This window comes from Mytilus trossulus, chromosome 13, assembly GCF_036588685.1.
Source record: "Mytilus trossulus isolate FHL-02 chromosome 13, PNRI_Mtr1.1.1.hap1, whole genome shotgun sequence".
NCBI classification, from domain to species: Eukaryota; Metazoa; Mollusca; class Bivalvia; order Mytilida; family Mytilidae; genus Mytilus; species Mytilus trossulus.
Window position 1 is genome coordinate 28,487,072 of NC_086385.1, and position 72,089 is coordinate 28,559,160.

Below are 72,089 nucleotides of genomic sequence, written 5' to 3' on the forward strand. Positions count from 1 at the left end.
GAATATAAGGACTTGAAGAATATTTGATCTTAAATTTTACAAGACTATTGACACTCACGAGGGGAATTTGTTAAGCCAAAATATGTGTCAATACGATTACATAACATCATCTTTGTATACGACCATCTTAAATGTAGTACCGTTATGCAAAAATCAAGATTATGTATGTATGTATTAAAATAAATAGAGGTAACATCAGTTTACCTCTAGGCGAGAGTCATTAATCAAATGAGAGAAAACAAATCCGGGTAACACACTTTAACCGAGTGGAACACATATACTTTACATAAGTTGTCTGAATCAGTGACAACAATAATCGATGGTGATACAAGGCTCAAGACTAATTGTGTGTATACAAATGGGATAAATAACAACTCACAGATGTTAAATATTTTCTTTTTCTTTGGCTTCGATTGAAAATGCTTCTGAGATACTGTGGCACTAAATCTCCTTGCACTTTGCCTTAACAAATTGACAGATCTAACAATTTTTCCAATTTTAAAATGTATGTACACAAAAACATAGTTATTTCCTAAACATATACATTGTTTGTTTAGCTTATCATTTTTATTTGTTATTGACTGCATCATTTAAACAATGATTGCATATGTTAGGGTGTACATATTTCCGCGTTATTTGTTTTAAGCATTTTAGCTATGATTTCATACATTAGGATGTAAATCTTTCCGCGTTATACACTTTTCACATCCCTTAAAATGTTCTAAATGTATAAGCCGTATGGAACAGTATTATCATAACTACAGTATGGGAACGGACGTGTACGGTTTTCTTATAATTGTTCATACGGGAGACTGTCAAGCGGTGCTCCGACATTTGCAAAATAACAAGTTGCTTGATGGAAACTTTGACGAACTCTTATGTTACTATATAACGTTTCTGCTTGAAGTTTTGATAGCTTAAAGATTCTTTATGTAAATGGGAACCAATAAAATAAAAAGAAAGATATATGCATCCAAACGTTTTCCTTATAATGATGGAGCTCCGTGTGAAACGATCAAAATTGTCACACAACAGCGACCAAAAATGTCAAAAAAACATCGGAAAATCAATGTTTGCTACCTGAATGTTCACATGTACCTTTTCTGAAATATAGTCTTATCTGTCTGAAAGTGTCAAAGCCATTGTCCAAGAAAAAACTAAATATATTCATTTTCTCCATGTCGAATATTTTAATTGACTGAACAATTGCCGGCGAGTTTACTGTAATATCACTCGCAGCCTTCGTGTCGATCACTAAAGCTTTCCTGTAGAATTGCTTGGCCGAATTCGTTTTTTAAATACATTGCATATGCATTGTATCGGTTTGCTTTTTGCTGTTCTATTATATGCATATATAGTATTTGAAGTGACAATAAGCATAAAACCAGTTATTTCACAATTAAAAAACCCTTTTAAGGTGACTATATCAGATACACACACAACATGTGTACACATAGATAAAAAAAGTTTTGGTATGATTGCAAATGAGACAACTTTCAACAACAGACCAAAATGAAACAGAAATTACCAAACTTTATGTCACCGTACAGTCGTCCACAATGAACAAACCCCATACCGCAGTCAGCTATAAAATGCCCCGAAATAACCATGTAAAACTAGAAAACTAACGGCTTATCTATGTACAAAAAAACAAACGAAAAACAATTATGTAACATAAACAAACAGCCACTGGATAAGTATACAAGACAAAAAAAAAGGACAGTACAAAATGTGTTAAGAATTTAATCTAAAATAAAATTGAAAATAATCCTCGTACAAAATTAAAAAAAATATATATATTAGCTGCAATAAGTGAAATAAGCCATTACGCTTAAATCCTAGGCAATAAGCTAACGTCTAGGCATTAAGTTATTGCCTCAAATTTTCAGGCATTAAGCTTAAATCCTGAAATATGATGATGATTATTCATCCTTTTGCCAAACATAGTTTTAAGCAATACGTAAACTATGGAATTGATGCAAATTTGGTGACTTATTCTTGATATATAGTGGTTTTTTAATCATATTTCAAATTTTTCATGTGCTAATATACATTCATTTGACAAATCTTCAAAGGTAAATTTATTTAGTAATTTCGATAGTTAAAAACATAATTTATTCATACTTTATCATGGTTTTACAAAATATTATGAAGATTTTATTAACAAAAATGATTGTATCCAATTAAAAAGGGCGGAGATTCTATAGAATAATTATAATACTTCATTGAAAATTATACAATTCACTAGTCGAGCTGGTTTGAACTGGTCAAAGTAGACAAAATTAAGACATGATTCTTTGCTCATAACATTTTCAAACTTTTTTATTGGATAAGTAAATTTTCTGTTAACAGTTCCAATGTTTGTTTAATAGACATGATATATAAGTAAATTTTCTTTGTTGACAGTTCCACAACTTGTGATAACAAAATTATCTTAACACAAATTTCTATCATGTTTTTTATTTCTAAATTATTATTTGATGCGTTATAAAATACATAACATAATTTGTTAGTGATTTTATTTCGTGTCTCTTGTGGACAGTTGTCTCATTAGCAATCATACCTTATCTTTTTTTCTGTTTAGGATGAAAATGGGCCCTTTGGTTTTGTATCGGTAAAATTCGAAATGTGTCTGTTGCTCATATATAACATATTTAAAGTACTCAGTGTTAATAGGAAAGATGCACGATTGAAATATTTATAATCAGATTGTTCAATTATAATATAAAACTCAGTGTTGTTTCAAAGAGTTTAAATGTACAATTATAATATCAATATGATTTACCGTCCTTAAATTTAAAACTAATTATTTTCATATAATAAATCGTTTTTCTACCAACTAAACATTTGCTAAAGGGGTTGTTAAATCTGTTACAATATTTCAATTTTTCCATTTGCTATTTTCTTTTACACCAACACTTTAGACAGCAGTTTGGACATACTAGCATCGATATGCATGCTGAGACGTGTCCTAACTTTATCACAATTTTTGTTCTAAGAATATATCATAGTACATATCTGATGACAGTTTCGATACACCGGCCCCAGTTCTCGTAATGTTAATATGTACAGTAACCAACATATTTGTATTTATATGATTAAAAGTCTTTGATTTACTCGCATTTATATTTAAGGCATTCAGCATTTGTTAAGCGTAATGCCTGCACACAATTTTTTTCTTAGGATTTCAGATTAAATCCTAGGATTTAAGACTAATGCCTAACATAATTTAGGCAATAGTTATACTGCCTAGGCGTTAGCTTATTGGCTAAGATTTAACGTTAATGCCTAATTTCACTCATTGCCTCTAACATATATACCAAAAAGGTGATTAGATTCTCTGGAAGGATGATTAGCATATTTTGAATTTTACTTTATATATTATTTACCAACAATTTAAAAAAAATATATATATTTGAACAATACAACACATAATTTGATGTGTACCATAGTTCGATTGATTTTCCATTGAAAAAGTGTAAGGGTATCGACACATACACCCCAGTTCAATATCGACCCTCTGATTGGTTTACCAGAAGATTGAAAATGGTCATGTGGTGTATGTTAGATACCTCACATTTTTAGCCAATAACTACAATGTAACACATTTTCTTTCCTGTGATATCAGTTGTGAACTTTGACTCGTGTCATTTACCAAATAAGAAAGCGATTGTCTTTGTGTAGATAAGCAATAGGATGAACTAAATTTCACTCGTGAAAATTAGCTCCTCCTTTGGTATATCTGCACATTCCCAACACTTTTTAATTTGGTATCTATAACAAGGAATCCGAATGTAGTAGCTAACCGCTGATCCAAGAAAATACACGTATATGTAAATAAACATGATATCAATATTAGAAGATGTGGCATAATTTCAAATGAGATGTCTGTTTATTACAAGCTATAGCTACTGGTAGCAAAAGCTGGAGCAAAAAATTAAATGTTATCAAGGATGGTAGAAAACTTGTTTCAGCTGTATCTGAAAGACAGAGAAAACAAAAAAACCTTCAAAAAGATTTTTTTTTGTATCAATGTCACAATTCAGGAAGTTTTCAATATCCCTACTATAGCATCCGACAAACGAACGAAACATTTTTGTTTTGGTGAGAACAACATTTTATCAAACCACATTTATATCTTCAATATGAAATTAAGGAGATGTGATATGATTGTCAAAGTTTAAAAAAATGGATTTAAGCAATTATAGTCGGCTATAAAAGGTCCCCACATGAAAAATAAAACTCAATACATTTTAAATGTAACTGACGGCATAAATCATAACAAAACTATTTACGAAAAACATATATGACAGACATGAACGACAAACACTCATAACGAGCTCTTGACTTGAAACAGGTACATAAAGAATTTGGCAGGGTTAAAATGTCTGTGTGCGCTCATTTCTACCCAAAACTAGCACAGCACAAACTATAATAAATCTGATAATCATACTATCATTGACGATATTGGACCAGGTGCGGATCCCGCCTTTCTGCAAAAGGGGCATCCAAAACACGGTACACACTGAAACGTCGGCAGAATAAAAAAAATAATCGGAAAAATTGGGGTTTCAACCACCAAAACTCCATCTTTCCGCATACCACATCCGCTAATGCAGGCTGCGTCGATTCAAACAAAAGCTTCAAACATCATTAACACTTTGAATCTGTCATTTAGGTTTAGAAAAAATGATAACAATACCAAATAAGTAACTGTTATTAAATCGTAACAGAAAAATGAGAGAAAAGTTATGCCAGACATATATTGTATTGGATTGCAGTAGTTCTAATAAATATTTATATGACAAAAGTATCATGGAAAACATAAACTGATCATGAATGTGGCAGAAGAGATAGTAGTAAAAATTAAGCAGTATCTACCTAAGAGTTATAATTAGTCATATGCCACAAGAAACCATTACAGCAAAATGCAATGGGTGTAGGAAAAAGTAATACCTTTGACTAGCTTGCTTGAAGTCATAATAAGGTAACGTAGGTTACCCTCCTTTCGGAGTAGTCTAGTTAGCCCAACGGTGAAAGAAAAGCTCCAAGTGATTGTAGAGGAAGGTATCCAGTGATATTACAGTAAACTTGCAAGCGATTGTACAGTCAATTAAAATATCAGACTTTCTACTGGGACAATGGCTTTGACAATTTCAGACAGGGATATCAGAAAAAGAACATGTGAAAATTCAGGTAGCAAACATTGATTTTTCGAGGTTTATTTGACATTTTTGATTGCTGTTGTGTGACAATTTTAATCGTTTAACACGGAGCTCCACCATTCTAAGGAAAACGTTAGGATGCATATATCTTTTTTTATTATTTTATTGGTTCATATTTACATAAAACGTTTTAGCTACCAATAATTGAAGCAAGCAACTTGTTATTTTGCAAATGTCGAAGCCCCGCTTGACAGTCTCCCGAATGACCAAATTAGTAGAAAACCGTGCATTTCCGTTCCCACACTGTGATTACAATGTAAGCAAAACTTTGAATTTCTGAAATACTAAGACTTTTTAACCTCAGAAATACATTACCTTTATGTTAGCTGTATTTGAGAAAACCTTTAGAACTTTTTGGTCCTCAATACTCTTCAACTTTGCATTCTATTGGATCTTTTAATGTTTTCGATTCAAGAGTAACTGATAAGTCTTTTGTAGATGTAACGCCTAAAATGTTATACCAGTAAATCTTAATAGACATAACTGTCAAAGGCCAAATATGCATGTCATACCAACGAAGCATGAGTATTTTTTTTGTGTATGCTATAAGACTAATAAATGTTTGCGGTCAGTTTGTATATGGGCAAATTAATTTACAAAAAAAGGGAGGAGTTCTAGTTCTTTGTTGATAGTTTTCTTTTTTGAACATTGACATGCCTTTTTTTGCCTAGTTTGTGTGTAAATTTTAAGAACGTTCTTGGTGCTCGTATCCGGGAACATGTCATGGATTCTGCGCATGTGTAGCTGGTAAAAAAACTCTAACAGGTAGTTTGTTTTGAAAAAAATGGTACTTTATTCCTCTATAGCTATATCAAATAAGCTAGATTATTTTCCTTCACAAAGAAAAATATTTATGATGTTCTATCTATAAATAATCTAAACTTTTCTGTTTAGGTTCATTCAAAACATCCTCTACAGATTAAATAAACTGCAGATACAACTTACTCAGCATCAATCTAGACACTTAACTTGAATTGACAAAAGCGGTCATCTTAGTTCCATAAACTATAACAAACGAGACTTTTTTCATTTTCTTATTATAAACTTTCTTCATCTTAAAAGCAATATTCAAACTTCACCCACGAATAGAATATACGTTTTTTTCAACTCATACAATATTCCAGATCTTGCAGCTGCTACTAGTACCGTCGTCGGTGTCAAAGCAAACATCTCGTATGCTTGAGTTTTGTCCAAGAAAGCTGAGTCCTCTTTCTTCAAAGGTTCATTCGAGAGTCCTTAAAACTTATAGAGAAATATTTAGTGTTTCTTCATCATTAACATCAGATTGTCTTCAGTTTAAGATGCTAGTTGCTGAAGTTGTGTATATTATTATTTACTTTACTTTCCCCTTTATTTTTCTTCGTGCTATACTGTTTCTTTTATTCGTATTATGACGATTGACAAGCCTCGTTATTTATGAATCCCGCAATCGTGTTTTTACTTCTTGACTTTATTCATTCCTTTATCAGGTATGCCAGAGATGCAAATCAGTAAGTAGATTGAAATACAAGTAAACAAATAGAAACAACACTGTGTATGTTTGTTTGATTGTTTAAGTCAGTTGATCTTTTCTTCTGTAATGTATGTTTCCACAGTTTTATATGTTGGATCCCAATCATTCTCACATTACCCTATATTCTTATTTCTGTTTGGTTTGCTTGCTTCATTATGTCAAAAAAAACAGAACTAAAGATATCTTTCATAAAAAATGGGAGTTAATTTTATCGTTATATACCAATTTTTTTATTTGTGCATATGTTCTACTGCGAACCGTTAAAACGTAGACGTATGGATATGTCTGATCTTGTGAACTCATGTACTACGACTGAAATGACTCTGATATAGAAATAACATTTATTCATTGTACTTTAACAGTACTCAGAGCAAATGTTTATCTCGAAAATTAAAGCAACTATTAAATTAACTTTATTGGATTAACATATAACAAGAGAAATTTAATGCATGATAACAATTGATGTAAGATAATTATGTATCACGTAAAGTTATTGTCTACAGGGCGTTACAGGAAAACGTTGACAACAGACATTAACATTCCTTTTCGTTAGATGTAGTCTTCTGTCTAAATTTGATTTCAAATATATATTGAACATGTTTATTATTTTTAATTCAAGGCCAAGTGATTACGAAGAAACCATGAGAACAAATGATGAGGTAATATTGTGTATAACATTTGTTATATAGACAGTTGTTTATATATTGTCATTTATCACTCATGAGTTTAAGAAATGCATAAAATCAGTAAAATTTAAATTGTTATTGTATTTGTAATCTTTAAAAATGGATGTGAAGTAAGCGGCCAGTTCATTATTCGATATTCGATATTCGATATGCAACAGCCAACCGGCTGCTAGCAGTCAGTTCGATATTCAAATTTACTAAAATCATAAAAAGTATAACATTTGATATATTTAAAAGCATGGTTTTCATAATTAAAAGTAGTGAAAAGCTACGAAGGACATCGTTTATGACCCCATCAATTTGTCTTAAACTCTCGTCGTCCTCGAATTTAAAGCTTTATCAGTTCTTATGTAAGTTGAATTATGTTATACATATTTTTTTTAATAAATCGACAAAAAAATGTTATTTTTTGTCTTTTATATTTCTAAACAAAAACAAAAACCGATAAGTTCAGAAACATTTACAAAATATCAATACAAATAAATATATATGGAAGCCGTAAAAAAGAAGAAATACAACATACATAATAAAAACCTACCCGATACCGCTTAAATGACGGTGATAACCCCCTTGTTCTTTCAATGTCCCTAAAATTCTATGAATTTAAAGACTGTGTATATATAAAGATTGTATTAAAAGGGTTTCCCAGATTTATGTCATCTTCGAAAAATACGGAGGGCTAAGATTGTCACTTTTCAACCACGAATTGTCAGAATTTCAGGACAAATGACACAGGGCAATGTTTAAAGCCCCAATATCTCTCAATTTGTCTAATATAAAACATACAGTTAGTTAATAGGTAGATTCAAACGTGAATAAAAGTAGTTTTGGTACATTTTCTGTTTGCTATGTGCATGGACGGCCCAAAACGTCAGATAGATATTTAAATTTATATCGAAAACATACCTGAAACCGCTTAAAAGACGGTGATAACCCCTGTTTAAATAAAAGAAAACAAACGACACAACATTTCAATGCAACAAACAGAGAAACGAACAATACTATAACAATGGCCATCTTCCTGAATTGGTACCGGACATGTTTAAAGGGGAATACAAATGGTGGGTTGAACCTAGTTTGGTGGCATGCCAAACCTCGCACTTTAATGGTAAAGTTAAATATAACATTGAAATGACAACATAATATTACAGGACAACAATACAAATAAAAAGGAGAACATATTAGACAAAGAAAAACATGATTAATAGATAACAAAAAGCATCAGGTTTAGAATTTAATACGCCAAAAACGCGCCTCGTCCACACAAGACTCACCAGTAACGCCCATATATATAAGATCGAAAGTGAAAAAAGTACAAAGTTGTACAGCACTGAAGATCAAAAGTTGAAAAGGTTTTGCCAAATACGGCATTGTGTTTATGCCCGGGATAAGAACATCATTATCATGATTATTATATATAACAATTCATGCTATTGCAAACAGTAGTAGTTATCAAATGAATATGAAAGAGATATACATAATGAAACTGAAGTATTAACTAATTACAGAAAACTAAAACCCGAATACATAATGCTAAGTCAAACACAGAATAGACACACCCGAATCATGTGAATTTCACCTGCCTTAAAGCAGAACGAAGCGTCCTTTTTTCTGATCACTATTTCACAGAAATAAATCTAAAAGTGGAGTGGAAGTACATTACATTTACGCGTTATACAAATACACTTGCTTATCAATATTAAAAGAGATAAACATAAGACTTTTTTATTATTACTAGCTATAATTTGTTAATACCAACTAAACAAGCAAATTGTACTTACCAATATAACTTTATGCCACAGATTATCAATGAATATAAATGTAGTACATATAAGAGCACCCCTAACATATAAACAAGTTACCTTGAAGAAGACTATTATACAGCTTTCAAGGTTAATATCATCGGTGGTACACCAGAATAAGGTCTGTATTTTAGGACTGCGTCAAACCTATTGGCAATTTTGTCAAAGAACAGGCCACTTCTCTGGATATGTCTACTTTTGACAACAAGTCGCTATAAAGAATTGTATACATATTACCAATTACAGTATCATTCAAATAATGGATAAACATATTATTTTTATTTATGTAGGTAATATTAAAGAAAATTATCAAAGGAACATGTAATACAAGAGATTTACAACTCTCTGAACAATTGTATAGTATTGCAGCTACTAATGAACCTTCGTGATAAACATATATTATTCGGTCATTAAAGTACGAAAGGCACTAAAAGTATTGATAAATGTTCTAATAGATATAAACAGAAAAGATGTGGTGTGATTGCCAATGAGATAACTTTCTGCAAGAGACCATAATGACACATACATGAATAACTATAGGTCACCGTACGGCCTTCAACAATGAACAAAGCCCTTTCCGCAAAGTCAGCAATAAAAGGTCTCGAAATGACAATGTAAAATAGTTCACACGAGATAACATAGGTCTAATTTTAAAAATAATGATAACAGTATATTAACTATAATCGGAGACAATCTGTGATACATGTTCACGGGCATTTTATTTCGTTTGTATATTTTTCTATTTCACTTCTCGGCGATTTCATTTCATTTCGGAATTTTCGAATTTACGGATTGATGTCAAATACCACAAAAAAAACATCAAAGTTTAACGACTTCGCGCTAGAGAAAACCAGAAAAGCAAATAGGGCACGAAAACTACTTGATTTACAGTAGTCGTAAAATAAGAGTTGAGATAATTTCTTTGGAAAAGATCCGTAATATCGTCATCCGTAACTGAATAAGGAGAGAAGCGGTATGACATCATCCACGACTCCCTCCATACTAAATGTACATCATCCTCCAAGCGAGAAATAAACACACCAACGATACTTTGAATCTCATTTAGTTCAGTAACAAAAATAGTTGTCGTTCGGTTTTTTTTTTTAATAAATATTTCTGTCCCCATATACATGAATGATATTGAAATTTTGGTCATGTAAGAGTTATATAATATTTTGAAGTAAGGGATATAAATAACATCTGTTGAGCTACAATCTTACAACGCCTTGTCTTTAAAAATTGTGAAGTAATAATCTACAAAAAACATGCCCATTCATGTAAATACATCAACAGTTCTAACACCTGTAAGCTCAAAAAGCGTTTTAATCAACAATTCTTAAACAAACTATGAACAATGAGAAGTTATTTTTCAAAAACATGGAATATGTTATATAGAATGTTATATGAATATAGTGAAACAACTAACAAAAAATGATTCCATAGTAAGCTTGCATTGCAGTATTAGATAAACTATCCCTGTACTTAGCGATTATTTTGATATCAATATACTGTGAATTCATTATTATTCGTTGGATAACAATTTTTTCGTGGATTTCATGGTTAAAGGTAAACCACGAAATTAAATGTTCAACGAAGGAAACATTTCCAGTAGGCTTGTACGCAGACCTTGCAAAAACCACGAAATTAAATATCCACGAACATACAAGTTTTCCTGTATCCATGAAAATTGGTACCCAAGAAAATAAATGAATCCATAGTACTAGTACATGTGCAGACAGTGTATACATACATTAAAGGCCGTATATTGACCTATAAGGGTTTACTTTATTAAATTGTTATTTGGATGGAGACTTGTCTCGTTGACACTCATACCACATCTTCCTATATCTGAACACTCTTTTTCCGGAAAGAGACGGTTAGGAAACCCATAGTCTTGATTTGCTTATTGTTAAATGTTCGGTGTTATGATAAATAGTTCGTGAACATTATTTACCTCTCTACTATGAAGTAATTAAACATTGTTTAGAGCTTTAAATCGTCAGATAAGGAATATCATTCTTGTAACTTTTTGTAGGAACTTTTCTGGGCTTCCTTTTATGGATATACAGAACAAGTCATTAGTTTGCTTGAGGCAGGGGCAAATGTTAATTATCATTGTAGTGTAAAGGTAAGTTATTTGATACATCAAATATTCATGATATAGTGTTGCAAACATGTGAAAATTTTACATACATGAGTAAATATCTAAAAAGAAAATCAGTAAATTTTAGCTCAGGACGAATAGCTTTTAGATGGATACATATATCGAATATGTCACGTTGTTTTTTCTTTTGCTAGACTATGAAGTCTAAATAAGTGGCAATTTAATATAAGAAGATGAAACATACCGACGCCTTAAACATCCAAATAACGGATTTAAAAAAAAACGTCGGTTTATGGATCCAGTTTTTTAAACAAATGCGTAACTCAAATATAAAAACACAATGAGTCGACATATACAAGAAAATATTCAAATAATACAGTTACAATGAAAATAATATCTTAGGGTTTGGCATGTAGTAGGAAAAGGATGAAGAACTATAAAAAATCTCAACTAGAAGATCTATAAGTAGTATGATTAATTCCATAGGTAGGTTCTACCCAGGAAAAAGGACAAGAAATGTATGCTGCACCTAGTTAATGAAATGCCATCTTTGTTGGACGCGCGCATAATTCCCTTTTACTACGCGACGATAACGTATATTTATAAACCTAGCTATATAATCACCTTGACAACACGTGCTTATCTGTCGGACTTGGAAAGCCCTATTGATCATGTCGACTTCCTATTTAACGCCGCAGCTTCTGTTTCTGTCTGAATCCAAAAAGCGAGACTTAGGTCTTTTGTGTATGTCGACAGAGACGTTAATATAACAAAAATGTGGTATAAATGCCAATGGATCAACCCTTAAAAAGAGACCAAATAACACACTCATATTGTTTCCAATAAGTCAAGTAAAAGAGAACCAAGCATTATTAAAAAATGAACTGGTATACAGCTCTATAAGCATTTGTACATCTCATTTTAAGCAACCCTGCCATACATGATGTACTATTTTTTTTTAACTTTTGCATAAATTACAAGTTAAAGATTAAGATCATGTCATTTTCAGACTCTAAGCAACCACCTTGTCTTAGTCAAAGACGTTCAGCATGCAGTTGTTTATGGATTTACACACCTAATGTCTATTGAGATTATTTCCAATACCAACACATGCATGGTCTATTGTTTTTTTACATGATTTATTTATATTTTGAATTTATCATTTGCATTTTTTTATCCCAATGCTGTATCCAGGCAAGATATGTATATGTTGACATGTCAACAGCTTGTTGAAAATGTAATCTTCAAAATTCAAAGTTCAAAATCAAATTTTCAAAATCCTGTATTAAGACATACACTGTCTGATTATATTTCAGCGCACTAACGAAAGCCAACAAAGATTGCACGTTGATACTCTATCGAAAGATATTTTAAAAATTTGTTGAAAACAAAAATCCTTTTAAAACAAGACGAGGGTGCATAAAACGGATGATTTCAATTTTAGTATTCGAAATCATTGAATAGCGTTCTTGTGAGCAGCAATCCTTTATCAGGCAATTTAGTCCCGGGAAAATTGTTTCATTTCGAATGTGATTGAACAATAGGTGAAATGTTTAACATTTTGTGATTGAACTTATATTTTCATAAAAGTATATAACTTAAAAAAAAATACAAGTACTATCATTTATAAAAAAGTTGCATGTACAAACTGTTCATAAATAATTGCAAACAATATAAACGAACTCGGAAAGCCAAATCAACTGGTTATTGGCCTCAATTTGAGGATGCAGATCAGTCGCAAATAAGATAGATAGTGAAATGAATCGATATGATGTAATAGAAATATAATCATACATATACAATATGTTAACATGATATCAAACCTGTGCGAATTTTAACAATAATGAAATGTGTTGTATTTACAATAGTTTACCTATATATGTTGATCACATAAAGGCTGTTAATCGTACCCGTTGTTCAGTTTTTAAACAATAATAAAATTGAGAAAGGAAATTGGGAATATTTCAAAAGACAACAACCCGACCAAGAAGAGGCAACAGCCGAGGATCACCGATGAACCACATTAAAATTGCTGCAAATTTAAGTTGATATCGTTGAAATGTGTTGCCTTATTTGAAAAAAAGTGTCAAACGTTAATAATAACAAGAACAGCTCGTGATAAATCTGTTAGACGAATGAATTTGAGAATTATTTGAGAATTTGTGTATGGAAACCAATCATAATTTAAATTAATTTGATTTTAACATAATGCACTTTCCATCTTTAAAGTGCTTTCTCTCTATTCAAGAATTGTTTAAAAAAAACATAGGATAGGCGACGGTCGCTTATGATCTATGCACCTTGTTTTTTTGTTATCCTATATTCATTAGTCATTGTTTATACACTCACATATTAATTACCAAATAAATATCATCATGTTTTCTAAGGATGTGTTTTTTTTTCTGTTCCCGTATAACGTCATGTGTTGATATTTAAATTAAATCAGTTATATTATGTGTTACGTTTTGCCGCATAGCCCCTTCTTCTCCCTTACACTCCCAGACAATTAAAAAAAAATACAGGAAAGATGACAAGAACTTTCTTCTATCATACTACAGAAGTAATATTTTTTTTGTGTTTCAATCTACTAAATATATTTAAAAATGTGCAGCTTTGAAATTTTAGTGATAATGTTGACGCGTCATGAACCTCCTTTTTTGTCTAAAAAAAATCAATGTTGGAAGCGATAGCGAATTATAACGATGCATAATTTTTAACAAGCCCAAATCCGAGAGTTGCATTGGAATATGCTACTATGCACGAGTGCATAGAACGTCGGTTCATACCTATTGGAAGAACAAATGTCTTAAATGTGCATATGTTGCCTTCAAAATCTTTGATCTATGTTTTTTTTCGGAAAAGACAAGCTTTAAAATATTGTTCATTGCTACTCACCGATTGCAATTTCCAGCTCAGGTTATATTGTACTGTTCTTCTACAATTGTGTGTAAAATATAGACCCGCTATTCTGCCGACAAGAATGCAACAAAATAATAGGGTACAGTAACGTTCAATCGTTCACGGGTGAAAAATTGTTTTCCGTCTTTAAATTTTCAGATTTGATTAATATTCCTAGGAAAATTTCCCTAATGAATAGTTATTCAAATTAAACCAATTTTATTATGTTGTATAATATAAGTCTTTAAATTTACGTCAGGTACAACGACGTATCATTTTCACTTCCGCATAATCATAATAATTTATCAAAACTAATTCAACTATAAATTTGAATGAATTTTTAAAGTCATCTTCTGCAATAATATTCAAACGTTATTTCTAAACGAAGGCTTTTGGTACATGTATGTAAAACAATTTACAAAAGTCTCTGAATAGACAGGATAAAAACAGATACCTTTAGGAACGTAAACGCACAAGTAAAAAATGAACGGATAATGCCATGGCAATAAATGGAGAACGACAAGAGGCACACAACGATTGCAACTAAAATAATTAGATAAAAACATCAGCGAAAGATGATTATAATATAAAGTATGGGTAATTTCATAACTGTATCCTAGACATGCTAAATACTAAATACTTTAATAAATTTTTTTTTTTTCCTTTTATACTGTACCAAATCTTGTATAAAGGTTTATGATGAAAAAAAATGGTATGCATACATATAATTTCTAATATTGCGCAAACCCCCTGAACACATTTTTATTGATTCCTGGTATCAAATTTGTACAATACATCTAGTATATATATGTTTTCTTGTCTTCAAAAGTTACACCCTTGATTGATCTACTATTGAGATAAATTTATGTATGTTGATGTCATTGTTGATTACATATTTGAAAAAGGTTTCCATCAAAACACTGATGTTTTTAATATTCTGTACAGGAGCTTTATTATCTTCATGGAAGAAGTGAGAAACATTTTTTAGCATTTGCACGTTTTATCTTTATGGTATTTTCATAGGCACGTTTTTAAATAATATAATCTATTGAACAAAGTCTGTAGTTGAGAGATGGACCAAGTAATTATATTTTATCAAACTAGTTTTGTAAACAACATTGTACTGCTTACAATGTGTATTATAATTTTGTCTGTCTATTTGCCATTTTTGATTTTATAGGATGATAGAACACCCCTGCATGAAGCTGGGAATGGAAAAATCGCCAAAATTCTAGTTAAGAAAGGCGCCAGAGTCAACAGTTTCGATTCCAAGGTAAGTGTATTCAAATTGGGTATGTGATACTGTAACAGTTTACGTGTAAGTGTAACATATTGTATATTCTAACATTTATTTATGTCTTAATTCAACCAATTGACAAAAGTTGCCTACAAATCTTTTATATCACACGTATGAAGCTATTAATGATTGATTAAAACAGGTATAACTATTGTCGAATATACCCCGAACACATGTACAATTACCGCTAGTTTCGAATATCTGATAGATGTTTTCCGTCAGCATTGAGCATCTTGAACACCGTACAGTATGTTGAAAAGATAACAAAAAAATGCGATGTAATACAACAAAAAAATCAAATGACGTTTTAAATTATTTCATGGAAAAAAAAATATGACAGAATAAAAGTTAGTGGGGTTAATTCAATAGATAGAAGAAAATATCGTATGAGTGTGGTATGTTTTTTTCACATTAATCGGATTGTCGGTTTTCTAATTAGAACTAGTCTGTATTTTGTAATGTCGTGGTCTTTTATATATTTGATATGTTTGCAGTATGGGTATTGGTCGTTGCTGAAGGCTGTACTAACACCTGTAGTTATTAACATTTACCAGGACTTAGTCATTTGGTCTTTAGTTAATATCTGTCGCATTTACAATCTCTACGTTTCTAGTATACTGTTCAAACGAGTTCCATTTTAAAAATGTCTCTTAGTACCATAGTTACAATATCGTAAAGAGAAATAACGGCATCTTGGGGTTGACTGACAGTTATAGTTAAATCGACTTATATCTAGATTACATCTAGCTGCTCATGTGTGATATCGTAATTGCGATTGCTTTCGTGATCAATAAAAACAAAGGTTTTCGAAAACAATCATTTAAAAGCAACTACACTTATACCTAATCAAACACATTTTCAGTACTATTGACTTATCTGTAGATCTTTTCCATGATAATAGTTTTATTTTATTTTGTTTTAATTTCAAATTATCCAAGAAACAAAGTGGTTACAAACGCACTTCAAAGACGCTAACTCTTATACGGAAATACCAGACGAATTTTACCATGTTGTCTTCTGTGTATATGTTGTCTTGTAAATTTGTTACTTTTTTAAACAGATATAAAAATAAAGATGCGCAATTATGGCAATTTGTTTAAGAGGTTTTCGGTTTTTTTTAAATGCCAGCATCATTTAGAACTAAACATATGAGTACTTTGGAATGCATGGTTTCTGCGTACAGCAATACACTTGTTCATTTAGTGGATCATATATTACACATATAACTTGAGAGTGTCAGTATTTACGCTCTTTATTCAGAATACTGAACCTTCATTGAAAAGCAATTAATTTTGTAAGGATGATTTTATTTTAAGAAAACTATTTGACATTTATACCATCACTAATTTCTACTTATTGATAAGAGGCGTATCTTGTTAACGTAATCTTTTTCAACATTTTGACCAAACTAATTGGATATACAGATTCCGTGAATCTGGGTTTCACTGACCCTTTTTGTCGATATCAATTATGATTCAAGATATAAGGCATACTTAATTGTATCTGTTGTATCCTGTATTTCAAATTAGATTGGAAATAATATAGTCATTAAATTGTTTTAACATTATTTAATGATAGAACAGGTTCTATACAACGAGAAAACAATGTTAAAGGATATTACTACAATGTTACTTCTTTCATAAGAAGTTCCTGTAAGAAGTAGACCTTTAATGAATAAAGGGACAACACGACCAATAAGATTAGACACGTGTTCCAATGAGAATGCCGATAGTCCGTTGAAAAAAGCGTCTACGAAAATCAAATATGTTGTCAATCAAGAAATCATACATCTTGATAATATTAATTCGGGAATATATCAGATGTGTGTTATCAAATTTTAAAGTAGATGTTAACCTCTCTTAGGACTACATACGTCTATCTACGTTAGCAAGTCTTCTTTATTATCAAATCAATCTGGACCAACTCTTTCAATTTATTTTCGTTTGGAATGGGGAACACTTGCGTCACGTGTAGCGACGTCAGATGTTTTAATACTATGACATGATGAACCAGTGATGAGAGTGTGTCAGATTGTATGTACTCGTAAAGATCTCTTATGTTTTTCAGTTTCCACATCTGGTTCACGCAACCTCTAGATTTGGTAGTTTCGCAGTAACTTTAACACCGTTTTTGATTGGTGACGAAATTGATGTAAATGATTTAGAGATATGTTTCATCAAGAACATGGAATACTCATCAATATACTGTTGTTTGTAAGAACACTTATGTAGTTAAGGTACCCAATACAGTGCCAATAAATCAAGATCTTCACCTTTTGCCGAAATTCAAAAGGAACATAAGTGTCATGGGGGTATGTGCTGAGTTTTGAAGTGATTTGGCTATACCTAATTCATCTATCGAGCAGTTTATGTTAGTGAAATTTGATGACTTCTGAAATAGCTATGGTTAAGAAAAAACAAAGCATTGTTGTAAAACAGTTTATGAATCTGTTTATGTATAAGCTTTTTTTGTAGAAAATGACCCCCCTTCATTTGGCAGCAAGCAGGAGTAATATAGAACTCACAAAAGCGCTAATAAATGCTGGTGCAAATGTTAATATTTTGAGCAGCGAGGTGAGCAAAATTCAGTGTTCAACTGTTTTAATTTATATTTCAGTTACGTTTAATTTTGCAAGTATATTAATTATTTAATATGTAATTATGTAGTCATTAATGACGTATATCAGTCTTTAATCGTTGTAATGAAAAAAGGGGTATGTACATTGTTATCATCTTTTCTCACACCTGGGACAAACACAGAGAAAAGAAAATTTCAAAGACAAACTGGACCGAAAGTAACAGGGTTTGTATGCATTCCTTTAACACGAAATACACTAAGTACACATCTGAGAAATCTTGCAGATACTTGCTTACAGTTACAGCCAGTTACAACGATAACACGTTATTGTTTCAAACACTATATTATCATGTAATAAATATGCAACATCTAATGATTTTATTGTTAATACGGCATTAAGAGTCAGAGAAAAATTTACAATGCCTTGTGTCAACCGATTGTAGAATAATGAATGTGCATCGGTATATGTATATTACAATAATACAAGCTAAATTTCATTTACGGATAACAAAATTAATAATTATATCAATAAAAACAAAATTGAAATATCAAATCACAGTGTTAATTTTGTAACCTTCTTCAAATTATTTTTTTGAATGCTTAATTATCTTACTCAAATTGTATCTAGTTTAGACCACGGAAACAACATCTCCGTTTAAATAGAATGGTCTGTCCCTTTTGAAGTAAATTATGGTGAAAAAGTATCGACTTATTTTTTTTAATACATACATTACGTTTATTGAAGTCTACAACATTACTACAGACACGGGCATAACATAATAGAATAGCCAAATCAACAAGTTATCAACAGCCAATTTGAGAAAGAATTGTTATAGATACAACCTTTATCAATGAATATAAACCACTCTTATCATCTGGGCCTATGTCCATTATGTATATCTAGCATATTGTAGCGAGCCAGGGGTTTACAGACCCAACAGAAAACAAAATTAAATCTCTGAATTCCAACCATTTGCAAAAGTATAAAACTCAAGAACTCATTTGACTATATGACTAGTATTGACAAGACTGAATATTCTATGACTAAAGGTTCCCCTGTTTTGATAAGAATCCGGCCAATCAGATTATAATGCTATATCCTGTTGAGGAACTACTTCCGCATCTGATTTACGACCAATACAAGAGGCGTTAAATTCAGAAATAAGAAACTTGTCCGATACAATTGCCGTTTTACCTCAAACAACTAGGCAAATTCCCGTAGATGAACTACTTTCTACCCCAGAATGGATAAGTAATCTAAATGATGCTAATTTAGAAAAAGAAGCATTCCTTAAAAGAAAGGAAATCTCAAAATTATGGAGAAGAAATTTAAACGACCGAAAACAAAATTTCTGGAATGCTTACAAATGCGAAAAATACGCAGAGGTTTATTCACGTTGGATAACCATGGATTCACCCATTTTTCCAAGAAAATTTCTGATTAAAGAAATTGAAGCCAAACCAATCGAAGACACGAAACTTCGTTGGGATTTGGCAATTCAACAATTTCAAACAGAAATGTCAATCATCTTAAATAAACAAACTCGCTACACAGAGAAATACAACGCAATTGATGCTGAAATGGTGGCAGGAATACAAAAGATATCAACGGAAAGAATCGCTGAAAAACTTGAGGAAATTTGGACACGTGATATTTCCAAAGAAGAGGAAAAATCCCGTAATTTATGGCATAAGAAGCAAGAATTACATAAAAAAATTACGGTAAAGAGCAGTCTTTTGAAGATAATCGTAAACCGAAGAAATACAAGAAACGGCAACAACGATCAAAACTTCAAACTGGTCAAAATACCAGAAGACAACCAAGTGGACAAAAGAAGATAACCAATCGCAGACGCTCAAATTCGACAGCCAGAAAAAATACTTCGACAAACATTTCAAGAAAGCAAAGTCGGTCAGTGTCGACAAAAGGAGAACGAAAATCATATGCGGAAGTAGTTCGCAATGCTCCGTCTCAAAAACGTCGAACAGCGAATCCGCAGTCAGCTGGTAGATGAAACTACCAACAAAATTGCCGTACAAGAAATAAATCATTGAACCGATCCCGTATCAATAAGATTAACGTTCAAAACAACCGGCAAAATTATGTAAATTATGTAAAAACTAATCAGCGCCAGAATCAAGAAAAACGTATTCATTTTTTAGTGTCGGGCCAAATAACTCCCGAGAGGGAGAAAAATACAGAAGAAACCAGTCTAAAACATGCCTAAAAGTCGATCCAAAAATTATAAATTTGTCCAACAGAGTATTTAATGACAATGAACTTAAATTGCTTAAAAGGGGTTTAAAATTTACACCAACTCCCTCTGTGGATCATGAAGAACTTAAAGCAGACATGTTGAAATTTTGTCGAAGATTGAGACTCACTGAATATTTCGCGGATAAAGAAAGTGAGGAGGACGACTCGTTAGTACGAAACAAATCTACCTTTATTCCAAATACCAGAAGAAACAAGTGTTTAGATGACTATATCGAAAATGTGTCCAACTACCCACTTACACCAATTAAAGTCAACCACAACTTAACTAAGGGCGAAAAGTCAGCACTCCAAAATCTAAGAAACGATAAAAGCATAGTAATTAAGCAGGCCGATAAAGGTGGGGCAATAGTAATAATGGATTCAGACTACTATAGAATTAAAGTTGAAGAACAACTCAATGATTCGACATTTTACTCAGAAATTCCTGATAATATAGATAATCTAGTCAAGAGAAGAATGAATAACGTACTGAACAAATACACAACGGCCACTACGGAAAAAGAGTATGATTACTTGAAAAATTTCGAAAGGAAAACGAGTAACTTTTATGGCCTTCCAAAAATCCATAAATCAAAGGAGATCCAATCGGCTATTTATTCTCAGCAAAACGAATACATAAAAGTGCAAAAACCGACGGATCTTAAACTTAGACCCATCATTGCAGGTCCAGCAAGTCCCACTCACAGACTAAGCAACTTTTTAGACATAATTTTGAAACCATTATGTAAATATGTACCGAGCTATATAAGAGACGATATAGATTTTCTCCAACACCTGCCAAAAATAGCACCGGTTCACGCTCGTTCAGTAAGCTTCGATGTCACACGCCTATATACGAACATTCCACACGATTTAGGAATAGAGGCAATACAATATTGGGTGGCAAAACATCGAGATGCAATACCAAATCGATTCTCTGTTGACTTTATACTCGATTCTACTAAACTAATTCTTGAAAACAATTCTTTCTATTTCAATGGCAAGAACTATTTGCAACTTCGGGGGACAGCAATGGAAACAAAATTTGCACCAACCTATGCAACATTAGTCATGGGCTTCCTTGAACAAAGACTGTATCAAAAAGTTGAAAATAATTTTGGAGTTGAATTTGCAAGAGAATTTGAATTATCATGGAAAAGATACCTTGATGATTGCTTCATTATCTGGAACAAATCTGACGAGGAACTCCAACTATTTTCAGACATACTAAATAACCTTCATACCTCCATAAAATTTACGAAGGATGAAAATTTCAACCAATTACCGTTTCTAGACATTCTTGTTATTAAAGATGGCACTGAAATTAAAACAGATATTTTTTACAAAGGTACTGATACTCATCAGTATTTAGATTTTAATTCGTGCCACCCATCTCATGCCAAAAGGAATATCCGCTATTGTTTAGCAAGAAAAATATGTACAGTAGTCGAGGATGCACATTTGAGAGAAGACCGTCTAGAGGAACTACAATCATTTTTGATCAAGCAAAACTATCCAGAGACTTTAATAGAAAGGGGAATTCAAATGGCAAAACAGATTCCAACCAACTACGCTCCACCTGCGAGGAGCAGAGTAATAACAACGATAAAATACCGTTCGTTATTACACATAATCCCCGGAACTTTAAAATTATTCCCGTTGCAAAGGCAAATTTACCTATTCTTGGTCAGGATGAAAAGATGCGCCGTTTAATAAATACAGAAACACTTCTACAAAGTAAACGGCAACCACAAAACCTTGAACGACTATTGACCCGAGCACGATTCGACCAAAAAAGAACATTCAGTGTGTCAAAATGTCGAGATAGTCGTTTTTGAGCATGTCCGTATATCCATGTCGGCAAAGGAATGGACATACCTAATGGTCTATCACTTTTTACCAACGAAGACATTACCTGTAAATCCGAGAATTTAATTTATTGCATTAAATGTAATGGTTGCCAGGAAATTTATATCGTCCAAACAGGGAACAGTGTAACAGAAAGAGTGCGCATTCATAGACAACATATACGGCAGCCACAATACAGAAAGATCCCCCTAAGCAAACATTTAGACGAATGTGGAGGGGGATTTTTTTAAATATTCCCATTTTATAAAATGAATATGGGTTGTGACATTACACGAGAAGTCAAGGAAAAACATTTTATTTTAAAATTTAAATCACGATTGAATGCAAACTATGCATTTTCTATTGTGTAATAATGACGCTATACTAAGTGTAATACGATTTATCTCCCTTTATATACTCAACGACAACTATGACGTTACATACCTAGCGTTACATAGTTACGTTAATCATGTATATATTCACCTGAAGAGTGTTATTTAAACATGAAAGTACTAGTGAATTAAAACTATTCATACCGGAAATGTTGGATTTATTAGTAATCTATATACATTTATTATAGTAATCTTTATATATATATATATATATATATATGTGAACTTTTACATTGTTGAGTCTTGCTATATAAATTACTTATTTAACTAACAATTTCTATAAATATAAAGTTTAATAATTTGTGCAGAAGTTAATCAAAAACCTTTTCTGTTTTAGATAAATAAGTTGAGGAAACTGTTACCTTATCAGTTCAAACTATTTTAAATAACTTTAAAGAAATACTGTCAGGTCCTTACTTAGACAGCATTCTATAAAATCAATGCAACTGCGAGGTCCTTCCTCAAACAGTATTTATTTTAAGTTAACAGTTAGAACCTTTCTAACTGTTTACGAATTTAATATGGTTTCCAAACCTTGTGGAAACCATAATCCCTAATTCCATAATCCGTAAAATTAACTAAAAGTTTAAAAGTATTTGCTACAGTTTTTTAAATTTGACTAAACATAACTGAATCAGAAAACAAGATTGAAATCTTAAGAGCCCGGCTCCTAAAAGTCAGCTAAAATAAGGTTTAACTTTCAAAAACTAAAAAGACATTATTTACCTTTCTATCTTAAATATCTATAATTTTAGTTAAAGTAAAAGTGGATTTTTTTTCTAAAACTAACTTTCAAACAACAATCTGCCTTAAGAAGACAAAGTTTTTAGCAAGACTAACGTTTTTAGCGTTTTTTACGTCACCGTTGGAAAGTTGGATATTTGGATGTTGGAACGTAGGAAATTCTCGCGAAAGGTAGATTTAAAGAAAAATAATTATTCATAAAAATAATTCATTAATTCAAATAAAATATATTTCTCATCTCATTTTTGTATAAGAGCTTCTAGTATGTTATTTATTTAAATTCTCCTTGGCAACAATAAATAAAGTTACAACTGCGTCATCGGAAGTAGCGGCCTGAATGTGAGAGCAAAACATGTGTGTGTTAACAGCTGACAAAATTACAGAATTCGAAGCAAAAATTGAACTAATAATCATCAACGATTAGCTTGACATGTTATAACTACTGCGCATGAGCAGGAATGTACACATCCATTCATAAAGATAAACACTCAGAACAGGTGCTCGTAATTTACATTTCATAGTCTACAATGGAAAACTTCATATAACATCAATTCAATCAACAGGACTGATATCCGGAACAACATTTCTTCAAACAACAAATACAGTTTATTTACAACACGCATACAAATAGCGTTTTTTTTCTAACTGTAACACTATGTGGATTGACATCAGCACATGCTTAAAAATGCAAATTAATTTTGCAACGAAGCACTGGCAGCAGACGACACTTTAGCCTTATATATCAACATGGAGAAGGACGAAAGTTTCAACTATTTCAAATGAATTAACATGGAAGTTATGTTAAACAAGAGTCAGATATTATACAGATATTGGGAAGTATGTGAGGCCAATTTATTTCTGTTTATAAAGTTCACTTTATGTGTCATAAAATAATCATTCAAAAATGACAATATTACAGTTATGAAATTTCTAGTCAATAATAAAATTGAATAAAATATGTTATATTTCTATTTAATTTGTATGTCACTGTCGTGACTGTTTCTGTTCAAAAATGAACAATACAAAAAGATCAAAACAAAAATCCTTAAAGCTGCTTGTCTCAACAACACATTTCATATGGTGAACGTTCAAATAAATAACATCATAAATCTATGCACAATTCAAAATATACAACTCAAACACTGCATGTACTTTTCATATAACACATGTTTCAACAACAACATTCTTATATAAGAATAAGTAGGGGCTGGTGCCTTACAATATTTACCTTCTTTATTACCGAGAAAGGGTGAACATTAGTTGTAGGAATTTTTTAACAATTCGATTTTTAAAACGATAATTTTATTAAATTAAAGAAATATTGTTTAATAACTTTATATGGAATTGTAACAAAAAGAGTTAAAACTTCAAAACTGTTATCATGGTTATAAGGATCAAAAGAACCAGCAATAGCCATTATTCATTTAAAAACATCCAAACATTCGTTTACACTTCAAAACTATTTAATAGCACTATTTCAAGTTTTTTTTATAATAGTTTATGACATTTTCGAAATAAGTTAAATACACTGACATATTAGTTGTTAAACACTTATATAAAAACATTAATGCATAGTACGGACGGTCCAATGTTCAGAATAGATCCTCAACTTTAATTGTTTAATTATATAATGGTTTCATACTCTAGTATATGACTCTTCATATGAATGTAGAAGAATTGTATGATTTGTTTCTAAATGATGGAACTGTCGGTTGTTTGTCAAAACATTTATTTTCGAAATTTAATTGTTAATGCGAGTGAAACAGTTTGACATTGATAGTGTCATTTCATTTTTAAGTGTTTGCATAAGCACGAAAGTAATGTAGGATTAGCGGAAGAATGTTTTGAAGTTAAGGAAAAATTAAACAAACTCAGTAGAAAAATTTGCTTGATAATATCTTTGAGAGTATCTATACTGCATCAAATACATTCCAGAAATTTGTTAAAGGTAACAATTCGAACAACAGTGTGAAGTGTTTAATAATCTAAAAGAGCGACGCAAGATACCAGAGAGACGATCAAACTCATAAATTGAATATGAACTGACACCGCCTTGGATAAAAATGAAAAAGAAAAACAGAAAAACAATAGTACACATGACGTAGAAAACCTAAGAATAATTAACACGAACCCCACTTAACGTAGAATACATCGCATTTTGAGAACAAGGTGTTTTAAGATCATCCTTTCTTCATCCTAACTGTAAGACACGTCTTAGACAAAAAAATATTATCAAATATGGCTGCAGTCTTTGTGCTTATTCGTCGAAAAGTCTGCATAGTGGCCACCACAACTCTTTGGACCTCTTATATGATTTGGATAGCATACATAGCTACTTGTTGTCGCGTATTGTAGTGTAGCAGATTTGACAATGGTTTACACAGACCACCAATGAGCCCTCGTACATTGTCTGTTTTTGTTTTTGCAGATAATTGAAGCACAATATTTTGCCATATGGTGTTTTCCATTTTGTAAATACTGATGTTCATAACAATCGAGTGTTTTGAAATGCATGAGATTTAACGCAGTGTTCTGTTACTGTGTGCAATCAACACATGTTTAGGCCTACAGCTACTCTATCAATTGTAAAGTGTGGTTGCTACGAATCTGCAATCTTGCCAGAAACAGTATGCGTCGTTGGAAGTCATGTACGAATCAAATTTCAAGCAGATGATGAGCATATTATTTTGGTAAATCCAAACACTTTTCGTTCAATTTTTATACAGAAAGTTTGTGACTTTAGTTTTTTTTTTTTACATAGTATCAGAGCGATGGGGCATGTTTCGATAAAGACTGATAAATGGTTTTAGTATTCTTACTATGAACCGACTAGTCTTTGCTCTAAGTACCTAATTATGTATGGTAAAATTAGAAACCCAAAAAAGAATATATGCTTTGAGTTAAATGAAGATGTTGTTCCTTTATAATATGTAAGTTAGTGATTGTCGTTTACTTCAGAAGTATGGGAATATTCCTACTGAACAGGAAGTCTGTTAATATTTGATAAAATTGCTCGTTCAAGACGGGCATCAGTTTATTTTTTTTGTATTTTATTGACATTCAATATGTAATTGTTTTATTTAAACATAAAAGCATAATTGTTTAGTGTGTTGTAATAAATCTTTTTTTTATATTAATATGCTTCGTTATTAACACTCAGTCATGTTATACTGTAAAGTTTCGCCTGCACTAATGGACATTACAATCTATCCAATGTTTAGTAACTAAAATTTGAATTTATATTTAAGAACGGCACCCCTCTTCATTCGGCAGCAAGTAACAACAAGTATAAAGCCTACCACGGCATTAAACATGCCCATGCAGGTGCCAATATATGCAACACTGAGGTAAGTTAAACTTATCGTCACTCTCCATATTGTCAGAAATCTTTTCTGAAGAATAAACAATGGCGATCAAGTGTAGAATGCAATATCACATATCTAGTTTCTGGTTGTAAAGTCTATAGAATATATTAAATATAACAATATATGAACAAGGTCCATTGAGTTAAATGAAGTCGAAATGAAACAAAAATTGATTACAAAAATGTACCAAATTTATCATCATTATTTTTAACAGTTGTCAATATCTTAAACTAGCAGCACAATTTATTAAAAAAAAACGATAATTCAGGACAAAACGTTTAAATATAAATTAGGACGTATTTTTTTAAAATGTAATACCACATTAAAACCGAAAGTCTTACCAACCTAGAGAGCACTAAAACTTATAGAGCAGGAGCTGCTAAATCTGCAGGATAAGTGACATCACTGAAAGTGTTTTAATAAGGTATTGTTGTTTAATCTTAAGTTGCCTATGAAGTGCTTTGTAAACTCGTGTTTCTTTCTTTGTCTTTAGTTTTTTGCCAGGGCGTAATCGGTTTCTCTTGATTTAAGGGGTTTTATGATTCAGTGGTACAATGTACATGATGTATCTTCTTCATAAAAAAATGTTATTGTATAAACGGTAATGTCTTGTTTTAAGATCTTCATTTGCTATCAATTATTCATGGCAAATAGTAAGATTGTAACGTTTAAACCCGCTCAAATTGTTTGCACCTACCCTTAGTCAGGAATCTTATGTTCAATTATTGTCGTTTGTTGATGTGTTTCATATTAAGTGTTTCTCGTTTCTCTTTTTTTTATATAGATAAGACTGTTGGTTTTCCAGTTTAAATAATTTAACACTAGTCAGTTGTGAGGACATTTATAGATTGCTGTTCAGTGTGAGCCAAGGCTCCGTGATGGAGACCCTAATTCGACCTGTAATGCTTTACTTTTCTTAATTTTTAACTTGGATGGAGAATTGTCTCATTGGCACTCATCCCGCATCTTCTTAAATCTATTTAATCCACCATTTTTTTACACTGCCCTTACCAAGTAAATGAACTAGTTCTTATTTAGTCGTTTGATGTATTAGAGCATTTGATTTTGCCATTTGCTTAGGGACTATCCGAGAGTTTTGCCGGAGTTCGGTATTTTCGGACTTTACTTTTTTTCTAAAAATAAAGAAATTCTGTTATTATCGAATATAATCATTCGTGTAGTACTGGCAGCGCGTACAATTAATTATTTTGGTCAATGATTTTCTTGTATAAATAGTCCATATACAAGTAACGTATACATATCGATACAAGTTCTTTTGATTGATCATGCAATTTCTAAATTTGAACGTGAATGATTATTTTTTTATGTTTTTCAAAATATAATTATTTTTTTTCCTATTTTTAAAAAGTATAAATAAAGGCAACAGTAGTATACCGCTGTTCAAAACTAATAGACCCATGGTAAAAAAAAAACTCGGTGTAACAAACTAAAACTGAGGGAAACGCATTAAATATAAGAGGAGAACAACGACACAACACTGAAATGTAACACACACAGGAACGGACCAAGCATCAGACAAAATCCCACGAGAATAACAAACATAACATCAAAACCAAATACAAGAATTTGGGATAGACAAGTTTCGTGACACGTCTTATCGCAATATGAATTTACACTCAAAAGTAAGAGAAAACTAACGACGCAACGTTAAAATGTAACACACACAGAAACGAACAATAATATAACAATGGCCATCTTCCTGACTTGGTACAGAAAATTTTTGAAGGAACAAATGGTGGGTTGAACCTGGTTTTGTGGCATGCCAAACCTCGCACTTTAATTCGATTTAAAGGGCTTGACCGTTAAATCACGTTATCAGAGGAAGACAAGACTTGCTACAGTTCATGCACAGGTCAATGAAACGCGCATGTCTTAATTCGATTACACGGCATATCAATTTTACCAGCTGAAGCACTCCTCACAATATTTTGAATGCACGGTCTGCTAGGAAGTAACTTTATATATCTAAGGTCAGATTGTTGAGTTTATTGTACCCATAATTAATGTAAATACTTATCTTAATAATTTTTCAATGTCAACTGATTATTGATTAATTAATTTCAAATCGGTCACATTCAATTTGATAATTTATAAATTATTGGACAATCTACTAAAGCAAGGATTTATATATAGTATACACATCTTTGTCTAAAGTTATTATAATACGAGCGAATTTATTTTAATTTATTTTTATGATTGTATAATAAATTTTTCATTCGCATAATTTTTAATTCCAGTTATATTGATATTTTTGTATCTTTTTATCGAGGTATTAAAATATGAAAACTAGGTTCCATGTATTTCTATTCAATTTACATTTCGTAATGCAGATCAAAATGGTAATGTTCCATTATCAGGTATGTTTAACTATTATTTAATAATGGGTTTGTGTTGTGAGACATTAACACCATCAAATGCAATAAATTAATTTATGGTACCATTTATTGTTCTTTAGCGTGTATATATCTAAGCAATCCATTTAGATATTGATATGTAGTCTCTAGCGTTGGTCATAGACAGGTTAACATGTATAATGATATCGGGCTTTTTTGGAGAGAGGTGTTTAAAACCTGGGAAACTGATCTTTTCTAACCTTTGTCTTGAAATCTGTATTTTTCGGATATCGGATTTTTACTGCAACATTAGAGTCATTAATAGCTGCATCAGATTTAAATAGGTTTAACATCTTCATTACAGTTCTTCTGACAAAATGAGGCTTTTAATCTAACAAGTTTTATTTTAACTTTCTCTTCAATTTATATTTCAGAACAATACTCCCCTACATTTGGCAGTACACTATGGCAATGTTGAAGTCGTTGAAGCACTCATACATGCCAATGCAGATGTAAATATACGAAACAAGAAGGTGAGCTCTTATGATAATCTCAGTCCCCATGTTGAAAGAAATTAATTCTTAGGAATAAAGAACGTTGGTATCATATAGTTATTGTAATGTACACGATCTAGTTTCTGATCGTAGCGTTATCAAGTATATTTCAAATACTACAATTAACTATTCTGTTTAAAAAAAAACGTGCGTAGTCTTGCATGCATGATGTTCCACAGAGTGGACGTAGCCAGTACTTGTATCTCCAAACAACAACAAAACACTAAGTGCTAATCTGAGAGTTCTAGCAGTTACTGACAGCAAATTCAAAGTCCCTAATAGTTATCAAAGGTACCAGGCTTACAATTTACTACGCCATGCGCGTTTCGTCTACACAAGACTCAACAGTGACGCTCACATCAAAATATTTATAAAACCAAAGAAATACAAAGTTGAAGAGCATTGAGGATCCAAAATTCCAAATAAATAACAATAAATTTAAAAAAACATGCATCTAAGACAAAGTATTCTATTTTGATACAGTAGAAGTTATAAGACTGATTTTCTTTTTAGCCAAAAAGCAGTTTAATCATATTTTCATAACCTCTATCATGTGTTCAGCAATACTAACTAATTCCATGTTTAACAAACTTGATTATGCATAAGGGTCGTTGACAGTCAGCTTTATATCATCACGCAGAAGCCTTGGTATTTTGCACCAATTGTTTGTCGGTCAGTTTTAAGTTGTATTTTTTTTAATATGCAGACTAATAAATTGAAAATCTTGATCATGCCAAATATCTGTCGATTTTTAAGCTTTGCCCTATTTATCCTTGGTCTTTTTGTCGTTTTATGCTTAAAGTGAGGGCTCATCTCCTATTTCAAACAGACAAATCATAACACCCTTTTGAATTGAATATCGTGTGTACTTTAACAAGCATAATCCATGTATGACCGTAAAAAAACATTCTGTTTCGTTGTTGAGTACGTACACTACACTTAAATAGCAAATATACCTTTTTAAAACTATTTAACATAACTAAATGTCCATTATGTATTCCGTGTGGCTGGCATGTCTTGATATGTCACAATGTGTGTCTATATTGTTGAATGGTCAATTAAAGCTTGAGTAATATGTTTTTAACGACATATTTATTCAAAACACACACTTTCCGTATATGTGGACATGTCCCAAATTAGGAGCCTGTAAGTTATGGTTGCAGCTTGGTGATGTGCTAAATACAAGTTTTTCGTTTATTTTTCTGTACATTTAGAATGTCGTTAGTATTTTTCTTTTGATTGTTCAACATAACTATGTGATTTTAGAACCTTTTATAGCTGACTTTGCGGTATGGGCCTTGTTCATCTTTGAAGGCTAGTTATAGAGTATCAGTGCTCTGTCTTTATATAAATTAAAATACGATCTTGGTTACAATATATATAAATGCTAACGGGCATTGGATATATAATTCCAATACTTATCAAATTCAACTATATTTCTACTGTATTATGTGAATCTATAAAGCCACATAGTATATATCAGCAACATTTTAATGTCGGGATAGAATTTATAATTCAAATATAAAAATAATATTGGAACACATGACTACAACATTGTGTCTGCACAAATTTAGAGAGCCATCATGTCCTCCTTTTTTCAACATACAGATACGTAAAGCAAATGAGTAGTTTTAATGTCCTAGGCTGACTCCTACAACAAAACTATTTGACTGCATCAACCAAAACTAACCATATTTGATCATGTAAATTTATATTTCTGAAATATTTATGCCAGGATGTGTTGTTGCAAACAGATAACAGCAATATTGAAACACAATAACTACATTATTTTTATTCGCATAACTTTGGGGTGTCAGCATGTCCTCTTTATATTCATTATATTGGTACGTAACAAAATTTCAGTAGTTTTCATACCTCAGACTGACTTGTACAATAATATTATTTCATCGCATCAACCAAACCTCACCATATATGCATTTTAGTAAAGAGATTGTGATGCACCTCCAATTCTAAAATGGTGACATTCAAAATGAGCAAGTATTTACACAATCAGAAAAAAAGTAATATCACAAAAGTACCGAAATTCCGAAAAAAAAATCAAAAAAGAAAAGTCCCTTATCAAATGGCAAAATCAAAGGTGAAACACATCAAACAACTTTTTGTCCTTACTTAGAACAGGCACTTTTTCTGTAGAAAAGGATGGTTAAATCTGAGTGTATAGCTAGCTTCTCACTTGTATGACAGTTGCATCCAGTTTCATTATATTGACGACGATGTTTAAACAAAACAAACAGACACAATAGGTAAACATATCATAAAAAGGGGTAATGCAGTCAACATTGTGTTTACATCTAAATACCTTTTTAAAATATCAAAATGTAACAAAGAAGCACAAAAAGGTAATCTTCAAATTTATCATCCTCACTTTGCTTTTTTATTATACGATTTTATTTTAAAATATAAAATCTACCTAACAAAGGTTGAAAGATTTTAAGTACATGTACCGAATCCTTTTCCTGACAGACACTTGGTTAGATTAAAATTAGTTTTGAGGTAGAATCTCGGGAAAAGCTCTTTTTAAAAGAAATTAAAACTAATAACATGTGACACAGTTTCCACCTAAATTTGTATAAATGGACCAATACGTTTGGCCCTAGCATGAAAATGTGTCTTAAATACATGAACAGAACATATATGAGAATGAATTAAGTGTTTAGGTTCTATACTACCTTTCCCAAATTAATAAGTTGTTGAAAATTAATGATTGATAGAATTTTTTTTTTTTTAAACTGAAATCATCTTGTTATGATATTGCAATTATTGTATTAATTTATGTTGACCTAATTTGTGTTGTATGGCCTGATAGAATTTTACCAAATAATCCTATAACTGTGCAGTTTAGAATTCACTGGAACTATCACAGATACTTATGGCATGATTGGAACTTTCTATTTGACGATTCTAGATTGATCCTTATAAAAGATGCGTAATTTAAACTTCTACATTTTCCCAGAAACTTTCGTTATACTTCCCTAGAACGTTCCATGTATAGAATGTTCTAGAGATTTCCGTGACAAATATATATATACAGACACTAAAGTTAATCTCTCAGAATTAAACTTAGACTTAGAAATCGATAGACATTAGTATTCACAGCATTACGATTGATACTTTTATTCTGCAAACATCAGACTGGACTGTGACCTTAGAAGTGAACGTAATATTCAGATTGGATTCCGAAAGATTTCCGGATACGGATAAAGATAAAAGATTGGACTCATATGTTGACAGTTAAGTCGACAGTAATATTTGTGTCATACCTTTTGTAAACTTTTGTATAATAAATCATGTTAATTTTTACTATTGATTTGTGTCTTTTGTTGGCTACAATTTAAAGGCGAATTCTGGCCGTAACAATCTGATCATTTGCAAGTTAGATATTAACTACTAATTTTTCTATCCTAAAAATACCAAATTGTCTTCCGAGAAAGCTCCTGAACTGTAAACTTCTTCTCTTCTTGCACATAACTTCTAATTGATATGACAATTTGGAGCTTGAAATTAACATAAGGTGCTGCTTATCAAATGAAGTCAATACATTTTTTAAACACATTTTTTATTTCGATTTTTTTTCGGTTTGGAAGGGGGTCGGTTCTCTTAGTCTAAAGTTCTCCGTGTTGAGTTATTTAAACTGTTGTTTGTCATTTATTCGGTTTTGATTAGTTTTGCCATGACATTATCGTTTGTTTTTCGACTTTATTTGTTTATTCTTTAGCATGTTTAGTACCGTATGCGTCCCGTTATCTTTTATAAACTATATGTTATAACATTGCCATTAATATTCTGATATATAGTGCAACACGACTATTCGTGGGTATTTGACGGTAACAGAAAAAAAAATCTAATGCAATTGCTTCACTTCATGTCTTTGAAGACTTGTTTGAAATCGGAAATGTTGTACAACGACCTATAATTTTTATTTACCAGAAATTTTATTTACGTTTAAGACATATGCAGTTCAATGTAAAATGTTAAACTTTGAATGTATAATAACATGAATAACAGTTGATTTCTTTGGTGTTTTTTTCAATATCAACTTATGGAAATGACAACCCTTCAACGAAATGTGAAGAATACAAGCAAAATTCCGACCTATGTATTCGGTTCCCCGATGGGTTCACTTTTTCTACGTCATTAGATAATGTATTTTTTTTTTACATCAACTTACTACCCCGGTTTTATAACCTTTTTAAATTATATCAAACCACATTTTTGCACTTTCTGTCTTCTGTAACAAATGTGCAGCTAGTACACTAAAATACAGTCGACTTTCGTTATCTCGAAGTTAGTCGGACCAGAGTGATATTTCGTCTCAAACGAAACCGGAAGTTTGACAAATCAGGGACACAACTCTTGCTTAATTTGGTTTAACTAGAATAGACTAAAATAAATCCGGATGAAAATGGGAAGATGGATGGATTTAAAATGTCATGGTCTTTCATTATTATGATAACATTACTTTCCTCATTCTTTTGTTTCAGTTACAATTTTTTCGAGATATTAATTTCCATTCGTTACTTTCGTTATTTAGGTTGGTTATAGTTGACAAAATTGTTTATTCTCGGATATACGAGATTTAGAAAATAAAGATTTTCTCTTCATTTTGTTTTATGTCACTCTTTCTTTTCAAAAGAAAATATAACAATTTTAAAGACGCCGAACAAAAAAATGTATATCCTTCATATCAGGAAAAACGTGACTTATAATTGTGAAGGTCATAATATATCATATAACGCCTCCGTACTTAAAACATCATAAAAAAATTAAAATGTTGTCCATACTTTATACCAAATCATGTCAAAAACTTTGAAATATGAAGAATGTGTTAGACTTTTTAGTTAAACATGCATCTCATTTATAAGAACAGTAGTCACATATTTTCTTTTTAGTTCAACTCATTGCTGTCATTGTAAAGTTGGAAATATATTATCTTTATGATACGTTGTAATTGGATTATATCAAACTTGTTGACATATGAAACTGTTATTCTTATGTGTTCTTGTAAATTGTAACGGTTGTGTTCTTGTAAATTGTAACGGTATAACGTTCATTCTAACCTGACGTTCTAAAATATAAATATATTGTCTGAGCTGTTCTGATCGTACTCTTATGTCATTTACTTATATATGAATGATCTATCTGACGTCTTAAACGATTTCATGAGAATATAAGCATTTTACAGGAAATACAAACTTGAGAAACCGATAGTTAAATCATCATCGAAATTTCTCCAACTCTATCTAAATATGTTATTGCAAATAGTTTAAGCATTGCTTTTATTATGACTAATTCAGTTTGCTCCGGTTTTTTACGTCAATAGATAGATAGATGGATAGATACGAATATAAAAAATGGTTTATCAACACCTCACAAAATACAGAAAATCAATTTCAACCTCGGAATGTCATCTGTTTTTCACTTATGGTAAACAAAATGACTATCCCTTCTTGAAAACGAATACGTGTTTGTCTTGAGAGATAGGGGAAATTATTTTTACTTGATTAACACGTGTTTCAAGTCTTTTAGAAAATTAAACTTAATGTGAAAGAAGGATACAACCATCATTATAATAAATATTATACTGACGTATAATCTGCGTCGTGCATTTATGTCAATACATTTTGTTCTCACAGGGATTGACACCATATGATGTAGCGAAAACAGAACCATTATTGAACAGATCAGATAGATACCAAAGGATCCTGGAATACTTAAAGGTAAAACAACTAGTGGTGTGACTACATACTATACTAGTTACTGTTTTTCATACTAAAACAATCATGTTAGACTTACAAAGTCATAACTGCCTAGACTGACTTCAAAACAAGTGAGTTTTCGTCGTTTGATACATTTATAGTTTGCCTGCGACTGTTTAGATTTTGTAAAACAATGCTCTTAAGTACTTCATAAGCAGGATACCATGAGTTATATCAATAATTAGATAAATTTATCATAATTCAGATAATAGATCGTATATGCAGTCGTGTACGCGTCTCATGTTATGGAGATTACTGTGTCTTTACTTACTAGGTTTGATTGTTTTAGAACAAAACAATATATATTTTCTTAAAGGGGCATATACCCTTCAAAATTTAAAATATTATTTGAAACATATTCTAGATAATGAAAGGTCCTAAAATATATATTTACAATTTATAATGTAAAAAGATGTCGTATGACACCATCTAATTTCGAACTTTTTGTAACTTTGAGTCCTCAATGCTCTTCAACTTTGTACTTGTTAGTCTTATAACTATTTTGATATTAGAGCCACTGATGAGTCTTATGTTGACTAAAAGCACGTCTGGCGTATTAAATGATAATCCAGGTACCTTTGATAACTATTTACACCACTGGGTCGATGCCACTGCTGGTGGACGTTTTGTCCCCGAGCGTATCACCAGCCCAGTAGTCAGCACTTTAGTTTTGACATGAATATCAATAATATCGTCATATTTTAATTATTTCCTGTTACAAAACTTTGAGTTTTTCGAAAAACATAGGATTTTCTTATCCCAGGAATCGATTACCGGAATTTGGCATCACTTTTTGTAATTTTGAGTCCTCAATGCTCTTCAACTGTGTACTTGTTTGGCTTTTTAACTATGTTGATATGAGAGTCACTGTTGAGTCTTATGTTGACAAAACGCGCGTCTGGCGTATTTAATGATAATCCAGGTACCTTTAATAACTATTTACACATCTAGGACGATGGCAGTGTTGGTGAATGTTTCGCCCCCGAGTGTTTCACCAACCCAGTAGTCAGTACCTCGGTGTTGACATGATTATAACTAATAAGGCCATTTTATAATTTCCTGTTACAAAACTTTGAATGTTTGAAAAATTTAGGTTTTTCTTATCCCAGGAATAGATTACGTTGGCTGTATTTGGCAAAACATTTTGTAATTTTCGGTCCTCAATGGTCTTCAACTTTGTACTTGTTTGGCTTTATAACTTTTTTGATATAGCGTCACTGATGAGTCTTTTGAAGACGACACGCGCGTATGGCGTATTAAAAACTTTGATAAATATTAACACCACAGAGTTGATTCCACTGCTCGTGGACGTTTTGTCCCCGATAGTATCACCATCCCAGTAGTCAGTACTTCTGTGTTGACATATATATTAATTATATGGTCATTTTTTATAATTTCCTGTGCCACATGTGTCACATGACTTTGTTTATTTGCGAAAAGCTAAAGATTTTCTTATCGCATTATTGGATAACCTTAGCTGTATTTGGCACAATATTTGGTAATTGTGGGTCTTCAATACTCTTCATCTTTGTACTTGCTTGGCTTGTAACTTTTTTTCTATTAGCGGCACTAATGAGTCTTATGTTGACGAAACGCGCGTCTTGCATATTAAATTATAATCTTGGTGGTGACAATTAAACATGTTAAAAGTCGATAAAAGCATCTTCATTGCATAATTAAGAAATTACATATGATGTTATTTTTTAGGATACGACGGATACATCAGCTAGAAACAGTCACCAATCAAGAATTACACACAACAAGGAAACGGCATCTTGTGCTGAATCTAGCCTACAACAGGAAAAACAGCAAATTGGAAACAAAGGTAGATTCAACCATTATATTTTTATTTTCACGATGCATTTCAAACAATCTTAATCAGTGTGATTTCCACATAACAATAGACCCTAAGTACTGCATACATATCGATCAAGCATAGGATAATAAAGTATTGAATCAAATGATTGTCACAGTTATTTAAATCATTATAGTTAGTTTTCCCTTAATTTTTTTCTTCAAGGATCCATAAATGAATCCCCTAGACCAACTGTATTTTTATAACTTCTTAATTATATCAAAATGATTTTTTGCAATCAAATCTTCTCATCTTATGTTTGTGCTCACAGAGCCTTTATGCATTTCAGAAGATAATCCTTTAGTGACACGTTTGTTATATCCCTCTGAAATCCTTGTATGACGTCCTTATGCATTACAGTGATCAATGTTAGAAACAAAATTTCAGATTTGTTTTTTTTACTTTTCAAAAGCTTGTTACCCCTAACATTTGCCTAAGACGATAAAGTGCAATGGACATGATAATTAACTAGTATATTAAATTTTATATATTTAGCATTATAATCCTGGTAACTAATTAAATTGAGAAAAAAAATGTAATGTAATGAATTAAACATGCATACACAGGTATATTTATTGTATTGTAATGCATTTAATGTGAGAAAAATGTAATTGTAATTGTAATAAAAGAATCACAAAGTAATTGTAATGTTATGCATAATATTGCAATGTAAAGGCCCCAGGCATGATTCAGGGACCGTTAATGAATTTTAGCTCTTTCGACCACCACTGTTAAAAAAGAAAGCAAATTATAGTTTCATTGTTTTTTTTCAAAATTTGGTCTTTCTCAGACTAAACTAACTTCTGTCGATTAACAACTTCGTGAACATTTTAACAGAAAAAAACAAGCTTTTTTCAGCAAAGGATATTTCTTTTAATATTTCTTTTGGTTGAAATGTCGAGATATTTATCCTCTGGGGCAACTGAAATCCAATTGCTTTCAATAACACGGATGCGGCCACTTTCATTTTCGACAAAAACATCTGAAAAGTGACGTTTTTTTTTAAATATTTGATACTTAAGCTTGACTCGGAATGCTTTAAATGAATAAATCAGTTAAAATCTTTCGCATTAACTAATTGAAAGAATTGAAATAGACACTTAAGTGTTTAAAAAGTGTCCCAAATCTTTCGTCAGATGAACCTGAAATTTCAAAATCTGTCATTGTCGGACCTTCTCCTTTGCAGAATTTCGAAAGTGTCGATTTTTATTGCAGATCAAAAAATTACTTATTATCTTTATCACTTAAATCTTTTTTGAACATTAATTGGTACATTTAAAGCAAGAGTAAATCAGAACTGTATACTTACAACATCTTATAAATGTCTTTGTATGTTTTGATAACTGTTAGTGATATTTGTTTTTCGTTAATTACTTTGAACTTAGTCAGGCCGTTAGTTTAGGTGTATCAATCATTTTACATTTGTTATTATTGGGCTTTTGTATTGCTTGCTATGCATTATATAGTTGCTCGTTGTTAGTGAGCATTCGTTGGTCTATAGTTCTCAATTTTTAAATCAATTGGTCTCTTGAAGAGATCAGTTTCAATGGTAGATTTAGCACATTATATATTTACAAAGCTATGTATACAGGAAAAGTTAGAAATATATCCTCACAACTGCCAGTCTGTATTCTAATAAAGAAGTGTAAAACACAATACAGATTAAAGTAAATATTAAGGATAAAACTCACCGAGTTTCATGAATCGTAGACAGAGCTTTCTAAAACTGTTTTAAGGTATAACTTCATACACTGTGCCGAGGGAGCACGTTTTACGTCCTAGGATCTAAAAGAGTCCGAGAAACTTGTCTGTTTCTGACATTCTCTAAGTCATTTTATTACATCGTCAAACCCGATTGTACTCTTTCATGACTTCTTTATATTATCTCTGTCTTCTGTGTAGTATCCTTATTAGCGTGCTTTATCATTTTGTGAAGTTTGAACAGTTGTGAACTACATTTTGATTTATGTGTGCACTCAATGACATTTGTATACTGACATTTCTATAAAGAATTTTTATTTTCCGAAACTGAGATAATAAAACCTTTCGAAAGATTGAGTTTGCGTTGATCGCAAAGGTCAATGAAATATCATATTTTTAACTTTAACAACGTTTGTTTCATTTAATATTTTTTGTTATCTTGAATTAGTTAAACAGGATGAACCATTCTCAAACATGACAAGTTTATATATTTTGTCTCTTGGTGGAGTAAAAAAGGGAGTAATATACCTATAGCTAGGAATACATCTAAGTATGTAAAGTGTGAAAAATCAGAGTAGAGACATCCCAGCTCCATCTATATTGTGTCTTATCCTTTGACTTCTATATACCGATCTTTTTCATAGGAATACTTTTTTATCATGTTAATTTGAATTGTTTAGCAACATACTGAATATAATTATAAATAATTTTCAGAGCCCTTTATTGAGTTTCCATGGATAGGTAACCCTAATGAGTTCGAGGTCATATTATCGAAGGGAACTTATAAGTCTTTCGATAATCGGGTTTTTCTATCAGGAGCCTGTAATTGTGGAAAAAGCACTTTGGCCAGCGTTTTGATTGGGGATGATATTCCTCTCACATGGAAATCAACAGATGGTTTAACAGTGTATTTCGGCAGAAATGGCATTAATCTGAGAACAGGTGAAATGATTCCTCTGACTGAAGGTAAACCAATGCTATTAATTATCCTTCATACATATGTATATGTTTGCTTGTGGGTCCTAGCAAAAAGACATTTTTTTATACCAAATGCCAAGCTGAATCTTTAGACTTAACAAGTAATGAATGAATTGATTGTTTTTATTGGCAAACTATCTTATGTTTATACAAAAACCAACAATAATTGAGTACTTTAATTTGAACAGGCACATTATATATGAAATATATTTGTCACTGACCATATTTACTTGTCAGAACTGTCACTTGTCACAACATAAATGTCCAATTGAATAAAAGTGATACAGTAAATTCATTAAACAAAATAAAAATGAATTTTCAGGTATTTTACATCCAATTTCAAAGCCCAAATGTTGTATGCATGATACGGGTTATGTTCATCTCATATATTTTATGATGTTATAGTTTTTTGTTATTCAAATAAATTAGGTATAGCATTTCAAATTACATTTGAAGGTTTAAGTATTACTAATGTCATCAGTCTATCGAATGTGCACATTTTATAATGAGTTTATATATGTCTTTTTAATTATAGATTCAGACAGCCATGCTGTTTTTACTCGTATTTTACGTGGACAGCCAAATATTCTACAAACAAAACCAAAACAGACAAAATCTCAACATCAATCTATCTTTAAAAATTTCTTTGCAAATATAAGGAGGTCTAAAAGGAGTGTTATAACAGATGATGCAAAGGCGAAAAAATTGCCATATGTCCATACCCCAAAAACGGCCGCCAAAGAAAGATTCACCATAGCTTCACGATCCGAGAATACCCATATTATTCAAAGTGAAGTAGAATTGAAGCAAGACGTTCAAGATGAAATACCGGCTGTTTCAAAATTAAATCATTATACTGTGAGAGAAGACATTTTGGAAGAAGTGAGAAAAGGTCGATATATTATGGAAATTGCCCCGTCAGATCTTGTTGACTTCGGTGGACAACGATCATATGATATGACCCATCAGTTATTCGTTCAGCATCGAGGTTCATTCGTTATTATGTTTGATGGCAGGTATGATCTAAAGGAACCACTGAAAGAATATCCTCAGGGCGACGTAACCTCTGAATGTACGTACAGTTAAAGTAGAAATAGACTTTCATTCAAACGAAATACTAAGTAACCTTTATGTACGAACTGTTTGTGTTTTTGTCAATAGCTACCTGTCACTGAATGTAAACGCTCAGTAGTGATTCATTAATAACCTCTAACATTCTCTGTTGATCTTTTGATTCAATTGAAAAAAATATAGAAACTAAAACTCAAACTCTCTCAATTTCTTCTTACAAAACTACACTTTTTTAAATTCACCAATGACCAATTAAGAGTTCGTCATAGGGCGCAAGGGGTTTAACTGTTATGCTGTTCAGGGGCAATTTAATTCTTTGTTATCTGTTATTTAGAAAATGTATTTGCTGTTAGCTGTTATTTTGTTATTCCTTGTTAGCTGATATTGGACTACTGTAAACCGGGTAATTTTCGCGCCGTCTTTATTTCGCGATTAACTTACATGATCCCAATTCGCGTCGTTTTGAATTCGCGATTTCCTAGTGATAAATAGATAAATATTTTCATAAATGATTTGGAAAGTGAACAGCTTTACATATATAATAAATCAAATGATAAAATCAATCAGAAATCTTTTGTTTTCGGTTCATTAATTTTAAAGTAGATTAAAAGTTTAGCATGTTTCAAAGCTTGTAAAAACACATACAAAATAAAAGAAAAGTACACTTAATTAGGAATAAATGAAAACAAATAGCTGTCAGGATCAATGCTAATTTATCGATCTTTTGATCAGATCAACGTTGTAGTTGATTCAACGAAGTGATACCTTTGTACTGATTGACAGGTGTCATTTACATAATTTTAATGAGTGTTGTTTACATAACAATATCCGTAATGTTCGCTTCTGTGAAATAACTGATTTGAGTTAAAGACATATTTTTTTAACATTGCCTTTTATCAAGAGATACAGTTATATCTAAATTATATATTTGTCGTCTTCCAAATCAGTGTTATACAGTAGTCGTATAGATAGTCTATTTATACACATAGATATAAAAGAATGTGATATGAGTGTCAATGAGGTAACTTTCCATCCAAGTCACAATTTGTAAAAGTTAATGTAATTGAAAGAGTTTTTCCTTGATATTTTCGCGGTCATTTTATTTTCGCGTTTCACTTCTTACCGCGAAAATAGCGAAAATAAAACTACCGCGAAAACTTCCCGGTTTAGTTGTATTGTTCTCTGTTATGGTTATGGTTATGGTAATGCATTTGCTGTAAACTGTAATTTTAGCATTTTTTGCAGCCAGTATTCGGTAGAAATGGGGGATCGTTGGACATTTGGGGTCTATTCAATAGTAATATGGTTGTCCCACATACATATGACCGATCATCATATAAACATATTGAAATCAGTGAGGTCCTGGACCATTCCAGATTATCTTATTATTATCCTTTGTAATAAATTGCCCTTTTTTATCAATATGTATTTAACATAATCTTGATGTTTACGTACGGGGATATCGTTCCTTGTTTTCATACATACATATTAAATCCAAACAATTTTTGATATGACAAAAAGGAAAACTTATGGCCAGGGGTATCTGATGAGGATCGCAATTTAGGACTAGGTCCTAATAACCAGTTTACCGAAACGTCTTTTATATAATGAGGCACACAAACTTAGCAATGTGTACCTTTTATAAGACTCAGCTCTGTGATTTTTTTCAAAGCAGAACCAAATACAATGAAAAGAATGTACTGACTCCCAAAGCTGCACATAACTCAAAACAAAAAGAAAGAAGCGTCATAAAAATTTAACGAGACAGACTAGCAATACAGATTGAAAATCCAAAGTGGACACGTAAATGGGGTAGCATTACAAATACTTTTTAAAGGATCCCTCACAACTTAAAAGCATAGCGAAGAACGCACTTTTTTTGAAACCCTTGCTCTAATTTTAGAAAAAAATCAATAGTGTCTTGGTATATCTTTCAGCAACAATCTTTCATTGGATCAATTCAATTTTGACATACTGTCCGGAGGGTGATGATATTATGCCGATGGTGCTCTTCGCAGCGACGCACAGCGATTTCTTCAATCAGGTATATCTTTTAGTCTTATCGCTATGCTCCAAGCTAAATACATCTAAATGCACTCTAGAATCATAAGACAATTATTGTTTGGGATATAAGCTTTACTGCTAGGAATCCGATCTCCAGCAATTGGTCAGCGTCTCCGAAGAAATGGATCAAACGTCAACATATAAGAGCTCCGTGGTACAAAACCTCGTCAAAGATACAAGTATTATCAACTGATAAACTACAAACGACCCATCACTTAAGCTGGAATCATACAGTGCCCATCAACGTTCAGGAGCATTTAAAGTCGATAATTCTAGAACGTTGTGCCAAATAGGCTATAGAAATTAACTCCTTACTTTGGAAAAACATTTCAATTTTTCAGAATTTAAAATTTATAAATGACAGAAAACAACTGGTTACTGTTTCAAACAGGTTAACCTTATCACTGGAAGAAACTGCTTCTCAATAAATAACTTACAGTCACAACTATGATACCCGAATTTTTGGTATATAAAGTAATTAAGAAAGTAAAAAACTTTACCTGCATATACTAGTTTGCAAAATAGGAAGTGTCCTCTTTCTTTTTCAATGCGTTAAATTAACTGCCTCGCAAAGGAATGATATTTATCTCAAAACAAAATTCTCTTACATTTCAATTTGTAGCGAAACATACTTAAGTAAGGCATTTGGTCAAGCATGTTCTGAAAGAAGATTCTACAAGTTTCTAAATGATAAAATTAGAAAAGACCATGCATTTAGGATATAATTGAAATATGTGAAAAAATATTTATATTGTTAATATCAGGCTTATGTTCTAAGAATTAGAGTTCGAAAGTTATAAATTGTTTTAGCTTTCAAATGTAATTGCAAAAGACTTACCCTTAATGTATCAATCTCCCTTAAAAAACACAAATCACCGGTTCTAGTATATTTTATAACATCAACCTATTTGAACTGTGCACGTTTTAGTGGTTTGAATATTGTTTTCATTATATTTTTTTTCTTACCAAAAGGAAGAGGCTAAAGAACGAAAATCATATTTCACAAGAGAAGTGAATAGGCACTTTCATGACCACGAACATAGAAAACATATTTATCTAGATACAGTTTACTTCATTAATGGGACGAATATCGATGATCCAGAGATAAGAAAGTTGACACAACAACTGGTTAAATTTGCAGTTCAACAGTCGACATGGGGACAGCGAAGACCAATGGCATGGGTACCATTAGAAATGCAATTTGACAAATTGAGATCGCAAAACATCAGTATTATTACAAGACACCAACTCAAATGCATCAATCAACTCAATGGAGACCTGGCCCTTTCAGAGATGCAAATGGAAGACTTCCTCGTAAACCAACATACACTGGGTAAAGTGATGTATTATAAACAACCTGGTCTAGACGGGTTCGTCATCATTTATACACCAGCACTAGTTAACATTCTGAGGTCATTCATCACGGACGAGATGTTTTGGCCTGATTGCACTGATCTAAAAGAAGTTCTTCAAAACATGGTTCTCTCAGGAAATATTTATAAAAGCGATCTGTGGAAACTTTGGAGACAAGACATTTTCAATCAGTATTTGCCCACTGAAGAACTCAAATTCTTCGTTACAAAGCTACTGATACACTTAGATATCCTAATCCAGCCTAAAGGTATAAGCACAGCTGCAGAAGATGAAATGTTTCTTGTTCCATGCATTGTTAATACAAATCCTCCTCCTGATTTTTTTCTGAACGGAACCACTGGTCTTAACACAATAGTCCTAGCATACTCTTTGGCAGTAGCAAATATTCCATCCGCACTTGCATTTAAGCTCATTGGTGCAGCATCGAATAACTTTCTATTGAAAGAGGAAAATGGGAAAAAATGTATATTTCACAAAGCTGCAGTTTATTTGGTGGATGACGATAACGAAATCAGAATGTGGCTTGACAAAAATCGAGTCATGGTTAATTTGATACATAAAACATCATTACAATTATTGTCACCCGACATAGCTGCAAGTATACAGGAGTGTCTAACTAAGGCACTTCAATCTTCCTTAACTTTTTATTTTAACAGTTATGGAAAAAAGATAGATCCAAAAGAAATTTCAAAAATGATCTCTATTGAAGTAGGAGTAGTATGCAAAAATTGTGTCTGTCTTCTGAACCTGCAGGATGCGTCGCAAGGTACGGAATGGACATGTGCAGTTCAGAAAGTAAACCACCAAAAGAAATATGCGATGTATTGGTTCTTTAATCAGGTATATAATCAGATTTTTTTTTTATTATATACCGGTATGTCGTATGCACAGAACAAACAAAAAATAGGTCGGAAATACTAAAATGACATTTCAAGTTTTAAAAGTGGCAGAAAAAAACTAAAACGCCATGGCTTAAACCAAAAGACAATACGAAAAGACCAGCTATGTATACATATAGAAAAACTCAGAATGAGCAACACGAACCCAACCTTACACTGGGATGAACATGGATTCTCCTGATGAGTAGGTCCTATTGATTGTTTTTTTTTTAAATATTGCCTAAACAAAATTGTTTCAATGTTAACACATATTTGATAATGATTCATGCTAGGGCAACTTTATTCTCTATGACAAAAAAATAGGAACAGTTAAAGTTTAGTGGAATAATGACATGTCGGTGTGAGACAATACTCAGTGTTGAAGACCATATCTTGACCTTTTATGCTATACTTTTATACATTGTGTCTATGATCGGGAGTTGTCTCATTCGTACTGATACCACATCTTTCTATATATATGAACATTTAATCTTAAAAACTCGTTTTAACATCTGACAAATACCATCTGTATATTTTTGTTTCCACAAAGAGGTTGGGTTGAGTAGTGACACCGTTTTATGACGTAAGATAATCCATTACATCAAGCAAACATGCACAATACAGATCTTTAACATCAAATAAATGCGAAAAAGATTGTAACCGTTGAATAGACATACATTTATTGTTGCTCTTACAATACAAATCAATAAGTAAAATTATGATTGTGATATTGTTCGTCCTTCAATGACAAATCGATTCAGTACTTAAGGGCATACGATACAGTTACAGGGGAGGTAATGACGTTGCTAACGTAAAATGTTATTTTCGCGACGTCAAACTGCAACATATCGGGAAAAGATGCATTTTTTCGACTGATTTTGTCATTCAAATGATTTAATTTGAAAACGAGTTCATGGACCTCTATTTTGCAAAACGGCAATTTGTTTCATTTTGCAGGAAGATTATGTGACCCAAATTTTATAAAACTGTAAATAGAGGATTTTTTTTAATCTTGATTAACATGCAGTAAAAAATGACGTTTTTTCCTCAATTCATGAACATTTAATAAATACGAGTTAATTCTGAATAACAAAAATGCATATTTTTTATAATACTTATAAAATACAGAAATTACCGATTATTTAACAAAAAACAATTTATGTTTATCTTTTATAACAAAAAAGTTATGTCTTTCTTTCGAAAAAGAAATTACGGCCACAAATCTGAATTTTGAGCAAATATACCAAATTTCGACCTCATTTTACTCAAAAAGAAGCACATGAAGGTATTTTTTTTATTACGTATTTGATTTAATCAGGTAAAAAAATAGCCTATATGCAAATTTTCATGAACTTGTAAATACAGAATCAAAACTGTATTGTATGCCCTTAGAGACCAAACAGCCTTTTCATTTCTATCAGTGATTTTTCCTTTAAATTTTGTGTGAAGGTGTTGCATGATATGAGGAACAAAATATGATAAAAAAAAATTGGTGGTCACTGACTTAGTTTTGTCACTATAGCAACCTCAGTTTCGTGTTTTCCCAAATATTAACATAATATATGCTTGTTATCTAAACTCTCCTAAAAATGCTTTATATCAAACCTACAAGCATAATTCTTGTTTCACCTTAAACAGTAGATTTGTATCTTTCAAATCAAGAGATCATATTTATTTGATCTTTAAAAATATGTTTTATTTCATTCCCGCCAAAAAATAAACGTAAAACTGAAAAACCTTTCCAGTATTAAAAAATATCTACCAGTGATTTCTTCATAAAAATTTAAAGAAGGAAAGTGCTATATGTACTCTTCAAAATAAAGCAAAAAAAAGTGTATGTCACCGACCTTTCAAAAAAGTGTTGAGCAATTTTCATGTTTTACTCTCGTTCGTTTTGAAGAAAAGAGTTGTCTTTTGTCAGAACATTGCATCTGACGTCATTGTACAAACTTTCCTTGAGAAAAAGAAATCGCAAATTGGACGTTTGAAACCCACATTTAAATTTCCAAGAATAACAACTATATTCACCTACTTTATTATCCGGTAATACAAGAGATTAAGCATGTATCAGTTTCAGATCTGTATGATGTTGTTGCAGCATAATATAAACCTTCAGACACACCATCCGTCGGAATGGAAAATTGTTTAGAATAACATTTCACGCCGCTTTTGCATAGACAGTCTATTTTTGTCCTCTGTCACACATAAGCAAAATTATTGAAAAGAAATGATACATGGCACTGGTTAACTTATAGAGTATTTGACTATATCAGACTAGATGTGTTTGTTTCTTTTTCGCGTCAATTTCAGAAGTTTGCCGTTACGAACTCATTCGATACTGTTGGAAGATGGACATACAAAAGCACGGACGGAGTTCTTTATACCATTATTTTTCCCGACTTAGACGAATGTTTAGAGATTATTGCATCGATTTTGTGAATTCATTATTTTTTAATATTTAAGATATAAGGAAATCAAAATTATAGGTATTATAAGAATGAAAGTTTTGATTCTTAAACATTATACATCTATCTTAAATTACAATCCTTTTATTACAAACTGATATGTTTTCATAAACGAGACAGTAAATATAAGAAACAAAAGTTTTTGATTCAAAAAAAAAATCCGTTGAAAACTACAAAGAAAGATTTCTCCACCTGGATAAAATATAATCAATCTAAATTGCTCATTTTGGAAATTAAATTAAAGAAAATTTTGTTGCCGGAATTGAAAATCGAAATTTGTTTTCAATCTTTCTGGTCACAGGTGTAGCTAAATGAAAGGGAGCGATTTTATGTAAGATATTATTTTTGGAGCAATTGTTTTTGTCATAAGTTAAATTTACAACAATTTAGTTTTAAATACTGAAAATTTGATTTTAATTCACATTCGCTGAGTATTAGTTTTATTAATATGTTTTCCTTACAGCTCATTTCCTAATGCATGTAGGGTAAAACTTTGGTTGGCTTCCTTGCTTTGTCTGTATTAATGTTTACTCAAGCTCTGTAATTAAGATTGCCATCTTTATATATAGGTATGTAAACCTGTATACATTGTATATGATATCTAATTCAATTGGACGTTATAATCAAAATACAATTATACAAAATATATAAACAAAGCAAGCAGGCAAACCAAAGTATTGATCTACATACATTAGGAAATTAGCTGTAAGTTTCAGTGAGATTAGACGATACCCATTTTATTTTTACTATAAGATTTTGTCAAATAAGCAATATAAATAAATTTAAATTTCATTGCAAAATCTGACATTATTTTACGAGAATCATCCAGACAACAGTTACATGCACATGTTGCCAGTATGTCCAAACTTTTAGGAATAATTTATTATCGGCCAAACCTTTTTTTTAATTTGTGAATAATTGACACTAAAATTAGAAGTATCATTGCATAAGGAACATGTTTACTATGTTTTAAGTTGATAGGACTTCAACTTCGTCAAAAAACTAGCTTGACCAAAAACTTCAACCTGAAGCGGGACAGACGATCGAACGAACGGACGCATAGACCAGAAAACATAATGCCCATAAATCGGACATAACAATAACTTTAACCTAACCTGTACATAATCAGCGCAAACGAAAGACAAAATCTACGCAAGTGAAGAAGAAAAAATATGAAATGTAGATCAACGCAAATATAAGACAAAATCTACGCATGTGAAAGAATAAAAAAAAAACGAAATGCAGAACGGCACAAATGCAATAAGTCGAGATCAAAATTTATATTTTATTATTTTTATCAGAACTAAGGTTAAATAAAGTGTAGTATCTTACGTGTCTATTTGTGTTAACCCACATGATATTAAAGTAGCGCGACGCATAATAGTTTTTCTTTTCTTGGGAGACGTACTGTACACCATGTTGGAATCCGTGAAAAACGCAAAAAAGGACGTTATAATTTGACGTTTTTTCATTGCTAGAAACATAGTCATAGAGCTTTTATGTCACTACCAAGTTGCGTTAGCTGATGCGCATGAACAATAAGCTGTTTGGTCTTTAAATCATAAGTTATAGACACATATAAAAAAAAATGACAATAAGAGAACAAATACGCTTCAATTGACAAATCTTTCATAACTGTTGCATTAACATATATATCTATATGCTATCACGTAAATATCATAACTATTGTGATGGTGCCTTTAAAGAGATTACAACACTTTTTTTTATACAGATAATTAAGTGATTTTGTCGAAAGAAAAAAAAAAGTTTTAAAAAAAACACAAATCACTTTTTAATTACATGTACCTGTTTTCGCGAATAGTACGGTCAAATTAGGAAAACATGTAATTACGGTGGTATATAAAAGTACAGGGAGATAGCTTTGTAAAAATTGTCTGGACGTTTTATTATCAAGTTCTATTATTAAGAAAATATTAATCTTCTCAATTATCTAAATAAGTATTTGTCAAACTATTATAAATTCAATTACAATTTTCTGATGAGGTGTGTAGTTCAAGTTTTTGTTTATAGTTTTTAATGTTTGTCATAGGGTCAACATGGTCAAAGTTGATATGTTGTCAAACTTTTATAAAAAATAAACGAGTCAAATTAATTTGTGTCAAAACTATTGTTACCAACTTATTATAAAATTTATTATGGAATTTTTGGCACTGAGAAACCCTTTCACACTAGGTTTTTTTTATCGATCTAACTTTTAATTGATTTAAATACAACCATTTAGCGTTCACATTTTTGTAAGTGTAGTGCGAACGCAAGTGGTTTAAAATAGACCGATATAATCTTACTGATCTATATATAACAATGCAGTATATCTGACCTTATTACCCGCGAAATTATCAACCCTGACCATGCCGACCATACAACAACGCAATAAAAATAATCAAATGTTGATTCCGCTGTTAGTAAAGCTTTTTGTAATGCCTGTTATTTTATTCATCAATTTTGTAGTACATTCCTTATTCACGCAGGAGTTATTTTTGATTGAATCGTACTAGTAAATGTCGATATCTGTGTCCACATTTGAATTTATATCGATTCACGTTAGATCGATTCAATCTAAACTATTTATTTTGGTGTTTAGTTTACAACGATTAAAGATCGATTATAACTAAACTTCTAGTACCTCATTTTGGTGATTTTGTTAACATCGATTAAAGATCGATTCAAACTAAACAACCTCGTGTTGGTGTTTTAGTTAAGACTGATAAAAGATCGATTCAAGTGAACTGATCTATTTTAAATCGTTCAAAAGTCCAAGTGTGAAGGGTCTTCAAGTTATATTGCTTATTTATTCAAAAGATTTTATAACTATGAGTCTGAAGTAATGTAGGCACGTGTAACATCTAAACAAAATATTTAATTTGCCAGACTTTATTGATAGAAACACATGAAACAATCCTTCCGTCAGAACTTTTTTTGTTGATTTATCTTAACCAGGGTCAGTTAGCTTGAATTGTGCGTGGTGTTTTGATTTAAATTTAAAATACTATGGGTAACTATACTTCATTGAGAGAAAAATGTTTGTTACAGCTTCAAATTGATGTAAAAATTCCAACAATGCAAACTATAATTTAAATGGCGTTTTATGCTGTTTGAAAGTATGATAATTTAGTTTTTTCCTAATTGTGGCAAAACTCCTGCATGGTGATTAACCAGCATTTGTGAAGAGGAACACAAACACTACGTGACATGTTTTAAGTCTCGTTATCCACCCAGGTACATTGTACCTTGTTATTTAAATTAGTCTGTGACCATATATTGGTCAATTAAATACAGTGGCGGTCATCAAAACAATTTTCTTAACTATTTAGCCACTGCATCGGACACTATATGATTCGTTGTATAAACAATGTAGTCTCTTTTTGGTCTCTTTTTTCAATATTATTCATATTGTTGTCGTGTATTTTACAGAAACAAGACGAATGTACTAAAAAGTGTAAAGGTGAGTTAATATATCAAGCATATTTTTTTATATTTTCCAATAGGATATTCTTCTCTCACAGTACATCATAATTAAATTACTTTTTTATTTCAATATTTTCATTATTTCATTTTTTTTTTAATAAAATTGCACCCAACAACATATGCATCACTTTGAATTTGTCTGTGTAACATTTTGATGTTGTTTTAGGTCTGGACAACAGAGAATTGAAAACAATTCCGAACATCAAACATCTTGTTAGATTGGCTTGTATGTTTGAAATTTCTTTGTTTGGTGAATTTATTATTCATCTCGGGTTGACAACAAAAGAATATTCAAATATACAGTACCAATACGATAGACATGGAATACAGATTATTATGTTTATGGCATTGGTTCAATGGAAGAAAGACATGGAAACTAAACTAAAACGTCCATGTTTGAAGAATCTTAGAGATGCCTTGACAGAGGTTGACATGAACCATCATACACTGTGTCAGGTATGTATTTGATACATGAACATTTGATCTAAACAATAACACAATATTATCAATCAGAAGTTTGTTTGTTGATTTTCATGTCTTGGGTGAACTGACTGCACGGATAATCTAGGCATTGGAATTTGACATATTTGAAACAAATAAACCGATATAAATTGATATTAAGAACATTTTGAGAATGAGAGTTATTCCCATTGGTGGTACTATTATACATACTCATTCAATGTTTGCATCCCGTTCCAAATTGGTTTCATGCATCATAGATTCGCAAACTATATATTAATCAAAACTAGTAAATTTTATAAAAAAACGTATAGGAACCATTTTATTAATTTCCATTTTTTTTTCGGTTGTTTGTAGACAATCGCTGTGTCTATATTTTAGGCATTTCGATTACCTTGCTTGTAAGATGTATGCAATTCAGCAACTAGATTGAATCAACATTAAAGTAATGAAGGTTGTTTGCATAATATTGAGGTATAATACAATCTTAACTGGTTGTATCTTTTATTCAGATTCAAAATCAATCGCAGGCTAAGATAGTGATCAAAGGTAACAAGCTTATAATTTTACTCACCAGCCGCACGTTTAGAGCAACCTTCCATATTTGGTTGAACTTCTGTAATCTATGTACTGAAATCCTAATTTTTTCACGACGATTCATGTTATATGGATACTCATTATGGGTTACAGAAATAGTTGACTCTCATAACTAACAAGAAATAACATTCGATACAACAACATGTTTTGTAGATATTTAGAGAAGATACTAGCCTGTATGGTAAGAATTTACTATTGTATATGGTTAAACATATGTCTCATAACTATTTCAATAAACATCGCTTGAATGTTTGCCTTATCTACTTATCATTATGGTTATGCGAAAAGTAATTTCAAATGTTGCTATAACATCCTCAAATGCCAATTGTTAGGTTTTGTATGTTTTAATAACAAAATATAAGCACGACTATTAATTGGAAACGAGAATGAATACATCATATTCGTTTAAAGAATTAAAACATTAAATATTTGCTCTTTTTAGTATTAGTATTTAGAAATCCAAGTTGAGGAAACATCCATTTAAACGTTATTTGTATGCAAGTCGAGTTCCACTTCGCAAACAGTCCATCATCACTGAACTAGTGTACATTTTTGTTTAGGGACTATCTGAAGTATGCCTCCGGGTACGTACGGGAGATTATTCTCCCTGTATTGGGGATCCACTGGTAGCCTTTGGCGTTTGTTTTGCTCTTTTGTCGGGTTGTTGTCTCTTTGAAGTATTCCCTATTTCCATTCTCAATTATTTTTTACAGAGTTTGTCTTTAGTGCCGGCTTGAGGTGGAAGAGTGCCTCCCTGTGCTTCTGGTTTATGCTTTTATAATATACTAGATAATGGAGTGTGTGTCCGAGCGAAACATCTCTATGCTCATTACTTTAGGAATATTTTTTCAAAAATTAAATATTTCAATATTCAGCCCCATTCTTTTAATTAGTCTGACTACCCTGATACATCCCCTTTTGTTTTTCCTATTAATTTTATTTTTGTTCGGGTATACTTTATGACGGATAGCGTTTGACATCTTTAGTTTTATCATTTTTTCATTATTAAATTCCTTGTGTGCTGGTTCATATTCTGGACGCCAGTCTTTACTCCTCTAAAATTAAATTCACTTAACAAAAAACAAAAATGAAGCGTAAAATGGAATAAAAAATTAAATGCTAAACTCGTTTAAAATGTATCTATACGTCTTAATCTTAAAAATCGCTTTTCTAAAAATACTACCATGGCTTATATTTTAACAATAAAAATCGTAGTTACCGTTATGTCGATAAATGTTCTGCCAAAAAAAAGATTTACGTGTCCCCGTTTTTCCACCAGCAATACGGTAAGGTTCACGTTCAATAATCGCACATTTCCTCTTATTATTGAAACTGATATAACTTGAAAAACAAACAGTATTATGTTTTCACTCACATGAAACCATTAAACCGGGATGCGGTATTCAGTTTACAGGTGAAACTGGACGTTTTTTGTCCAAACGCACGCAAAACACCTATATCGTTTTAAAAAAAAACATTAAATTCAAAAGTATCATTTATCCACACCTTAAAAAGAACAATCATCATATGAAACATTTAACAGTTTAACCTTTATAAGTTTACTATTGTTTCAGAAAAAGGGAGAAGGTTTGGATCAATTAAAACGTTTAATCCCGCTGCAAATGTTTGCACCTGTCCTAAGTCAGGAATCTGATGTACAGTAGTTGTCGTTTGTTTATGTAATATATACGTGTTTCTCGTTTCTCGTTTTGTTTATATAGATTAGACCGTTGGTTTTCCCGTTTGAATGGTTTTACACTAGTAATTTTGGGGCCCTTTATAGCTTGTTGTTCTGTGTGAGCCAAGGCTCCGTGTTGAAGGCCGTACTTTAACCTATAATGGTTTACTTTTTAAATTGTTATTTGGATGGAGAGTTGTCCCTTTGGCACTCACACCACATCTTCCTATATCTATTAGTAAATAAGCTACCTGGTGAATCTTATTCAAAGTTTATATGATTACGAAACGTAATTGAATTAAGTTCGATTGACAAAACTACAGAGAGTATATCCTTTCGGTCTTAATGATAATATCATGGCAATTAAAGCTTTCAAAAGATTTGTAACAATTTAATGGAATTTATTGATCAAATACAAACCAAATATTTTATTATAGTCTCACCTCTCTACATGTACAATACAAACATGAATACAATACATACAACATGTTTTAATTAAAAGTACAAAACAATCTTAAAAACATTCGAGAGCCACTCTCAAAAGAGTTATGAGAGACTTTGGCATAAAAATGATCAATCGATAAAAATACAATTTTTTTTTTTATCTATATAAAACATTCTTCCATTGAATATATATATCATGGCACATTTTGGAAGAATAAAAGCACACATTTTCATTTGTAAATAAAAATTTATTTTTTTCATTATCTTTTAAGTCTTAAAAAAAACATTTAATTTATCAAAAGAATCTGCTCTAGTAAAAACATCTTGTCTTGCATGAGAATATAAAGGCATTTGAGTAAAACATGTTTCTCATCTTCAAAGAGTTTCTGTTGCATACATGAATTATTAAAACAAAATATATTTTCACATAAAACCCCTTCATATCTGCCTGTTTCAATTCTAATCGGCGCCACACCACATCGAAATTGAGCAAAGGCGCTTTTATATTTTCCTGGCATATGAACACTTAAATAATGTTCTTTATTATATTCAGTTTTCTGCGATCATTTGTGTTTAAATCATTACACCATTTTCTCTTGTACTTTTCAAAACAATTACTCTCAATATTCTTAATATCATTTTTACTAAAAGTACAGTTTATATTACAAAAAAATCCAATATTAAGTTCGCTTAATTTACTATGAATTTAAAATTCCAGTTTTTAATTTTACTGTTTCATATTCTTTTTGTCCATAACAACTCTTTTTTTTATTCAGTCTGGTATCATTCATTTTCAAAAATCTTGACCAATTTCTAAAAATACATGACCATTGTTTAATTATACATGGCATCAAGCCCGTATCTTCATATAAAGATAAAGTTGGGGTATATTTTCCAACACCCAAACAAAATTACATGGCACTATTTTCAATTGCATTTATACATGTAAATTCCCTAGCTCCCCACATTGAGGCACCATATTCGATAACTGACATAACCAGTGTATCAAAAAATTTTGAAAAAATTGAAAACTCAAAACCACAATTATTTTAACTATTGGCAATTAACAAACCTTATGCCCTACTGGCAGACTTAGCAACAGCTTTTGCCATATCTATATGATACACATATTTATTCAACACTAGTCCCAGATATGTATATTTTTCTTCAATATCTATGCTACTATCATTAACATAAATTAAAAAAACATTCTTTGTACTGACTGGGGTCTAAAATGAACAATGTTTGACTTGTTTAAATTTACAACAAGATCATTAGTGTTACACCACTGACTTAAAATGACTAATATTTTTTGTAAATCTTTTTCATTATCACACATAAATACAATGTCATCTGCATTACTAGTATACAGAAACCATATCATCATCGAGCTTTATGCCAACATTTAACCTCCTGACCTCATCAATAAGATCATTAATAATGTTGAACAAAAGAGGTATTAAAATGCACCCTAGCTTTAATCCTGACTTAATATTGAACCATTCTGTCATATGGCCATTTATTTTAACACATGACTGTACATTGTGATAAATAGCATGTAATGTTTTTAACATTTTTGAACTTATACCCAATGACTCAAGTTTGGTGAACAATAAGCCTCTATTAACCCAGTCATAGGCTTTTTTAAATTCTATAAATGCATAAAAAGTTGAAAACTTTTTAATTTTCTGCCTTCAATTATAGTTGTTAATGTATACAAATGGTCAATAGTGCTACGGTTTTGTCTCAAACCATTCTGTTCATCATTTAAACAATCTGAATCATCAAGCTTACATGTAAGTCTATTATTAAGTACTCCACAATAAAGTATATAAGATGACGGGGCTAACGTTGTTCCCCTGTATGACATAGGATCATGTGGGTCAGAAGTGGACAACTTCGGAATTGGCTTAATCATACCCTTACTCCACAAAGATGGAATTTTACCAGAATCATAACAAATATTTAAAATACGTGTCAATACATTCAAAGCAGTAATATTTCTAACCAATTCAACTTGAATATCATCTATCCCAGGTGATTTGCCTTTTTCAGACAAATTTAAAACATTATAAACCTCATATATTGCAATTACAGTATCTAAAAATTCATAAAAAAAACCTAGTTTGAATTTAAGCTAATATTACTATGATTTTGGTTTAACATATCACAAAAACTATTCTTCAATGCATTGATTTTTACATAAGGAACCATGACTTAATTTTACTTCCATTGGTATATTCTTTTGACGCTAATTTCCCACACCGATTTTGCCGCTCGTTCGCTAGAATTCTTTTGGGATGCTCGCAGTGTTCATCAATTCTTCCTGCGACGAACACCAATATTGACGTTTGCCTTTCTGGACACTTTTGTCAAACATTTTTTTCCGTGCAAATTTTTACTGGTATTGCCTTTACATCTACATTTTGTCCAGACTTTTTCTGCTTTACATACATCATTTCGTAAAGTGCATACGTTGTCGGTCCAGCATGGCTTCTGACATCGCCTTGGTTTATTGTCATTACTATAATAAAAAACAGTTTTACATGTTAATTTTTTTGACATCACAGACTTCATCACTGTTACAAAGCTATCATACATGTCATCAACGGCAAATTGTATAGTTTCACAATGGTCCAAGTAGTAAGAAATAACATTAGCAATACTAGTCATAACGCTGGGATCACAAAGCCAGTCGTGTGGAATATAGTCAGTGCTTTATTTAACTTTTCTCACAGGCTCATGATCATTCAAACTAATATTATCAACAAAGTTAAAATTCAAACTCAAAGACCAAGTTAAAATTGAGTGAACTGGAACAATCCTACGCAGGTCAAATTTATCCACCATACCAATGTTCTTAATTAGCTTAGTAGTTCTATGTACTGTAAAGTCACTAAATGATTTTAATTATTCTTATGGTAGCACGCAGTAGTCAACCACACTTGAGCCTCTGGTTGATATGAAAGTACTGTTATTATGAAGCGGGTTACGACCATTCAATGTACAACAGTTCACATGAATAAGGAAGTCGCAAAAGACACTGCCATACGAATTGTGCTGAAAGTCAACAATGTTTCACTCTGGTAATTGGTCTACTCCCTCTATAACGTCAGAAAAGCCTCTGGAAACTAGACTTAAAGGCGAAAGTATAGCATATCACGATAAAAAACCTATGATTACATAAAAAACAGATATCCTTTATTAGTGAACTTCGTTATATTTGATAATATCATTTCTTTTTAGATATATCAGAAAGCCGGCTACAAAGCCCCATTGCAGATAACGTTTTAACAGAACTACCTAAACATATTGGAAATTGCGTTTTCCAACTTGGGATTGAGTTGGGACTTACAGTCGAAGATGTAGAGGAAGCCATGTACAATTATCCGAAAGTAATGTACAGTCAGATTGAACATATATTATACAAATGGAAAAGAACAAGTCAAACTCCGACGGTTTTTGCACTGATGAAGGTACTACAGTATGTTAAATCCGGTGGGTTTTCATACCTATGTCAACAGTATAACGTTGGTCCTCAAGACTAATAAATGAGACCTTGATTAAGATAGCGGGTTTATATTTGTATCTGTGGAGCCTAATCATTATGAATAACATTCGATTAAAATTTCAAGAAGTAAGCATTTGTAATTCTGTGAGGAAAGAAAATTTATTAATTTGGTGTGCTATGTTTCTCGGAAACAAATGTAGAAATATCATTAAAAACTCATGCAATTTTGTGAAAGGGATTTTTTCTAGAATTCTTTATAATATAATCTGAAATGTATGTTTAAAAGTTGTCTTTTATGTGAAAGTAGTATGGAATAATAGGATAATTTATATTATGTCAAGCAAAAATAACAAAGTAACCAATTTCTGAAAGTCAAATGAAACGAGCATGTTAAAAGTAACAATTATTCCAATGAATGTATTATGGAGAATTGTCTCATATGATATCTTCTTATATATATATATATACTGAACTAAGTCCTCTATGCATGATTGTGTAACATTCGAGGCATATTGTCGACAAAAATAGTTTATGCGTAATTTTTGCCGAAGCTTATAGAACGTGCTAACGAGTGATATTGATTTTGTTTTTTATTTGGTAATTAGCAGTTTTCCTTCAAAACTAACCACTTAACACTATCTCACTTTCACGTTTGTTTATATTTTTTTCTTAATGATAACTTCCTCGTACGTGCACTATATGGTTACCAAAAAAACCTAACAAGATGTCTCATGGTTTAAGTGATTGATGGCGAAAAAGTAATTGAAAATTAGAGTAAGGGCCGACAATGATGTGGAAGAAGTATAATTTTTTTTAATATTATCAATGTACAGGAGTTTTCTAGTTCAACTTGTCCACTCAATCAGCCCCTTATTAGATTGATGTTCATTAATTCTGTTAATGTTTATAGACATATGTTGATGTCTCAAAAGCAATACACCATATTTCAATCTCCAGTAGTCAATGTTAGCACAATTATCTTCCAACTCAAACTGGAAATATTGAACCATATTCAACTCTTCATTGTATAAAATTAGGCTGATTTGTTTTATATTTAACTGTGACAAACAGAATTTATAGTATGTTTTTAGACCCGATCCTTGTACAACTGATGCTATTTTTTCTTAAATATAATTCTTTATTTCATTATGATTGCAATTTTTGCATTACAATATATTTGGTTTTAAAGAATAACAATTGTATTGTTGTTTTGTAGGTTATAAAAGTGTTTTTTACCATTTCAATAAAAAGAACATTTCTATTTCAAGCTTCCAAGATGTGCTAAACTATTTCCAATTATAAAATATGTCTATATAAAGGACCTCTGTAACATTCGATCTATGAGTTTGACTGTCTGTTTTAAAAGGTTAACCATTATCGACCATACTATTTTTATTGTCTTTGAATAAGGTGGGTTTTTTTTAACTTTTTTTAATACTTTGAACGAATACATTGTTTTATATTTATTCCTGTGTGATCATAACATTTTCTGACGTCACACACGCGAAGCAATGAATGTGGGTTTTGAATTTGATAGATGCTTTTTGTACTATTTTGTTAAATATTTGTTTGCTTTAAGATTGTGACACAGTGATGACTGCTGTACGCATATTTCAACTATTTTACCTATTATATCTGTTTTGTTCTTGCATCGTTGTATATATAATGGAATTCGATACGACTGCCATACAAGAGAGAGGTATAGCGCTATAAAAAACAGGTTCAATCCACCTTTTTCGACATTTGAATGAATAAGTTATTTTAGATTTATTCCTGTTTGACGTTTACATTTTCTGATGTCGAACATGCGAAGCAATGAATGTGGTTTGTAAATTGGATAGATGCTTTTTGTGCTTTTTGGTTAAATATTTGTTTGTTTTGAGATTGTGACACATTGATGACTGCTGTACCCATATTTTGACTATTGTAACTATTATATCTGTATGTTCACGCATTGTAGTAAATATCATGGAATTTAATGCGACTGTCATACACGTGAAAGGTCTAGCGCTATAAAACCAGGTTCAATCCATCTCTTTCTACATTTGATATTCATATTTTGAGATAAATTTAAAACAAAGGACAGTTAAATTGGAACGCAGTTAAATATTGCTGTCAAAGGAAGAAATCAATTATGTAGGGTAAAATAAAACAGAAATAAACAAAATTGTGGTATTTGATATTTATATTGGTTCTATTATATGGAAGTATAACATAGAGTTTGCAAAGTGCATTTGATAAATTCCAAAACTTTACATGTTTTGTTTTCTATTTTTGAAAGATCTTTGTAACTGGTATCTCGTAAAGCAACATTAATTAAGAAAAAAATTCAGACGGAAACTGTATTCCTAGTGTTATATATAATAGCATGTAGAATAAATGTAAAGACACAAAATAAATCATCAAGGGTAACATTGTTAAGACTATATTACTTAACATATATTTTGAACCTGTTTTGTATGCCTAGAATTATGTAAAGAAGTATTTTTATTTTTTTCATTTTCATTGAATATTTCGTCAGGATTTTTTTTTCTTCTGGTCATTATTATAGGACTAAACGCCTTTCTAAAAGAAGGTATTGGTGTATAAACTCGACCAATTCACTGACAAACAAATAAAAGTTCCAAGGAATTTAATGATATGTTTGTGAGTGACTCGGTCCATTGTATACACCAATAAATTCCTTTAAAAATGCGTTTAATTCTTATAATTCTTTAAAATGGGAGATAAGGAATTTATTTGTCCACACTCGTTGTCTCTATCACATGTAAATTGTATATTTGTGTCATTGAATTTGCCTGGCGCATGAATATATTTGTTAGCTAAAGTAAAAAACTGCATATATATGTACTCTATGAAATTTGCAATCTGATAAAAAATGAACTACAATAACTCTTATTATCATTCAATTGAATGTTTTGTTTTTATCATTTAGAATATCTATTAAGGCAAAGCGGAAATTATTCTTTTTTATTTCGAGCCGGATTGTGTTGTTATCGCCGCCATCTTGTTTACATCGGTTAAAAAAGAAGTTTGGTCAACGTCGTCTATCGAAAAAATAAACAACGTCAAGAGCAACTACCGGAAGTCTTCTCGACCAATCATATCAACATATTCCTTAATATGCAAATCAGATAAGAATTATCAGAATTTATCATTTATCAAAAGAATTGTCATGATGTTCAATTTCAGATTATTTGAAATTATCCTCACAATCTATTATAGTTTGTTCACACAAGCTAAATATTGATTATGGTAGATTTATAAAAGAACAAAAAATGATAGATTATGTATTTTATGAAGCCATGGTGATAATGAAGATGAATTTCATTTCATTTTAAAATGTCAAAAACAGGACAAATACATAATAAAAGGTATAGTGAAACAACTGCATCTGTGTTCAGTTATTGTCATCAAAGAAGGATAATAGTCTTGTCGAAATTGAGAAAATATTTAAAATGCACCATGACAACGCTTTGAATTATTCATAATTTGTAGTCTTGCCTCCGATTGTATTTAAAATGCTCTGTTATATTATACATATACATATTATATGTTTTTGATATACTTATAAGCTGTGTTTTTCTGGATTGGAATATAGATCGAACATCAGTGTTGTGCAATACGATATACATTATACTGTTTGTCAAATTGCATTCTTGAATCTTTACTAATTTAAACAAAACCACCGCTTTCAAATATCAAGTGGAATATTGCTCTTATGTTTGAGACATCGTCAATTGCAGGTAGTAAGAGTGTCAGTATCTTAACTTGTAATGGTTTTTATAAATAAAACGGCGAAGGAAGCACCCCCCCCCCCTCCCCTGTACATCAAGTATGAAGAAAATGCATCACAGATCAGGTCTTTCTTTCTTCATTTTCTTCGATTTTGTTTGGAAGAGAGAACTAAAACCGTTTATGAAAAATTAAATTTAGCCAATAATAGCTATATTGCTATTCTAAGCGAATGGAAACACCCATACAATTATTCATCCTATTTCCTTTTCGATGTATGAACATTTATTATATAGACTCTGTCAAAATATGTTTTCTTTTTGTTGTTTTAGGTATATCATTAAAGCTCGGTAAAGACGAGTTTGTCGTGACAGAAACATTTTCATTTACAAATAATGATTTATGTTTTGATTCTAACTGACTAGCGCTTTTCTGAAACAGCTACCGTTCTATATATATCTGTTCAAAATGAAAAATAACAACGTTTATTTTGCTCAGATAAAGTAAAGCACCAAAAGACAGCAGCAGTAACATTCCAGGATACGATTTTAGTTGACCCTGTCATGTGACTTTTATCAACACGTGACCAAAATGTTGACATCGTCACTTCGAACACATTTTGAGCAAACGGGTGAAAAAGTTTGATTTTATACTGCACAAATATTTGGTAAATTAAAATATAATAAGATGTTCATCCTCCCTACGTCGTACAGAAATCAAGATAACGTACTTACGGTGAAACTATTTCTCTGAAACCCTACAGAATAACGATTGTGAAAGTGCCTGAAACTTTTAAGAGATGATTAATACTGCGCCTACAGTACTACCTGTGACTTTATCTTATAAATGGTGGCCATAAAAAATATGTTCACCATGGTGGCCCTATATGTTCATCATCATACCCCTTGTTATTTTTCTAATACACAAGGTATTAATCAAAAACTAGTCAAGGATAAAGGGAAATCTTGAATGCATTGAAGTGTTAAAATTATGTAACTTACAGGTCATGTGTCTCAGGTAAAATATACATGTATGTGTTTGTCAAATTTATTAACTGCGATTATAACAAGAAATTCAAAAATTAAATGAAATAGTAAAACTAGTTAAACAAATAGCTTAATGAAAAAAATTGTCGCATGACTATTAGTTTTGATATTATATCCCTTTTATATGATTTTTAAACAATTAAAGTTATTTTTTTATATGTATTAAGTCTATTTTTTGGTAAGTGAAGAATAATGAATATCATTTTCAAATATAACTGAAATTATTTACAGTGCCTGCCTTTTTCTATTGAAAAGGTGTTTCTCAAATAAATTTTCTAAAATTAAAATGGTTGATTATTGAAGATAGACTGATCTGCATTCAAGATTGTCTTTAGGCCATTCTATCCTTTCAAGGAATTTTATATTGTCAACTATTTTTTATTTCTAAATAATGACCATTTATTCTCTACCTTTTTTGACACAATCAAGTGTACAGTTTTTATCATAAGTTTTTATTCTTAGATTTTTCTTTAAATTTTTTTTTTTATCAAGGACTTCAAAAGTCTTATATTAATTCATTCAAGTTCCTGCAATTGTTAACTTTATCTAAAAGGCCTAGTCGAGTGACATATATTCTTTGCAAATGTATACCAAGAATATGTATCATGCCAGTCCAGCACTTTCGACAATATGATACACCAAAAAATATGATTTAATTAATATACCATAAAAGTGTCACCATCTTTAGAAGTGTACTTTATTTTTTCTGGAAACAAATTTTGACAGAAATTAACTAAACTGAAAATAACATATTTAATAAGTTTCTAGACAATTTCTTTAAATAATTTCTTTTCATCAGATTCACTTTATTCAGATATAAGAACATTTTTCATAATGATTACCATTTTTAATGAACATTTATCAAATTTTGATGATACTTAGGTGGGCATTTGGAAAATAAGTCTTTTCAGTGATTGTTTGTATACAACTCTTGTTTTGAGATTTAAAAAAAAATTAGATAAACAAAATTATTTTTTTCCTAAACCATATAGGCCCTACATGTATTAAATGATACTTGTAGTTTTCCAGAATAATATTACATGTATTAGATGTTATCAAAATTTATTGCAAAAGGATTGATTTATTTTGTCAAGAAACTGACTTCCTTTCTCAATTTTATTGTTTAATTACTTTCATTTTTTTTTTAAATGTCATTGGTATGATTATTAGTTATTATTAATAGGAATAATTCATTTAATAATGCAGAAAAACAATTTTATACAATGTACATCATGTACATTAACCTTTTACTAAAAAAAATTACTTAAAGGGAAACTTCGCAAAAAAATCAAAAATTGATATTATGTCCATTCTGTATAAAAATGCTCAAATTAATAAATATTAAAGTTTTATTCCGCTAGATAAGAGATCACCATCGATTTTAAATTTTGAGTATCAGTTCTCTGCCTTCCGCCATTTTGTTATCTTGTCCAAATAAAAATCACGATATGTCTATAAACCACAAAGAAACAAAACTACAGTAACCGATGTAGTCTAATTACGTGTCGATATCCTGTCAATCGTACGGTTGTTTTATCTGACTAACTAACTTGATACGGAAAATGTTCTTATTTTTTTAATAACCATATAGTCTGTTATTTTTAAACTGTTATTATTGGAATTAGTTAAAAAGTCAAAGTTCAAATCATAAATAAGTGTTCCGTGAAAATTGTTTTCGAAAATCTAATTCGTTCATAATTCTTTAAAGTAATATACTTTATTCAAATAAATTAGGATCTTCGCTCCACTGATCACCTGCATGGCTTAAGGTATTACTCCCAAAGGTATTGTGAGGGGTGTAAGGTGACACGTCCAGGTATTCAAGTGATTTCCTGTCGGGCTTGCATCGTTTCACTTCTGTAGGTATTGATCAGTGTACACGGCCGATAACTTAAAACTTTCCATTTTGAACTATCAGGTGCATGTATAATATACATCTCTGTCTTGCGTGTCCGAAAGTGATTACTAGTCATTACTTAACTCATACGCTTGTTTTAAATAAAATGTCTGGTGTAAAGAATATTATTTATAAAAAAAAAAAGTGATACAAAAAAAATACAAAAAAAAATTGAAGATATACAAATATACGTATTTTTTCCAAGGGTTAATTTGGGGAAATCAGACAAATAATTGTATTATATGTCTCTGGGAAAATGTAATATTTACTCGTTGTCAATAGTAAAGGACATAGTTGGATCATTCCAAAAATGTTGATTAAAAAAATGTGCGCACTTGTCGACGATTCGTTTATACGCCCGGATAGAAAGTTACGGAACTACAGCGCAATTTAAAATATATACATGTATACATTGAACATAAGAAAGAAACATACATTTTGTGCAAATTGGGGTAAAAGTTTTGTAAATAGACTAGTCCACGTATACCAACAGTATGTAATCATCCAATTCGATAGACTATTGTATACCAAAAGAAGAAGAAGAAGAAGACCAACTTGATTTAAATACAGGTCGATCTATAACTTGCTTTGGTTCATCGAAGTTATGAACATAGTAAAATCACAGATTTATATATCAATTAGATTGTTCTCGAATAAAGAAAGAAATTCGTCATCACCACAATTGTTCCGACATATGCAACTGGACGTATACTAATAATTCCCGAGGGATGTGAATATTTTCTAGGAAAGCTATTGAATATTAAAGTTTCAAATAATTTTCGGGATTTATTTTCTTTCTTGATATTCAATGACAGCAAATTTAAAGAATAAACTGCTTGTCAGATATTTGTCCGCTTTAGGGGTATTCTTGCCAGTTGAACAGACTTATAATTACATTCAAAAATAGGGAAATATGACATTAAATTCGTTGTCTTTTGTTTTTAAACATCTTAGGTCAAATAGTTATTAAGTATTATACGTTGTGAGACGAAGACTATTTTAATAAGGACGTCCCCGATTATGATTAAATTTGGTTGACTTTTTTCACACTTGATAAAGAATATCTATTCGTAATTTTTCGATTCCATTAATTCCAAGAAGACCTTAAAGAATTTGCTGTCAATTTTTTAAAACTTCTCAAGTAGAAAAATATTTTTTCTTTATTCGTTCATATTATATTCCGCTTCGGTAGAGTTATCTACAGTGAGTTCCAGTTATTAATTTATACGTGGCTTTTAAAAAGTCTAAATCTAAGTGTTCTCATTCATTTATTTGCCTAATAAAGACAAATAAAAATACTTTGGTAAAGCTATTTATAATTTCTAAGTTCTCCTTTTTATTAGACATCAATCAAGGACAAAAGGTGTAAATCATTTCAATCGGACATATGATTTAAGTTTCCCGTCTTTAACCGAAAATTGTGTATTTCTTAGTAAATTAACTTATTTGAATTCAAATAAATAATAGCACTAAACATAATTAAATAATTCCACGGCGATCAATTTTTATTTGTCACCAACTTGAATATATGTTTTAAATATGTGTATTGAATGCTCCCTTGTCTTATAATTCACTGATCCGAATAGACAGTCACACCTGGCAAGGTGTGCCCGAGAGGCGTGGTTAAATACCGAAGTGCAAATAACAATTTGCCTTTCAACAAGCCATCTACGAGTATTGCCACAGAACCGTGAATACACACATCGTATCAACCAAGTCATAGCAGAGATAGTAAAAGGTCAATAAGAGTACACCAACATATTGTCTTTACAGATTATTGTACTTTACTTTGTTCACCTTATCAGTCCGAAAATATATTAATTAAAAATAAATTTATAACTTTTTGTGTTGTCTACAAAAATAATTCGAATATATACGTTTAATATAGAAAATTTATCTCATGAATATGTACAATTGAACGTCTGTGCGTTTTATCTTCTTATTATCGGATGGTTATTTAGATAAAGCATAAGTCATCGGCGCGCTTACGATTACGTTAAAATATGATTAAAAACCAAGACTTTTAATGATTGTATTTTAAATCCCGGCATGCAAAAACCAGGAGAAAACGTCACGACCTACAGGAAGTAGTTAATATTTTTTCATTAAATATTGAATTTCTCCTTTATTACTGCACATATAGCGATAAAACTTTGTGAATATATATATTATGTCATAATGAACATATTTAAACCATAAGTAAAAAATGGTGAATTTTCCCTTTAAGTCTTACCAAGAAGAAATTAAAAGAATAAGAGACAAAAAGTAATCAGTAAGGGAAAAAAAACATAAATGAAAAAAAAAACAATTAAATAATTTGAAATTTAATAAAATTCAAGACAAAAAAATTTAATAAATTGAGTAAAACAATATTTTATTCTACATTTTCAATAAAAGATGAAATGTCAATTTTAAAAGAAACCTGAGTTACCTGTACAGGTAAATTTTGATGAAACATACCAACTAAAAACTTCAACCCTGATTGATTTTAACAGGTAACTTAATCAGATAACACATCTACCTATGTTTTATGACCCCCAATAAATGGCCAACATATCAAGATTGAATACCCCAATAAATGTTTACCATTGGATGTTGACCATGCAAGAGGGTGGACATTACTAAGAGGATGTCACAGGCTGTACTGTATCTGGTAAATAACGTCATAAAGGCGTACGAAATTGAAAAAAAAATTCCGGTGAAAGAAATGATTCCAGAAATGACGTATTGGACATACAGAGTGTTTTAAATGTATTGTCAAAATGTACGTCCACATCATTTTATTGAAGCGTCAATGTCCTAGAAATAGTCAAATTAACAAATTGACGTATAGTAACTTACAGCTATCATTATGAACTTGTGTCTTTTCTCTATCAATCAAATACCCAATCAACCAACCAGGATTTTTCCAAATACCAGTGTAATCTGATACTTTTTTTACAACTGAAATAAAAATCTGTCATCTGAAAATCGGCTCCAACTCTTTTTTTCTGTTAATATTTGAAAAACTTTTTGTCAATTTACACACAATTAGATATACAAATGGCAAACATTGAACGAACTATATTAATCAACGATAAAACATCAAATAATCTGTAAATAAGAAGAACATTTAATACGTTAGCATTTTGTTTATACCTGTCCCTGTCTCGACGAATCATTCATCTACAACAGATACACGTAGACTATCAGTTAGATTCATTGAGGTAGAAGTCGTCACCATTATATAATCCAGAACGTGCTACCTTAAAAAAATCAAGCTTTTGTTTTATTTGAAAAGAATGAGAAATATGCAACTTAAGTATGATCCAGGTTCAATTTCCTGATAAAACTTACCTAACAAACTATCACTTAAATGAACACACAAGAAATTAAAAATAACAATAGGGAAAATTGGATTTCCACCTGAAAAAGAGGGTTTATTAGATAACAACAGACATTTTGATTATGGGCCGCTTTAAGAGGTACGGCATAGGTTACTAACGGATTTGGTATCCTCTCTACAAGAAGCATTGCATTTGGTGTCTAAGTTCTCACATACGCGACTGCGTTATGGTCAATCCTGCACTACTAAAAAAGGAAGCCCCGCTTTTGCAAAGGTATAATTGCCGATCGATAGATATCTTAAAGATACCATTTTATGATCCATAGTCAAATATTGGGCAGAACGTTTGCTATGGTGGCACATGTACATGTAACCATGCCAAAACATAAATAAATTTTGGAAAACACATGCTAAAAATAATTTTTAGTATTAAATATTTTGAATGCTATTGAAAGGCTAAACGACTTCGGACTTGTGCACACAAAACAGTTACAGGTAGATAAGCTATGATTTCGGAATTTCTTATTAATTGAAAAGGTATAAGAATTTTTTTATCGAAATTAACTGATTTAGGTCATTGATGGTATATTGAAATATTATATGCACAGAATTTTAATAGATTGTTTTTACAAACATTTATATAAAATTGTAACCTGATTTAGTGACAAGTACCGAACTCCGAGAACGGAAAGTCCCAGATCAAATGGCAAAATCAAACAAATTTAAACATGTCAAACCAATCAAACGAATGGATAACAACTGTAAGATTGTTAAAGATTGATATAAAGGGTACTAGTATACGATCTGCGCTCAATATGCATCTCATTGGCGGATCTGATTTGTGACCAATGCAATTACTACCGCACTCCCAGTTGTCTAATAAGTATTATTACATTGATTGCAATAATAATATTGATTTGCCAGTAAAATAAAAACCGATAATTTCACATTTGAAATAAACGTGGTTATTTCACTCTCTGACGTAATACAACAATAGGCGCTGTCAAGACGTCGATAACGTCGGATCAAAACAAATTGTGAATGCGTAGGAAAAACATATAGTTCCGTACATTTTCTACATTAATTTCATAAAAAAAAGCCATTAGCCAATGTAATATAACTAATCGCCGTATTTGAATATCAAAAATAAGACAACTTGTGACCGAACGCCGCTATGGATTAAATTCGTGCTGTGCACTCGTTTCTGTCCGACTTTTCATATAATGAATTTATATTTGGAATCGTCAAGGTAATTTTACTTTTCTGAAAGTTTTAAAAGCAATTGTACAATTATTGCTTGACGTTTATGACTGCTTAAAGAATTTTAAAACTAAATGAAAGTGTTTGTATTAATTTAATTAAACCATTTTAAGTCCACGATTTTGTATGGCCAAACAAGTGCACCTATTGTATAAAGCAAACACAATCCATTGAGTTTCAAACAAACACATTCGATTGATGTGGAACACTGATAATCTTGATGGGAAATAGGGGGAAAATGCTGAAGTTTAATTAATATTAAGATTGACCAGAGGTATTCGCAGGATATCATGAAATAAAACATATTAAAAATACACACATCTAGGTTAATTAAGTGTATATTATGGATTTTGTTAATACGAAGAATGAGTTTCTAGAAAATTGAATGACTAACGTCATATAGTAACTATGGCATACATTGATAAGAAACAAAACAAACTCTACCTCTCAGCTTTGGTGAGACATCATTGCTTGGAATTGATTTCCTTCTTGCAGTAAATTTTTCCATAAATATAAAGATTTGGTTTTGAAGTTTTGTTTTACCTTTCGAAATTTATTTAAAGCGAAATGGCACATCTTTAATTTTTCAGAGACACTGTTAACCGAGCACGAAAAATATAGAAACGACTCGGGTATTTTTTTCGATCCTTTATATAAAATAATTCTTAAAAGTTACCAATTCAACATGGTAACTAGATCTTTGGTTTTTATCCATTCAATTAATTTGTTTTAACTTTTGATTTTGCCATTTCATTATAGCCATTCTGTTTTGAAATTTCCGCGTAATACATTTTCTTATATTACGTTTCGATCGAATGCCTTAGTAAACTCATCATATATGAAAGGACAATCTTTTATATTTTCGCCAGACGCTCATTTGTCCACAATTAAAAAGAGTAAAGTTCATATTTGCTTTATAAATTCCTAAATCTATGTGAAAAAAGAGCAATAGATTTCAAAGTTTAAAGCAAACATTTATACACTTGTTACACTTGGATTTGGATCAAATCAATAAAAACATATTCTAATATGACGTCCTTATTACGCTTTGTAAACAAAGCCGTGTTTATGAACATAAAAATATGTTTGACACATGCGCACGAACTTACTGTGTATATTAACTTTATTCCAATCGTTGTCCTTTATAATGTATACATCTAAGCAGCTAGCATTTTTCATATATTTTTACACTTGTTACACTTGGATTTGGATCAAATCAATAACAACATATTTAAACATGACACTGCTTAATGAGTTGCATACCGAACATTACTGTACACGGTTCCACATCTTTGCTTGAAACATAAGTCTGTTTTTGAATTTCCAAATAAAAAAAAGACATATAATAATAGAATCGCTGAAACTTTCTTTTGTCGCTTAATGTAAAAAACAAATGTGCTTAAATTATGAAAGGACCTGAAAATAATTTAAAGGTCAATTCACCCGTTTAACATGGATGGACAATTGCATATTGAATACGAACTGACCATTCGAATTCAAAATATTACGCAACACTTCTTTAACATGCCAAAGCTTGACATTGACATATACGATACATACGTGTATGTTTTCCTTTAAATAGATGTATCTAATACATTTTAGCTTTAATTGATATCAATCAATGCAGTTTATACGGCCACAAGTAGTAAATAGTGACCACACCGCAGACTCAACTGTTCGGGTTACCCGATATACGATAGATTGTTATATGAATAATAATATTCCCTGGGTATTTTACATGTTCAATATTTTGACTTCATAATGTAATTTTTATAGAGAAGTATTGGCATACAGAAGTTTACCTTAGTGAAAATGTTGCCTCATTACATATGTTACACACTCATATGTAAAATTGTCATATTGATTGTGTGAAAAAAAAAATCGGATTCATTGTCATATGTCTAACAATACGTTTTAACGTTTATAAGATTACACGATATATATTGTAGTTTTTCTTATTTTTCGTTAAAATTAGTATTTTTTTTTTAAATAAGTATGCAAAAAAATATAAATATAGATATATACTCATTGTATAATATATGCATCATCTGTTCAAAGATTATTTGTCGTGCTTATAGATTACCGTTTGAAGAGTACGTCTCAAATTATATGATTTTTTAGCAACATTATTGTTTTCCAAAATGTTTTACAATACTCAAACACATGAAAGAATATCATAAATATAGACAAGTATTACCTTAATTTGCAAAATTATTATCATCATTCTAACCTAACTTGTTACGTCTTGCAAAAAAGATCATTTGTTTTTTTCTTTATATAAATGGTAACCCCCCTGAATTTGTCCTGACATCTGAGGATATGTGTCTTGCATTACCGATGCAGCGCTAGCCTTATCAAAATCTTATGAAATTGTTGATTTTCAAACTCCTATTTAATGTTAACGCTTGAAAAATAACGCTTATCCTTTCAGCAAGCAATCACTACTAATTGACTGCTATGTACTAGTAAATTACAATAAATTAAATGTAATATATCTGTAGATGACGATTGACATACATGATTCGTTAAATATAATCTTTTAGTATGTGTATAACAAGATTAAACTGTCTTAATATATCATAAATAGACGTTTATCATTAAAACAAACAAGTGTATCTTGTGACTTGATTACAGTCCTCTTTATTATGACAATATATGGACGAAGTAAATAAATTAGAAATGGTATCACTATAAATTTGTATATATAAAAGATTCAGTATCATATATAACACTAGAATTCATCCATGGTATCGCGGGTCCGTGACTGAATTAAAGTATATAACAATGTGTAAGCCTTATTTTAGTATTTGGATTGGCATCTGATAAAGTCATGCCGATTGTCAGATGCACAGTTTTCTCTGCTTTCAAAATA

The 72,089-nt window shown here is 31.1% G+C and overlaps 1 protein-coding gene and 1 long non-coding RNA gene across 2 annotated transcripts; both read left to right on the forward strand.

Moving 5' to 3' along the window:
* The first annotated feature begins 20,455 nt into the window (after window positions 1–20,455).
* Window positions 20,456–22,984, forward strand: LOC134694217 (uncharacterized). Its single transcript, XM_063555214.1, has 2 exons — window positions 20,456–21,952; window positions 22,937–22,984. Exons 1-2 carry the CDS (start codon window positions 20,456–20,458, stop codon window positions 22,982–22,984), a joined length of 1,545 nt encoding a protein of 514 aa, XP_063411284.1.
* A 3,636-nt stretch (window positions 22,985–26,620) lies between these two features.
* On the forward strand, window positions 26,621–37,165 carry LOC134694943 (uncharacterized). Its single transcript, XR_010102657.1, has 4 exons — window positions 26,621–26,690; window positions 29,497–29,595; window positions 35,271–35,354; window positions 37,101–37,165. It is a non-coding gene; the product is annotated as an uncharacterized LOC134694943 (long non-coding RNA).
* Window positions 37,166–72,089: the final 34,924 nt, after the last annotated feature.

Bases quoted from the DNA above. Each gene is read 5' to 3' on its own strand.
- LOC134694217 (XM_063555214.1), top strand. From the start codon at position 20,456: ATGTTGAAATTTTGTCGAAGATTGAGACTCACTGAATATTTCGCGGAT. The intron at 21,953-22,936 runs GTAATAACAACG...TTTCTGTTTTAG, and splicing joins CTCCACCTGCGAGGAGCAGA to ATAAATAAGTTGAGGAAACT.